The sequence below is a fragment of the Amblyomma mixtum genome, chromosome 2, assembly GCF_055824585.1.
Source record: "Amblyomma mixtum isolate Tamu chromosome 2, ASM5582458v1, whole genome shotgun sequence".
In the NCBI taxonomy this organism is placed as follows: Eukaryota; Metazoa; Arthropoda; class Arachnida; order Ixodida; family Ixodidae; genus Amblyomma; species Amblyomma mixtum.
In genome coordinates, this window is record NC_143013.1 from 211,667,132 (window position 1) to 211,738,892 (window position 71,761).

At 46.7% G+C, this 71,761-nt stretch overlaps 2 protein-coding genes and 1 long non-coding RNA gene across 6 annotated transcripts; all 3 read left to right on the forward strand.

The window, feature by feature from the left end:
- The first annotated feature begins 12,599 nt into the window (after positions 1–12,599).
- On the forward strand, positions 12,600–60,410 carry LOC149362470 (uncharacterized). 3 transcript variants are annotated; one of them, XM_089573068.1, is made up of 5 exons: positions 12,600–16,941; positions 46,686–46,798; positions 58,207–58,308; positions 58,669–58,847; positions 59,071–60,410. In XM_089573068.1, the coding sequence occupies exons 1-5, from the start codon at positions 16,844–16,846 to the stop codon at positions 59,197–59,199; spliced, it is 621 nt and encodes a 206-aa protein (XP_089429194.1). In that variant the 5' UTR covers positions 12,600–16,843; the 3' UTR covers positions 59,200–60,410. The 3 variants fall into 3 exon arrangements, 2 of the variants coding, with proteins under 2 accessions (XP_089429194.1, XP_089429195.1); XM_089573069.1 differs by lacking the exon at positions 12,600–16,941 and adding an exon at positions 46,376–46,536; XR_016289008.1 differs by lacking the exons at positions 46,686–46,798; positions 58,207–58,308; positions 58,669–58,847; positions 59,071–60,410 and adding an exon at positions 23,573–28,439 and having other exon boundaries at positions 16,809–16,941.
- On the forward strand, positions 16,936–28,439 carry LOC149362471 (uncharacterized). 2 transcript variants are annotated; one of them, XR_016289009.1, is made up of 2 exons: positions 16,936–23,709; positions 27,553–28,439. It is a non-coding gene; the product is annotated as an uncharacterized LOC149362471 (long non-coding RNA). The 2 variants fall into 2 exon arrangements; XR_016289010.1 differs by having other exon boundaries at positions 28,244–28,439.
- Positions 31,584–41,504, forward strand: LOC149362472 (uncharacterized). Its single transcript, XM_089573067.1, has one exon. The coding sequence runs from the start codon at positions 32,161–32,163 to the stop codon at positions 33,358–33,360; it is 1,200 nt and encodes a 399-aa protein (XP_089429193.1). The 5' UTR covers positions 31,584–32,160; the 3' UTR covers positions 33,361–41,504.
- Positions 60,411–71,761: the final 11,351 nt, after the last annotated feature.

Genomic DNA, 71,761 nt, shown 5'->3' on the forward strand with positions numbered 1-71,761 from the left:
ATATATAGTTGTTTCCTTGCTAACTTGACGGTGCATCCGAGGCGGTCCCTGCAGGCAAAGAAGGAGGCTTCACCCTGTGTGCCTCGCAGAACGTCGGTGCCATTCAGATGAGAAAGCTGCTTTCTGCACTTGATGCAGCGTAAGCTTGGGCGCTTTCCTTTCGTGGATTTCCTGTTGGAAGTTACTACTTCTCTCTCGCAGCTGGGTTTGTCGGCATTGAAACCAAGGTTCTTGCAGACACCCCAGTACTCGGATGTCGCAGGGCTGCCTCGCTGGTTGTTGGCTTGGGGTGGTCGGACAAGTCTCGATTCCGGCGTGAGCTTCAGCTCTCGGAGGAATACTTGCTTCGATTCGAAGTTCCTGGTGGCCAGATGGACCTCGCCAATCGATGGGTTGATTCTTGCAGTCACCACACAGATGATTCTGGTGCCAGAAGGTGGGGCGCAGGATGACACGAATGACACACTGAAAACTTAATGAGCTCCCAGTATATCCGGGCACCAGGTACACTGTGCGCTTGGTGTGACATCAGGGCCATTTGGCACTGATCACAACCCAATAGCTGACATCGAAGCCAGGTCCCTCTCACAAGTGGTAATGAGTTAGGTGTGGAACACAGTGGATGATGAGTTATGTAAGTGTGGTATGATTAACAGTTGTGCAGTCTAGGTTCAATGGAGCTCCGTTTGCGTTTTGGAGGCTGGGGATGCACTGGTAGGTGGCCCATTTGTCGCTGTATACAGTACTGCCTGGCTGGATGTTGGCCGCGATGTTTGGGCCCAACATTGCGGCATCCCTTATCTCTACTTTGAAGAGCCAGAGCTCGCCAGTCTATCACACCATTCCGAACACCCACGGGCCCTTGTCGGCTACACCACCGTCGTCGTTGTGGTTCCTCGGGGGTAGAGTGTAGCCGGTCAGGTGTCACCTCCTATTCGTCTTTCTCTTCCCCCGCAGGAGGGTTTTGTTTATCTGGACTTCTTGGCTGACTTCTTGGCGGTACAGCGGAGCCTTTACCACGGGAGGGCTGAACTCCGCTAGGGCCAGGCTGTGGTACGGTGGAGCCTTGACCACGGGAGGGCTGAACTCCGCTAGGGCCAGGCTGCGGTACAGTGGAGCCTTGACCACGGGAGGGCTGAACTCCGCTAGGGCCAGGCTGCGGTACAGTGGAGCCTTGAACACGGAAGGGCTGAATTCCGCTAGGGCCGGGCTGCTGTGCAGCGGAGCCTTGACCACGGAAGGGCTGAATTCCGCTAGGGCCGGGCTGCTGTCCAGCGGAGCCTTCACCACGGAAGGGCTGAATTCCGCTAGGGCCGGGTTGCGGTCCAGCGGAGCCTTGACCACGGAAGGGCTGAATTCCTCTAGGGCTGGGCTGCGGTCCAGCGGAGCCTTGACCACGGAAGGGCTGAACTCTGCTAGGGCCAGGCTGCGGTACAGCGGAGCCTTGACCACGGGAGGGCTGAACTCCGCTATGGCTAGGCCGCGGTACAGCGGAGCCTTGACCACGGGAGGGCTGAGCTCCGCTAGGGCCAGGCTGCGGTACAGTGGAGCCTTGACCGCGGGAGGGCTGAACTCCGCTAGGGCCAGGCTGCGGTACAGTGGAGCCTTGACCACGGGAGGGCTGAACGGTACAGCGGAGCCTTGGCCACGGGAGGACTGAACTCCGCTAGGGCCAGGCTGCGGTACAGCGGAGCCTTGACCACGGGAGGGCTGAACTCCGCTAGGGCCAGGCTGCGGTACAGCGGAGCCTTGACCACGGGAGAGCTGAACTCCGCTAGGGCCAGGCTGCGATACAGCGGAGCCTTGACCACAGGAGGGCTGAGCTCCGCTAGGGCCAGGCTGCGGTACAGTGGAGCCTTGACCACGGGAGGGCTGAATTCCGCTAGGGCCGGGTTGCGGTCCAGCGGAGCCTTGACCACGGAAGGGCTGAATTCCTCTAGGGCCGGGCTGCGGTCCAGCGGAGCCTTGACCACGGAAGGGCTGAACTCTGCTAGGGCCAGGCTGCGGTACAGCGGAGCCTTGACCACGGGAGGGCTGAACTCCGCTAGGGCCAGGCTGCGGTATAGTGGAGCCTTGACCACGGGAGGGCTGAACTCCGCTAGGGCCAGGCTGCGGACTACACGGAAAAGGGGACACTGGGCAAAAAGCTGCATAATGCAGCTTGAAGTAGCACCCAGTGCCCCATGAATACAACGACAGCAGTGTGTTTCACGAACATCAGGCTTAAGTTGAGCTGAATATCCCCATCAAAACAAACAAAGAAAAAGGACAACAAAATAAATGCACCTCTTCATACCTTGTACTCTACAAGGAGCTGAGATGCAAATGTCCCAAGAAACCACATGTTGGTCTACAATAAGGTGAAAATGTCTCTGAAAAAGGTGGCGATAGCACAGTGTTTTTTTCAGCTGTGGGTGCCACACTAAACGTCATTTTTTGCCATGGCCAGTAACCATGATCGAAAAGAAAAGTTTTTAGAAATGTCATCCACAGGGCAACATTACAGATTTTCAAAAATTGCAGTTTCAACACAATTTTCATCACATCCTTTTCAATAGACTTCTCTTTGCAGAGTGCCCAGCACATTCTGTGCTTATTCCTGTTGAACATGACACAACCAAGTTTCATGCATCTGAGCATGCTCAAGAGAATGGGAACCGGTCAGCAGGCAGGTAGTTGAGTGTGAGCTGAAAAATTATTAGCGCAGAGTGATGCAAAAGTTCAAAGACTGCTGTGCTCAGTGCAGCACTTCAAGATGAAGAGCACTGCATATGTCTTCAACAAACCCTCTCCTGTGCGGTTTTGACATCAACAAAGCTCAAAATTGGCCTACAGCCCTCTAATACCAGTGTCTCTCAATACATATGCACGCATCTGCAACACTACACTCCGCATACCATATGACACTGATTTTTCAGTGTACTCGAGAGCACTTGCAAAAGAAAGTGTATGCTAAAGACGGCATCCCTCATAGCTTGAGTCTCTTCGGGATGTAAACACAGTAAAACCGAACCAAACCAACGAAAGAAATGTGATGCAGTCAGGCTTTCAGTCCCCATTTTGTTAACCTCAGGCCCTTTCATGTTGATAACTGGATTTTGAAGGTTAACCAGAATGCAGCACATACGCATTATTGAACTTCTATGAGGTATCATATCCACGGAGACCCTTGTGTTCAACCTTCAAACGCTAGATCGCCCTTTCATCGTGTATCCGTACCTGTGCAACATGGTAGGTTTCCTGCAGTCCCTCACAGGTGAACTGGACGTTCCCTTTCGAAAATGGGGGTAGAACAATTCCTTCTTTGCCTTTGGCTTTTGCCCTAATTCTATGAAATCCCTTATGAGCAAGTACTACATCTCCTGGCTCTAGCCGGTCCAGAAATCCTGACTCAAGCGTGATGTGGGTGTCTGACATTCGACCCCCATAGGCATCCGAGACAAATGTAATGCAATCATCTGGCAAAATTCCCACCAAGAACCTTAAGGTGCAACCACCCTTGTAGTGGGAAAATAGAGCGCGTCTCGGTTCCAGTGTTGTTGGTTCCTCTGTCCTAACCTCAGTGCAGTCTATAATAAAACGGCAACATAGGTAGTGGCACATGAAGCAAGCAGGCATAAAGCATCACGAGTCGCATGTGATGGGTTTGGAATGAAATTCTGCACTGGAGCCTACATATTGCTCAGAACAAAGTAGAATATTCTGTTTAGAGCTGTATGGTGGAGGCGAAAAAGAACTGTAATGCTGGCAAATGAAGTTCCCAGTTTCAATCTCATCAAAAAAATTGGCAGCTTTTGAGCTATAGGCACATCAATTGGCCGGACAGGTATGGGAGAAATGAGAGATCAGAGGAGCGCAAAAAATTGGAGGGGAACAGTCAGTCTCAGCCTTGAGGGTATGACGTGGAAGTGTAATGGATTAATTCTCATATTATTCCCTACATTCATAGCCAACAACTGATCTCTTTGGGAGACTAGGTGGGTTAAAGGGACCCTGAAATGATTTTGGTGGTCATGTTCTAGTGCAACAGATCTGTAGAAGTGGTCTTCGTGCATATTTGAGTCCAATTTGAAAGCCACTGCGTGTTATAATTTAGAAATAATTTCTAAAAATCACTGCTCACAGTGACTCACAACTGATTAAGGCAACACATCACTGTGCGCGCGTCGCCTACCCCGATGATGTCAGTGGGCAGTCTGGGCAAAACGTATACGACAGTGCTGCGCTCTCTGAACTCGTGCAGCTAGTGCAGCCAAATCGAAGAGACCTTATGTCAGACAAGCACCATTCTTCAAGTGAAGGGAAGACCAACTATTACCTGATGGTGAACTACAACCATCGTATGCTATTTTACTGAAGGTATATTTGAAGTATGAGGGTTGTTTCAGAAATAAACATGCATTTATTTTATGTGTGGGACATTTCTTGCAAAGTGTTGTACATTTTTCTCTATGAGTTTGCAGAATTTTAAGTTCTCCGCCACAGAAAATAATGGGCCTTAGTCATCATAGGGTGTCTTCAATCACTTGTCATCAGTGACTATGGTTTATAATGACTCCAGCCAACACAGAGTTGCCGTAATTTACCTTGAAAATGTCTAGCACCATAAAAAAACCTGGTTCAGTGGTTGAGCAGTGGAGGTTTCCCTACTTTCTGGAGGGTTGTATTGGGTCGCTGGAGCTGTTAAAGTATAAGGAGTGTCCCAGTAGTCTGGAGCATCGGTGGGAGCCTCGTCGCACACAGCATTTTGCAGCGCTTGTGTCTTCTTGGAAGAAATCAACGCTGGGGCAGTTGTCTCCAAGTGAAAGCTTTCCAAGGTTGTAGCGACCTTTTCTAGTCAGCAGAGATGCATTTGGGAAGATCCCACTTCGTGCACGAGTGCCTAGTGTTTACAAAATGTGCCCTGCTGTCCAGAGCGGCCGGTGCACAGGCCGATGTCAGAGTGCACCGTGTAAAGCTTGCTTTCTGGACTGCCACTTGGGACGACATAATGCCCATCTTCATCGCACCTGATGTTTTTTCCAGTCCCTGCTGGCAGCTTCTTCAAAAGCCTCTCATAGAGCAGCATGTGCCTAGTCACACGTGAGTGTGCATGGTCCGGTATTCTTTGCAAACAGTACTTTTCCCACACAAGTGATGGGAAACTCAGCTAGAGCCACAACATTGAATGCTTTTGTCCTGTGCAAGATTATGTCTTTCAGGACCCTAATCGAGGCCTCTGAATAATTGTTTGTGTTGTGGCCTCGTGTCTTTGCTGACAGTCGGAAGAGGAGCACCCATTCTTCTTCCCTCTCCGGTAGTGTTTCAGTGTGGGTGATGAAGCCCATGTGCTGTTGGGAGTAAAGGTCTTGCTTGGGCCTCCTACACCTCTTTGCTATCAGCGTACATGATCTGCAGGGTTGACAGAAAAAAAAAGAATAGCTTCGAGCAGAAGCACGTAAACACTAATGTAGTATATAAAAAAACCTAATATTTCAATTCTGAACTAGGTGATAAAAAGTGCATTCTAAACATTGACATGCAGTCTGAGAGCTTAGCTTACCACACTCACTGCTGATATTTGATTGCGTGTGCGCAACGAAGTTGGAGGATACAGTAGCCGTACTGCAACAGAAGGATTCAGCTACTGCTACAAAATTTACTCTACAATAAATAATATAGCTAGTAGATTTTTCAGCAAAAGTAAAGTAACAGTTACAAATAATCAAGAGCAACGTGCAGCAGAGAGGACAAAAAATATGTTGGGGCTTGTGAAGAGGATTTAAAAATAATATGCCCCTGCCCGTGCCACTAGGTATAACGGGCTTAATCCAATGTAAAATAAATGAACAGGGGATGACCCAAAAGAGAATTTTGTATATCAGAAAAGAGAGAAAAAAAAAAAAGGTCTACTATCCAGCCCAACCGCCGCCACGGGAACGGACTAGGAATCGCGGATTTATTCAGTATTTCTTTTTGTTTTCTTTTGTTTTGAGTTCTAATACTATGACAATTTGAGGCCTAGCTTAACAGAGGATGAGATAATTTAGTCGTTCTAATGGTTGAAGGGTGAATTTTGATGTCTTCTGCCGGGAATCTTGGTTTTCTTTTATCTTGAGAGTTGACTGGTGAGAGAGGGGGAGTCTTGATTGGTTGGGTTGTTGATCCTTTCGTGAAGCCGGGATCCAGGGGTGGGCTCTTGGTGGGAGTGGTGTTGAGGTCTGTTGCAGACCCTCTTCCCCGAATTGGAATTTCCTTTGACCTGTAATGGCTAAAAATTTATAAGTTCCCCCCCCTGTGGTTTGTGTAGTGTGGGTGTTGGTCGAGGTGCCGTCCTGTCTCGCTTCTCCCTCCATGTTCCTCCCCCCTCCGTCCTCTCGTTATGATGGTTGGGAATTCTGATTTGACTGATGGAATCCTTTTGGGTTAGAGTGAAGTAATTATGTGGAAAGGGATTTGGTCTCCCCGTTAAAGAGAATGATTTGGAGAGTGGATAGAGTTGAGGTAGTGGCCCTTTCCCCCCCTAGTATGCTGAAAGTTAATTATCTGATGTGGTTATCTGTTCGCTGCTCCTCCCGAGGCCTCCCACCGGCGGTTCTGCGCCATCCCTGATTTGTTGAGTGGAGGCATGGGGTTGCTGCCGTCCATCGCAGATGATTTGTTATTTGAAGTTCTTGCAGCCCGGGCGTGGTTTGCAGGCCGTACGCCCGGGGGTCGCTTTGAATTGCGACTAAGACCACCCTCGGCTTATCGGGTGAAACAGAGAGGACAGGGATAATGAAAATAAATTTAACATTATTTCGTGTAGTCAATGCAGAAAAAGAACCGCTGAAAGAGAAAGCTTGCATGACAAATGGCCGGCTTGTGAACACTTAAGCTGGCCCATTGGCCATAAAATAGCCGGCCTTGAACCGTTGCAGCTCCAAACCTCCCACCACGGTGTCATTTCTTCCTTGCCAGCATGTCGGTGATCTTCAGCTGCCTGCTTCTGCGACCCTCTGACGAGGTGGCACCGCGGTCGGTCCCCCTGCGCCAAACGAACAAGTGAAAAGTGTGGTGAAAGAGAAAGCTTGCATGACAAATGGCTGGCTTGTGAACACTTAAGCTGGCCCATTGGCCATAAAATAGCCGGCCTTGAACCCTTGCAGCTCCAAACCTCCCACCACGGTGTCATTTCTTCCTTGCCAGCATGTCGGTGATCTTCAGCTGCCTGCTTCTGCGACCCTCTGACGAGGTGGCACCGCGGTCGGTCCCCCTGCGCCAAACAAACAAGTGAAAAGTGTGGTGAAAGAGAAAGCTTGCATGAGAAATGGCTGGCTTGTGAACACTTAAGCTGGCCCATTGGCCATAAAATAGCCGGCCTTGAACCTTTGCAGCTCCAAACCTCCCACCACGGTGTCATTTCTTCCTTGCCAGCATGTCGGTGATCTTCAGTTGCCTGCTTCTGCGACCCTCTGACGAGGTTGCACCGCGGTCGGTCCCCCTGCGCCAAACAAACAAGTGAAAAGTGTAGTGAAAGAGAAAGCTTGCATGACAAATGGCTGGCTTGTGAACACTTAAGCTGGCCCATTGGCCATAAAATAGCCGGCCTTGAACCCTTGCAGCTCCAAACCTCCCACCACGGTGTCATTTCTTCCTTGCCAGCATGTCGGTGATCTTCAGTTACCTGCTTCTGCGACCCTCTGACGAGGTTGCACCGCGGTCGGTCCCCCTGCGCCAAACAAACAAGTGAAAAGTGTAGTGAAAGAGAAAGCTTGCATGACAAATGGCTGGCTTGTGAACACTTAAGCTGGCCCATTGGCCATAAAATAGCCGGCCTTGAACCCTTGCAGCTCCAAACCTCCCACCACGGTGTCATTTCTTCCTTGCCAGCATGTCGGTGATCTTCAGTTGCCTGCTTCTGCGACCCTCTGACGAGGTTGCACCGCGGTCGGTCCCCCTGCGCCAAACAAACAAGTGAAAAGTGTAGTGAAAGAGAAAGCTTGCATGACAAATGGCTGGCTTGTGAACACTTAAGCTGGCCCATTGGCCATAAAATAGCCGGCCTTGAACCCTTGCAGCTCCAAACCTCTCACCACGGTGTCATTTCTTCCTTGCCAGCATGTCGGTGATCTTTAGCTGCCTGCTTCTGCGACCCTCTGACGAGGTGGCACCGCGGTCGGTCCCCCTGCGCCAAACAAACAAGTGAAAAGTGTGGTGAAAGAGAAAGCTTGCATGACAAATGGCTGGCTTGTGAACACTTAAGCTGGCCCATTGGCCATAAAATAGCCGGCCTTGAACCCTTGCAGCTCCAAACCTCCCACCACGGTGTCATTTCTTCCTTGCCAGCATGTCGGTGATCTTCAGCTGCCTGCTTCTGCGACCCTCTGACGAGGTGGCACCGCGGTCGGTCCCCCTGCGCCTAACAAACAAGTGAAAAGTGTGGTTTCGAAGCTCTCCAACGTCCTTCACCACAGGAAGGGGTTCCACTACAAGCGGCCCCTTCCTCACTGACTCACTGGAGGTAGTGAATTTCCGTATGTTCGCATAGGGGGACAATCCCTTCCCCATTATTTCAGTCTTGCACCATGACAGTCGTCATTGGTATAGAAACCCTGAGGAGGCGCTTGTTTTCTCGTGATGACATCTGGGACTTGGGCAGGGAGAGGGCTGCCAAAGAAGGAATAGTCCAAAATACATAATTTCCATGATGCAGTCTTGTTTTGTCTGCTCTTCATTTGTCACACAACTAAAGCACACGATACAAGACTGATACACAACTTAGGAGCCATGTTGGCTACACACACACACGCGGAATCGATGTACACAACTTGTGCCCTCAGTTGCCAACACGCGCGGTATGCCACTTCTTTTGGCACACTAAAACTTCCACCCTTGTAATTTTCTTTTTACAAGTCCAGTTTCGACGGCGGTCGACGCACGCTGTATTTTCTTTAAATACATTCATTCTATTTTGTTTATTTTGCTTTTTGAATAATACTGTACATTGCTTGCTGCTGAGCTGCAGCTGTGCGACGTTCTTCGGCCTCTCTCTCTCTTGTTTGCGCTCTTTGTCCCTGGTATCCAGTCTCATTGCCTCGGCACGGTCTTCAGTCTAACGACTGAGCTCTGGCTGCTTCAGGCTGAGCTCAGCAAGAGTTCTTTCCTTCTTCCAAGCAAGTTCTTGCTCTTCGAGAGCCAGCCGTTTGGGTTCCAGAAGAAAATCCTTTTCCTTGATGGTCTGTTCGTATGTTAATTACTTTTTCAAAAATTCATAGTTAGCGGAATGCTCCTGCCATTTTTTTCCTGGGGAGAAAAGCAGTCTATTAAAAATGCAGTGTGGCAGATATGTTGGGGAAACTGCTGCAGTTGCAATAAGCAGTTTTACTGGATGTAAATAAAACGAGCCAAAGAAACTGAAGGCGCTTTCACAGCTGGTCATCTGTGTTACTTGACAGTGTATCACGGACTATCTCACCCTGTACAACTGGCCGGGGTGCAGGAGCTGTTGTCAGCCTGCACTGGCTGGCAGCCTGTATTCAGTTGGGCAGGGCTGGTAGGGCAGCCAGACAGCTGCACCGTCCCAGTTTGATCATCCAGATTGTGAATTGTGACGTCCTCGGTATCGCTGTCATTCTGATTGCAATTCAGGATCTGGTTAAACACCTGGGACGCTCTTTCGCTTACAAAATGTATTACACGAGAAAGATGTACACCTGCAGCTGCTGTCCAATAAGTGTGTTGTATACCTTATTCCACTTATCGCTGATAGCCTCAGCCCACCTCCTTAGGTGGGCTGGAACTGTTCACCTGTTTAAGTAGGCTGAAATCTAGTTTTTCATTGTGAGTGAGAGAGTTCAGTGGTGGTCGCTGAGCAAGTAAACAGTTATGTCATAACCTTCCAAGGGCTTTGCAAAAACTTCCAAACAAAAAGATGCATGAGAAGCAAGAAAAACACAACAGAAAAAAACTTAGGTATACCAATGATGCTCATGAGCGTAAACCCGAGACATCAGCTGTACCTTTACTGGAGCAGCGATAACTTTTTCAATGCACCAGAAATCTCAAAAGTCATGTCGTTCAAGCGATTTCAATCCATTATGAATTGCCTGCATTTGAGTGACAACACGAAAGAAAAAGAAAGAGGCGAAGATGGATATGACCGGCTGGCAATAGTACGCCCTCTCATCGATGCTCTGAACAAACGTTTTCAGAAAGAGTACACGCCATCGGCTCATCAAGCTATAGAAGAGTATGATCCCATTCAAAGGAAGATTATCTTTGAAACAATACATGCCAATGAAGCCCATCAAATGCGGCTACAAGGTGTGGTGCCGGGCCGATTCAGAAACCGGCTATCTGATTGCGTTTCAGGTGTATGAAGGAAAGAATGCGAAGCATCCTGTCAACCAAGCACTTGGAGAGTACGTCGTATTGTCTCTGGCAGAGGGCGTTGAGCCTGGCACGCAGCTCTACTTTGACTGGCAATTCCAGCTTAACCAGGTGCCTCTTCTGAGCACCCAAAGCTCAAATGACCTATTAGTGCCGCATCGCGTACCGATCAGCCACCGTACACCTGCGTCCTCATGATAAGCTATATATTTGAGCAGAGCGAATGACTCACACACAGGGAAACGAGAAGGCTAACAAAAACGTCCACTGGCTACAAAATCATGACTGCAGGCATTGAAACACTGAACGCTGCACAAAGCTGAGTGCTGGAAAGATATCTGTGGTAGGAAGGCAAGATTGAGACGGAACGAGTGCTCTTGGCGGTAGTGCCGCTGGCAACAATAGAGCAGGCACCAAGCCTCCGTTGTGCGTCTGCGGTTCCACGAACTTGGCAACCCTTTGACTGGGGACAGGTGCACATGTCAAAATACCTACCTTGTGCTGTACACTCTCTGATGCACGAAGTTTAGCGAAATTCACACCCAGGTGGTCGAAATTTCCGGAGCCCTTGACATATACGCGTCCCTGATAGCCTGAGTTGCTTTCGGACGTTAAGCCCCCATAAACCAAACCAAACAATGGAAATAAGGCAGATGTTCAGCGAGCACAGCTCCAATAGCATGACTGAAAATCTTTCCCTCCAGCACTCATGGCAGTTTGTGTTGCACTGGCCTCTGCACTCTAGGCAGGCTCTATTGCCATGGCACCTGGCGCTCGTTAGAAAAAAAATTAATGAGATTCCTGGGCACACTGGCTGCAGCTTGTGAGTTTTTGCACGCCCTTGTGCCTTGGAGCTCAAACATAGAGGTTTGGCCTGGTGCCTCATTTCTCCATGCTCCCTCCAGGACATCACCAATATATCCTCGAGAGTCTGCATAGCCGACAGAGCAGTATTCTGATGCTGGTGCACTCACTGTGCTCAAGAAGTTGTGTAACACACATGTCGCTTTTACAACATGATCAGCATTACTTGGCTGCAGGTGGATGGTGTGGTCATAAATCTTCCACCGTGAAGCTAGAATGCCAAACGCATTCTCTGCACACCTCCTGCAAAACAGAAAGTCTGTTCTTTTATTTAAAAAAAAAACAGCACTGCTTCAGCAAAAAAGGCATGCAGGTACACTCATTCTGCACTGCAGTAAAACTTCTTTCTCTGGCACTTACAAACTGTGCAAACAAGCAAATAGACATCTCACTTGTGTCATTACAGAAAACAAACTGCACTTGGCAGATGCAACCAAATACAATGAACGTCCCAAAATGAAAGGACTTACACAAATATCTTTGTTAATTTTCGTCCTTTGTTTTCTATGCAATGCAGTCAGAGGTAAAAAATGATGCGAAAGAAATGGAAAGGGCGAACAGGATGACGCAGACAAGTGCTAATTTGAGAAACCCGGAGACAGCCTGCAATTCAGGAGGGCAAAATCAGTAGCGAAGATGCCAGGAAAATGTCCTAGCCTTACAAACACATCGAAGAGTGCCACGATGGCAAAGGGTCCACTGAACTAGAAATCAGATTAAGTAAAGTTGAAAGTTAGGCAAGTTGGAGAATGTCCAACAACTTTTGGCTTAACTTAAGAACACTTTTCTGCTGTCATTGAAAAAAATCTTTATATAGAAAGGCTGAAAGGAGCAAATTTGTGCCATGCAATATACCTTCCACGGCTCGGGTGGTAGTTCAAGACCACCTCTTCACTGTTTGTCCGGCTCAGAGGTAGTGGCCGCATGAAGTCGGGACGAAGCTGGAATGCCTCGTCGCCGACAAACACACTGCAGTCAGTCTTGGCATTTGGGCAGCCCTCGGTAGGTTAAGCTGTCCTTTCACAAGACATTTCCCAATTGGAGAAGAATCCTTGAATGTGTATCCGTCGCTGAGGCGTCTAGGAGCACCAACATCAATCAGCCTGAACTGATATCGACTGTCAACTAATACTATGGAGTAAGTGCCTTGTAAAGACTTCTCATAAATGCTGAGGTTAAGCGCAATCTACCAACTGAAGTTTTATTCCTTGGAATAGGAAAAAGGAAACACCAGCTCATGACGTAATCAGAGGATCGTGAAAGCACATAAAACATAACAGTGCACTGTAACAGCAAGAAGAACTATGGAATGAAGCCATGACAATAAGGACATATGAAAATAAAATCTTTATGTAAGCCCAGGATAAAATCGCACTCAACCCCCCCCCCCCCCCCCCCCCCCCCGTGCGCTGCGCATCTAACTTGCCCTGTAAAGAGCAAGTATGAGCAATGTTGAGCAAGTATGATTGACAATGCCAGTCACCTAATGTATGCTCCTGTTTTGCTGGCACGTGTAGTGCAAGGTTTGGTACAAATAGCTGTAAGCAAACATACCGTGTTGCGTTGCAGCCTGTGAGCCTTTGTGCCTTGAAGGTCCAGCTGGAGTCGTCATCCCACCAGCTTCCAGGAGAGAGGCGCCCCTCCCAACCTTCAGCGTCGGCAGAGCCTGGCGGGCAGTACATTCAGGAGGATTCTGCGGACTCTTTAAGGAGATAGTTGTGCAGCACTATGCATGCACCAACATGTCTGTTTATCTTAATTCTTTTTGCTTTAAAGGGTCACCGCAGAATCTGCCACCTCTGCCCCAGGATGTCAAACGCATTTTCTATTATGCGCCGAGCCCGGCTCAGCCGATAATTGAAGATTCGGCGCTCGTAGTTGGACTGCACCGCAATTTCATGCAGGGCTGAAGACAAGAACATGAGTGATGAAGTATAGAGAACATTTGCATGCACTTCTCAGTCGTAAGCAATGCACTGTGAGGCCAAACAGTCCACTTTTTTGCATGGGAAGCATGACCTTGGAGCCTTCAGTGAGGCTGAAAAGTTTCAAGCATGAAGAATACTTAGGCACATGCTGCTGCTTACTGCAGAAAAGTTGCTACATGTGTATTGTTTTTTTCTGGTACTTCTGCTAACCTCTTTGTGCGCTTCCCAAGGTGGCCTGCTTCTACGAAGATGCTGCGCAGGTAATTCCGTACAGCAGTGACTCGCACTTCCGGTAGTGGTGCTGGTGCTGGATGCGCATCGACAAACTTGGCAAAGTAGTTTGAAAGACAAATAACAAATGTATATGCTTATTCGTTTGTCCTAATGGTGACACCAGTGTTACAGGTTTAAAAACCTGTTAAATACTTAAATAGAGCAAATTATTTAGAACTAGACACTTTAAGGAGTACTTTAGGGAGAAACGGATTCCTACTGTGGGTTGCGCAGTAGTACGCGGTTAGTTCTGGCGCGGGGCTGCAGCCGGAGAGCCCGAGCTTCAGTGCACCAACATGCCCGTCATACATTGGTGAACGCGGAAGCACCGGACCCCCCCCCCTCGAGACAACGAACTGTTAATACTTTGATATCATGTCTGGAAAATCCAAGATGTTTCAGTGACTTTATCGACTCTCTGGCCCAAACCCCCCAATAACTGAGGGTCATGGAAGTGACGAGAGGATTGTTATTACTATGGGGAATTTGTCTGAGCTAGTCTGGCATCATATATTTGGCTACCTTGCACTCGTGTGCTTCGGACAATGCCACACCTCCACCTACTACCTGGACATCAAGGACCACGACCTGCAAATCCTCTGTGATAACAAGGTCGGGCTTTCTGTCACCAAGAATGGTATTGTAGATGGGCTCCTCCGAGACTTCGTAGCCCCTCTTGCGGAGGCTACCAGCCAAGTAGACTGCCAATGCATTGTGGCGATGGATTCGGGCCCTGTCTGTGCGGTGGCTCTTCTGTAGGACATGAGTAAGTGTTTCGGAGGTTTGACAACCAGCTGTGCGAAGTTTTGGGATGTCCTGCCCCCGCTTCGTGTGGGAGAGATTTGGCATAGCATTTTATCTGAGTTTGATGGCGTCGATGAAAGCATGGCCGCGCAACAGGGAAGTTCCCTCGCCGATCCATGCCGATGAGCTTGGGGCGCGAGAGACCCCCTGCAGGGGGAGCCGTCATTTCTGCTGTACAGTTGAGTCTTCCAGTAGGTGTTATTGCTTGATGTGGTTTCAATCAGGGTGCCCCCATAAGTGCACATCCTGTCTGACTGTTGTCGTATGGCTTTCAAATAGTCCATCTGCGCGAGAGCGCGGCAGACTGCTCTGGATGAGGATGTCAAGTTCTGAATGCGTTTCTTGCGTTTTGTAGGGATGGCGGTCCGAAGACAAGTGATGCCAAATCCCCCGTACTTAATAGGGGCATAGAATGCCCCCAGGGGAAAGTCATGTGGTAAAAGGAGCCACTGACGAATGGCAGATCGGATTGTTTGATTACACTTTTTCAGCAACTTGGCCGAGGTTGGCCCAAGGACTAGTATGGAGGAGACGTGGAATTAAATAGAATCGGAGAGCCACCAGTCGTTGCTGTGGCTTCAGAGGAGCTTTTGTGTGACGGAGTAGATGTTCTTTAAGTCCGGGTATCACGGGGGCAGTCACCATTCCAGTGGGCGTGCCACCACAAATAAGCTCCTAGATACTTTAAAGAGTAAGGATTCCGCGCCAGCGACAGGGCGAATGATGAGGGACCACCGGAATCCAGTGGAAGTGTTTGGCGAGATAGAGTTCACCTGCCTCTACCGTTTTCGAAGCGAGCTGTGCTACACCTACTCGAGATGCCCTTCCGCGCCAGCGCGGACTAACGCAGCAATCCCCTGCCACTTCTTCGGAGCCGGGTGCTTCCAGATCGTGACCGGCGACCTCGTTGACATTTCCCAGCCCGCCATGTCGCGGATCATCGGCCGAGTGTCGCAAATGATTGCCGCAACCCTCTTCCCTGCTCTCGTTAAACGACCGTGTGCTGCGCAAGCTCCAGTCATAATGCTTGCATTCTACAGAATCGCAAGTTTTCCTGGTGTGACAGGGTGTATAGATGTACATACGTGCCGATCAAGAGCCCAGGTGGCGAAAACGCCGAAGTTTTCAGGAACAGGAAAGGATATTTCTCCTACAATGTGCAGGTAAGTGCACATCACATGATGAATGTATTCACTATCAGGTGAACCGTGTTGAGCCTCGGTGCGGTGGCTCAATGGTTAGGGCGCTCAATGGCTGAGCATGAAGATGCAGGTTCGATCCCGGCCACATTCAGGAGGCAGTGCCCGAGCGAGGCTCGTTTTGTGGCAGCGCTCCTATTCCCGGGCTCTCTTCGCAGCGCCCGGGTGGGAGTGGTGAACGGGAGAGCGCATTACTGTTGTGTCGCTGTGAAACTGTGATGCCACAAGCGCCCTGCATCACTAGCGGTGGCTTGACGCTCGCTTGGAAAAAGAAGAGAAAAAAGGAGAGACACGAGGCGTGGTGCAAGCAGCGCGAGGAGACGAGCTTGGGCAATGGAGCAGGCGAGGTCACGGCTGAACGGCTTCTTGAACCCGGGTGACCAGGCCTGGGGAAGCTGTCCTCGCCCAGTTCAGGGCAACCAGGAGGCTGCTGTCTCCTGTCTCCTGCCTGCCTCTCGCTGCCTCGGAGAGCGGGCGCCGTGCCGGGCACAGGCAGGTGCTGCCTGCCCGGGGATCCTACCGGCCTTGCTGTCGGATCGCGCCTGCCGTCCCGTGGCTGGGACCCCCTGTGGTGAAAGGGTGCCTTCCTGGCCGTGCCTGGGTGTCCAGACCTGGGCGGCTGTCTCCTCTCTGGTGCGTCGTCAGGGCCACTGGTGCTGGTGCTCCGCGCCCTACTTCCGGCCGCAGGGAGAACAGCCCTGCGGAGGTACTTGGCCCCGGCGCCTTTCTGGCGACGGGCAGCGGGATCTCACACCGGAGCCACTCCTCGACCCTCGGCCGCACAGCTCCATACACATCAGTGACTGCTCTCCCGTTTTAAGTAAAACCATTTTTGTTACATCTACAGACGTGCTCGGTCTGGGACGATTTTCTGGATCCTCCGGGGCCCCACCTCGGAGGACGCTCGAACCTGCTGGGGCCTTTTCCCCTCACAGAAACATCCTCTATAAAGCTTGCCGTTCTTGCAATTGTTCGCCTTGGCGATGTTAACCGGACAGGTATGGCTGACTTTACTAGGTGGTAGTTTGATTCTAACATTGTGTACAAACACTTAAAATGTTCTAGTTGCAAAAATAAATCCGTAGAACGTCATTTCATCTAGGCGATACCTATAAAATGATTTTCTTAGATCTTTCTCATTCTGTTGTAAGCTATGCGAGCTATTGGTAAAACTTGAGTGCAGTCAAGTTCTTTCTTGTAATCTGTTCAAGAAAATCTGCAGCACAAGTTTTGGGTATATGTTTATTGCATGTAAACATACAACATAGCTTTATATTGGATTGTATTCATTTTTATACCCCATCTCATGCCATAGCAGGACCAAATTTAGAGTTCTTCGACATTGTGGCGAGCTGGCCTGGGTCTGCTCACTACAGCCGTATATTCGACAGCAGCAGTGCCTGTGTACAGTATGAGAGTGGGAGTATGCCCGGCCTGCTGCTTGGAGACCAGGGCTATGCTTGCCGCTCCTATCTCATAACTCCAACCAGAGACCCTGGACAAGTGGGCAGCCCAGAACACAAGTAAGCTGATGTGATCAATGGTGTTTGCTGTTAAATGGTGCATAAAAATATTTTGGTAAGTTATTGCACAATATAAAGATGAACATACCAACCAGCAACTGAAGCGTGTAAATATAGCACTCTCCAGGCTTTAACCATTCAGCTGAGTGAAGTGTTTCACAGTTTTGCAGCTTGTTTTCTCCCTTCTGTGTTGATGTGGTTCTAACTGAAATGCTGCATCATGTGCAAGTTACTCTAGTTTAACATGCAAGCAACCAATCCATATGAATGACAGTGCATGTTAATGAAAACGCAACAGTGCTGAAATGAATGAAGCCAGAAACTCAACTTGTCACCTAATATACATGCCGGCCACCTGAGGTTCTTTAACGTGCACTGACATCGCACACTACACGGGCCTCTAACATTTCGCTTCCACTGAAATTTGACCGTCGCAGCTGGGATCTAACCTGCGTCTTTTGGGTCAGTAGCTGAGCACTGTAACCACTGAGCCACCGTGGCGGCCAACTCAAATTGCGTGTCCATAACCTTTAATGTTCTCACTGTCGTTATGCTCGGGGACTTTGTTGGAAAGACTCAAGTTGCGGACCCGTTCATTCATGAACAGGAAAGCAACTGTGTATTCAGAGTTAGGCTGTAGATTTTGTTACATAGCCGGCACTAGCTGCAGTGCTCCAGCTTACGTAAGGCGGTGGAGTTCTGTTTTTCGCCGAGTTGTCTCTCTTGACATCTCTTCGAACCCAGGCTCTATTTGGTAGCATGTCTCGAGTCTACAGGCTGAGGAAGGACAGAAGCTTTGTACTTTCGAGAACAAAAACAAACAGGTTTAATGGAACTTTTACGAAAACTTATTTACATACTGAAAAGGTTTCACGAGCAAAGGGCCAGGAATGGAAAGTTCATAGCGACGAGCGACAGGATGAGCCTTTTTGCCAAGGCTCAGAGCATCTTGGCTCACTCAACATTACTGTTTAATGCCCTGAGGTCCAGCCCATCCCTCAGGCTGTAGGCAGTGAAACGCAGGGCACATCCCTCTCAGGATGGGAGCGGAACAAAACAGCACAACGCTGCAGCAGAAGAAACGAAGAAATGAAGACAGATGGCACTTTGATGCGATTCACAGCTTTTAACCAATGCTTCAATTAGTGAAATGTATTATATGCTGTTGTGATTATTATTATTGTTCACTTTGTTGTTTATCTCTGTACCCTTCTTGAATGTATTTCTTTGTAGGTTGAATGCCGTGCTAATTTTATTCACTGGCTTTTTTTCTCAATAACCTCTTCAGTCCCAAGAAAGAACTTTTCGTGCAATCTGTTTCAAACTTGTTTATTTGGCACTTCTAGACACAAATGAGCATAGGAAAAAAACAAGTCTAAAAAAAAACGAAGAGGAGTGGTGAAATTTGGTTGTACCCGATCGGGAACACTGGGTCTCAACGGGTGTGGAAGTTGAGAAAGCAGTTACGGTTTTGCAAGCAGAGAAATATGCCACATTTCATGCATTTTACTCCCGATTTACCGCTGCAGCCTGGATTTCGGCATCTGTTATGCGATCCCAGCTTTTGGTGCTCCGGAAAGTGTCCAGTCCTGTCATATCTGACGTCATCCGGAGGTAGCGGAATGGCCTTGCCTCTCTGTGGTGGACTTGGTTGCGCCTCTTCATCGTCGCTTTCAGCTTCGTGATCTCTTGACCTTTTCGATCGCCGCGTTTCCGCTTGAATTAAGGCGACAGCAATGTTCATTTTGAATTCCAGAAGGTGGCGCGTTCGCTGCTTTGTGGTCTGACTTTGCTCACAGCCTCTTTTGTACTCGATCCAACTGTTGCAGCAGGCCATGTCCATAAACTGCGCGAACACGCGGACCGTCCACTTTTTTGTTCGCATAGAGATAGGATAGTAGGAGACGAAACGGTCGATCAGGTCCACTCCGCCCATGTATTTATTGTACTTCGCTACCGCATCAGGTTGCTGCACTTTTTTTTTTTCTGTACCTTACACCATCTTTTGCAGGTTGCTTCTGGCGCGATGCCAAATGCAGTGGATAACATCAGGACAGATTTATTGTCCTTCCACTTGACAAGGCACTTTTGTCATTATTCCGCACCTTGCAGACTGAATCTCCGCACTGCATATCTCGGTCCTGCGGCATTGCAGCCGCAACTCCGCCGGTCCGGTTTCCCATCACTGTTCCAGTTAGAAACACATTTCCTTCGACCAGGTGCTCAGCGATCTTGACGCCTGTGAAATACCTGTCCGTGAAGACGAAAGTATCTCGATCTCGATTTAACGACTTGACAAGTTTCTTGACAACACTTCCACCGAGACCAAATTCCCGCATGTCATCATCAGGAACTGTTCCCTTGCCAACATAGATGTCCAGCACCAAACCATCTGGGGATGCCATTACAAAGTTTTTAAGCCCTACAGGATTTGGCTTTGAGGGAACGCACTGCCGCACAGGGCACCCCCCAGAAAATGGTATTTGTTCGTCAATGGACACCTCACGAAATCGCGGTAGCGCAGTGCAGGCGTTTCGGAAAGAGGTGATGATAGGCTTTACGAGAAACAGTCTGTTTTTCTCCTTTTCTTCATCTGGTACTGACAGCTTGTCAACGAAGTGCACGTAGCTCCTGAGCTCAAAAAACCGGTTTCGAGTCATTGCCTGAGCAATGAGCTCGATTCTGAACATTCTTGACCAGTACAGTCGAACCCTCGGAAGCTTCAGGATCCCCATTGCAATGTGGATGCCCACAAATATATTCAGTTCTTTCGAATCTGTTTGCACAGACCTCCCTCTAGCCTGAACAGAGTACAGGTTGGTCTGGAATGCGCATTCTTCCCAGAAATCTTCGGGAAAGTATTTGAAAAAATACTTAAATGGTGTGCCTGTGTCTTCGCATTCCTGATTCATCAGCACTTCCATTTCCTCTATCGTCAAAACAGGAAACCTGATGCAAAAGAAAAGAAGGCGCATTTAGCGAAAGATGTAATTAATGCCTTGAAAGTACTTTAGCATAGCTCTCTGCGTGTCAAGAAACAAGAAAATACTTGCATTCCGTTCGTCCAATTGAATGTAGTCTGTCCTTTTCATCGCTGGTCATTTCTGCCGGCCGGGCTGTCTTCAATTTCGGATTCTGTTTCGCTATCTTCGTCCGGGTCGTCGATGGTGTCAAATCTTTCGATGTCCTCTGAATCTGATAGATCAGCATCACTTTCTTGGAGAAGAGTGTGAATCTCATCGTCAGTCAAGTTACTCGCTGAAAGCCACAAAGGAACAACCGTTAAGACCCACAGTGCCCGTTCGGGGACATCAAAGTTAAACAGCACTTAACGAGAGGCAGCAGCGAAGCAGGAAGACTACACTTGACTCAAATTGTGCGAACACCTTTCAAAACTGCTTTGATATTCTCAAATTAGGGAGGCAGTGAGTAAAATGTTGTTAAAAAAAGAGTACTCACGTCGAGGACGACAGCGCACGCCTTTTACTAGATCGCTGCTCGCGCTCAAAGCAGTGTCCCCGATCAGGGACACAGGGACTGAGGAGGTTATATAATGAAGGGTTTCTTGACTTCTGTGCTTTCTCATTGCATCTCATTTATTGTTTTGCATTCACTTTATTCTTATGTTTTGCAGTCACTGATGGCTCTAATTAGTTGTCACATGCTGTATGCTATGTCTTGTAGAGATCTCTTGGACTTAGACAGCTGAGCTAGCAGGCTTTATCCAGGAAGTCACATTGCGTGCAAGTTAACACTATTCTTGCTGTAGCCAGTATCTAGCTTGAAACTGATGCTTTCACCAGGCATTCCAAGGTGCGATTGATGTCAAGGTGGTTGCATACCAGGAAAAATATTTCAGCTCATCCTGCTGTCAAGAATTTTCAAGGAACACATTTAACTTTTTTAGGTCCTCCTACCTCATTGGCTTTGCTTTAACATGCATTAAATACTGCTCGGATTTGCTGCAGGTGTAACAGTCATGATCGTAGGGCACGGCAGGTGTGCAGTTTGTGCGTTGTTGAACAGTGCGAAATATTGCTGCTTTGGCTGCGAGAACTGTGCTGCATCTTTAATACTATAACATTGTGGTCCCAAATCAAGGTGCATTTTTCTCATTGCTTCAGAAGGTATGCTGAACTGCTTCATCAAACTGCTCATTTTCTTTTGCTGCACAGTTCCAAGACATCAGATGCATGTATTAACTTCTTCTGTGGTCTGTTTGCACAGGATATTGAACTGCTTTGCTCCAAGAGATAGGAACTTTTGCCATGCGTCTTGCTGTTGAACCCTACAGCGTATTTTGGGAAGCCATATAAGGTTCTGGCCTTTCCTCTATAGCATTACAGCTTCTTCAAAATATAAACACAAAGTGCAATTTGAGTGCACATCTGCAGGCTCCACACAGTGATACCAGCAGGTGCAGACGACAATCCTGTTTGCCACATGACCGACCTACTGTTGTGCGATAGCTTGTCTAGCATGCAAGGAAGTGGCGGGGCAGCATGTTTGTCCACACTGTGCCATGCGCTTAAAGGCACACGTGTGCAAACAAGGTGTAGTTATGTGAACTGCCACATACTAGCACAAACATTCAGACAGCATTCCATTTTCACGTCAGCTGGGGCACTGTTTAATTCGAAGCGTGATGCAACTCAACAACCAAGCGGTTTTTCCCCGTCAAAGGACACCCTTCCAGCAAATGGCGTCGGCCAATTCTCATGGGCCTGCTAGCGTGACAATGCAGGCAGTGGCAATGAAAGGGGATACAGTTGAATCCCGGTACAACGAACGCCGCTTCAACGAAATTTTCGCCACAACGAAGTAATTTGCATTCCCCGTGAAACCCCCATAGGACTTAATGTATTAAAATTTCCTCAAAAACGAAGTACTTTGCGAGCACGTGTTCGCTTCTACGAATTTTTTTTGCGAATTTTCGCGGGTGAGTGGCCCCTCCGTCTTGTCTTTCTTCAGAAGTTGAGTGCTGAAGAGCGACTTTCCCGTTCCCGCCGTTAATTTTTTTGCATCGCAGACTGTTGGGGGGGGGGGGGGGGGTACGCGCACTCAATCGCACATCCTCCTCGCGCACACCCTCGTGTGCTTTTTTTTTTTTCTCCAGATGCCCACGTGATTTTTGAAGTGACGTCACGCCCCGCTCATTGGCTCTTTGCTGTGCTTCTTCGATTGATGTAGCTCGCTGTCATGGTGCTCGCGGTTTCCTGTCAAGCACGAAAGTGCGTCATGATCACTTGCTAGCGGTGTTGGCTGGTAAGCGTTCGCGGCCTCCAAGCGAAGAGGGGCCTCTCGAAAGCGCGTGTAAAATGCGCCAGCGCACGGCATCTGCTAGCGTCTTCGGCCGCGTCCTCCGTGGCCGCGTCGTCTGCTAGGCACCGAGCGCGTTTCAGGCAGTCTGTGTGGACCGGTGGGCGGAGCCATCGGTGGGCGGAGCTTCGTGTCCTGTCGGAGAAAAAAAAAGGAAAACGCGAGAGTGCAGGAAGAAGCCCACTCCGCTTCACCATTTCTTCCTTTGTGTGTGCACCGTTTAGCGTGGTCTCGTCGCGTCTCTGCTCTGCTGAATTCCTAGGATGTCGCCGCCGGCGGCAGCAAGCCCGCGAGAGCGCCGTGGTAGCACGCAGCGGTGCAGATGCGATGAGGCCCGACGGCTCTCGAAACGATGTGGGGGAGGAGGCAAGTAGAGGAGGTGGTGAAAGAAGGAACGGAGAAGAGGAGGAGGAGAGGCGGCGTTGAGCGAGAAGAGAAGAGGAGGAGGAGAGGCGGCATTGGGCGAGAAGAGAAGAGGAGGAGGAGAGGCGGCGTTGAGCGAGAAGAGAAGAGGAGGAGGAGAGGCGGCGTTGGGCGAGAAGAGAAGAGGAGGAGGAGGAGAGGAGGCGTTGGGCGAGAAGAGGAGGAGGAGAGGCGGCGTTGGGCGAGGAGACATATGCAACGCCAGCCCGGGATCAGCCGACTTGTCTGTAATTTCTCGACAACGAAATTCCGCGACAGCGAAATTTTTCGTACGCCCCGCCGATTTCGTTGTGGCGGGATTCAACTGTAGTCCCGGCCCTCCATGGATGAGGATAGTCTTCTCTTTGCAGTGTCACACTACCAGGTTCATGAGAATTGGCCGACGCCATTTGCTGGAACGGCGTCCTTTGACGGTGAAAAGCCACTTGGTTGTTGAGTTGTCCAACAGCATTGCAATTTCGCCCAAGCTTGTTCAATTTGGAGCCTCTCGCAATCTGTGAAGCTGTTCCTGCTTTATCGCCTTCTCAGTCCGCAGGATTTCGAGGTCAAGCTTCACTTTTTCAATCTCCATTTCGTGAACTTTTTCTTCAAACTTTTTTTTTTTTCCTTGCACTTCAAGTTTTAAATGGTTGATTTCATCATAAAAAGTTTTCTTGCGATGCCGCTCAGAAAGCACGTCCTTGTGGTCCTTCTGTATGAGTTGCAGGCGGAGCACATGCTCCTCCTGAAGGAGAGCAGCTCGTACATCATTTTCGTCCAATAGGGTTCTCTCTAAAAGGGCCATCCGCCCTCGGAGCCCTACTGTTCCCAGTGGCCACTGCTGCAGCAATGGTGCAGTTTGCATCATCAGGCCGAACGATGGGTGACGAGATGCTGTTGTCGTCCTCAGTTGCCTCTGGAGCTGCTGCAGCTGTCCCACTTGTTCCAGCAGGGGTCACTGATGGCTGTGACCGGCCTCCATCAAGGCTGGTTGGCTCCCACTGGTCGTCTGCAATCAACCAAAAAGACCAAAATATGCGGGACGAGGTAAATGCAAGGTTATGAAACAGTATTGTTTGCTAGCTTCACGTACAAAGTACAGTGTACCACTGTTTTTTCTCATGACTTCAGATGTTAGTCCTGCATCAAAAAGCAATTGAAAACTCCTGCAGTGTTCTTGTTTTACACTGCCACATACAGCACCATTCTTGTAACCAGCGTCGCAACTGCGTACACAGCTGTGTTGTAAATAATGCATGCACAACAGGCAATTGCAACTAAATGAATGACTAAATAAAAGCAGAAACAAAGCTCTTTGCTTCACCTCTCTGCGCTGTTCTATTTTTCGTGACGATGCTGCCCACACAAACTATTGCTCCACAGTTCCCCTGTGAGCAAATGCACTGCCATCAGTGATGCTGTCTTCAAAAGCAGAGTTCATGCTACATACACAAGCTAAACAGCAGCCTACTACATAACAGGAAGGACCATAGCCTAGGAAGCAACTTTCTGGTAATCAGCAAATCGCTAATCGGCACATCCGTGGAGAACACAGCGATCAGACTAGATGAAGCGGCAACCACGAGGGACACATCTGACGGCAGATGCGAGCAGGATCTTGAGCGCCCGTGGCTGAAGGCCAGATAAGCAGTGCTTTGCTCATAGCAGTACTCGTTGCTCGCTCTTGTAGCCGCTCACGTCCTTCATTTGCCGCTTCATACGTTTTAAAACAAAATGAGTGTGCAAACATACCTGTTGCAAAAACCTCGCGCGAATCAGCGACATTCTCCTTCCTCCACTTCTCCTTGAGGTTATCCCAACATTTCTTGACTTGTTTCCCGTTGCGCTTCGAAACACTGTGACGGCTGTTGAATTCCTGCTCGATCGTGAGCCACGCTGCCCTCTTCCTGCCTGCACTAACAGCATCAGTTTTTTTATTTTCTATTATTGGCTTCTGTTTATTGACAAGGTCGAGAAGGATTGCGCGCTCTGCCTCGGTAAAATTAACTTTCTTCTTTTCCATTTTCGGTGCGCAAAATTGTGTTTAATTATAATCGGACCGATCGCCTTGACGAAAAAAAAAAGCAGAAGAAAAAAAAGCACATGCAAACAGCAACAAACGAGAAGGACGGTAGACGCAGCAAGCGACGTTATCGGCTTGCGATGGTGGCCAGACCAAAAGAAAAACTCGCTTTATGGCAGCAGCTAAAATAGCTAAAATATACTGCTGGCTGCGAGACTGTTTTAAAATTGCTTTTTCTACTTTACGATGATTAGGTCAATAGCGTAGTAGTGATGCGTGGTCTGAAGTGCAGCACTGGATGGTCTTCACACTTCATGGCAATATGCATCCGACCTAGTCAAGTTGTCAAAAAATTGGAACACAAGTCCTCCAGTGCTTCAGAGGTGTTTTTTTGTGATCATTGGAAACTTTCTATGCTGACACTATGCACCAAAGATGTGACACAGAAAGACTAGAAATGAAATGAAAGAGAACAAAACAAGGAAGCAAATAACAGTACTTTTGGTTCTGATACCGGAAAGCCCCGCTAGGTTTAACTTTTAAAAATTAATGCAGCCTTCCAGTAACATTTGCTTACTTCTCAATGCCTGCACTTTTTCTGGCGTTGCTGGCACTTTGGATGGAGCGTCCAGCATAGTCCGGCAGACCTGGCCGGTAAGGCTGTGCATGGCTGCCTCTTCCATACTCAACAAAATATTCTTGTTTCCAATTTCTCCTGAAGCAGCACCTCATGATCAGGCTTCAGGAAAAAACATGGTATACACTTTATGGCAGGAACTGTGTCTTCAGTCCTAAGCTTAGCAAACCTTGCTGAGAAAATGTGGTGATGGCAAAAGGAACTGTATCATGCTGTGTGTTAATATTCAACTTCGGCAGGCATATCCATGTGCATTCATATGTTTACTAAACTTCAGGCCGCTGAACTACTTTGAAACTTTTCCTTGGATGATGAACAACACAACTTACTACTATGATTGCTTGTGGGTCACTCGCACTTCTGTGGTTTCGAAATTAAAATGCATAACTGCAAACTAATACCCTACGATCTCATGTAATCTCATAATCTATAATCTCATGCGATATAACCTTTGTTTCATCACTTGAGTTCACTACAATGCTAGACAGTCTGCCGCAAGATCTGTAATGAGAACGTATGAAAGAGCAGCGATTATATTGCAATTTTTTCATGCCTCACGTGACTTATACTGACCTCTGACGTTGCAGCACTGTAGAAACTTAAACTGGAACCGCATGAGAGAAGAAACTAAATTATAAATTGTTTAGCAGACTCAGGTATCAATGCACAGTAATGTGTTGATTCCAAATATGCTTTTAGTTTTTATATAGCTTAGTTTTTGTGTAGGAGTGCCCTTAAAACTACAACATAGGGCTTTTTGTGCACACTTTTTTGATAAGTAAATATATGTTTACAGCAGCTTGCTTTGTTATGTTGTGTTGGGTTTAATGGCGCATAAGCGGCTAAGACTATCATGCGCCAAGCTCAGGGTATAGAAAAATAGTCTTCTGCAGAATCTTATAAGGAAGTGAAGAGCGATCGGTGGTGTAAAGGGCCTAAAATGTTACTTATTACTGCTTAGTGATGATGAAGGAAGGAAATTTTAAAAGTATTCACTAGTGCATTTAACCTTGCTCTTTGTCTTTCTATAAAACCCTGTGTGTTAGCTTTTGCTTCTTTATTCGCATTTTTACTTGCTTTGTTTTGTCGCGATGTACGATGTAGCCTTCTACCACTCCTGCCTTGGCCACCAAATGGAGGCTGGCAGTATTGAATAAAATAAATTAAATAAAATTAATAAAATAAAGGCTTTAAAAGAGGTTTGGTAACCTCTGTGACCATCTTTGGCTCAGCAAGGATCTCTAGGCTCCCAGCCAATAAAATAAAGACGTGAGTCTTTTTCTCAGGAATGAGAAATTTGCTGAGGTGTATTGTAAAATCAAGCGTGGGTAAGAACTCAAAATTTCTGAAGAAAACCTGTTTCTCTTAGAAAACTGAAAACATGAGACGTGTCAACAATTGAATTATCACTTAAGAGCAGGAATGGATGAAAGGGTATGTATTCATTGTAAAATTTAGTAAAATACTTCTTTCTTAGTTTTTATAGTTTTGAGCATGTGAATAAAATATGGTTTGGTGTGAGTTCTCCTCCACAATTTTCACAAACTGGTTTGACATAGTAAGTTGTGAGTCAAGTGTGTGTGTCCTACGCAAAGGCGACACAAGGTTACTCCAATGAAACATTGCTGGTGTGTGCATGACTTCCATTCCCCAAGGTGGGCTTTATGAAGTGTAGTTTGGCAGAAAGAGTGGGATAATGAACTTCAGAACATTTATTCTTAAATTTACTATGTATAAACTTCATGAAGTCTTTATAAGGTATGTTCACATTTTTTATTTCACCATTTTGAGCGCGTACTGCTGCTGAGTCTGCTCTCTCGTTACCCTCGATGCCGATGTGGCTCGGGACTCAGCAGAACCTTACTATAAGTCCTTGTGTTGTGACTTTTTTTATGTTGTGTATGATGCTGCCCACTAATGGTTCACCTGCATTTCTTGACTGTAGCGCTGTGAGTAGGCTGAGGGAGTCAGTGTAGATTATACTTTTTTCGATGTTCTCATATTTTGTCCAGGGCAATGCACACTGCATAACATTCGGCAGTAAAAATTGATACATAAGTTGGCAATCATACTATTTTTTCCCATTTACCCTGTACTACAGCACTTCCAACGTGTGTTGTTGTTTTGGAGCCATCTGTGTAAAATTCCGTGTAGTAAGCATATTTCTCTTTCAAAGTCCGGTATTCTTGTAGTAGTAGTAGTGAAAGACTTAATCGACCATAATTTACAGGCCGAGCATGTCGACCGCCTGGGCGACCAGAAGCCGCTGTTCTTCTTCCCCTTCAGCGCCAAGCCAGTCGAGCCAGGTGGTGATGGATAGAGAGAGTGGGGGGAAGGAACCCGACTGCTGAGCAGCCGGGCAATAGAAGAGGCAATGGGCCAGGTCCGCATATATACAGGGGCAGTTGGGACAGGAAGGGTCTGATCGATAGCGATAGGGAAAGAGGCGGGACGGGGTGATAACTGCATTCATTTGGATGTGCCGAAGAAGGCGAGACTCCAGCACCATGAGTGATGATGGATGAGGGGGAGGGTAAAGGTAGAACTTTCGCTCTGCTTGAAAAGTATTTACTTTGTCTCCTCACATGAGACAAGATAAACTAATCACACATTCTCCACAACAACCACCTGCTGAAATTATCTGGTTCAATAACTATTAAATAGGTGCAAAAATCCTATCTCCATCAAGCTATGGAAAAAATAGGTTAGAGGATAAGCTCTTCTGCCACAGTACAAGCAAGCATACCCTCAGAGTATGCTAGGACAACTGACATCAAACAGTAAGTTAGCGTTAACTTTTTACACACTGCATTCAAAAATCTGCGCGTAGCGCCTTTTGTAGGTCCTCGTTCATCTTCCTGAGGTTGGCCACCTCAGCCCTAAGGTGCTCCACTTCCTTTTCTATTTTGGTGACGTTGCAGAGCAAGCTGCCAGCTGCTGCAACGTCGTGGCTGTCGAGAAGTCTCTCCTCGGCTCGCCGCTGAGAAGTAGCCCTTGCCCTCACGTCCAGCCTCGCCTACAACCAAGAAATCGAGATGAGAGAACCTCATGCTTAAATCGCACAAAGGACATCCAAGACAACATGCAAATAAATGAGAACCTATTCTGAACCAGCAACACATCTGGCACAACACATAAACAGTCATATCCAGGTTGCCATAGAAAAGGTTTCAACCAAATGTGTTATTTTCAATGTGTCACACAATCTTTTGGAAAGTGCACCTATCATAAGTATGTGCATTATTGCATGCTCTCACAAAGTGCCATTTAGGGAATATGATTAAAAATATCCACCACTTTGAGCTGCCTTTAGGTGCAATCAATTCAGAATTAAACAAATAATGTGCCCTACTTAATAAGTGGCTGTCTATTTTTTAGTGAGCATAGAGGAGGCACTAACACTTTCCATCTATCTCCAACCCAAATCAGGAAGCGCAACCAAACAACAATGCATGGCACTGAAGAAGCAATGCAGTGAAATGTGCGGACTTCCCAGCTAGAAAGGAACGAATGGGCAAAAGCAAAATAGGCCCGTGGACTATTAAACAGCGGGTGACAAAAACTGCGCGTCCCAAGATGCATCACATTACAAATGAAGCAATAAAAAGAAATGTGAACCAAGATGTGCTTGGTTCACATTTTAGCGGCAGTACGAACAGCGCAGCAGCAAGAAATGCGAACAGCGGAGTGCGTAGGAGCCGCACTGTTTGCATCTTTTTCTATTGCTATAGTACACACGTGGGTATGATTATCTAGAATGCCGAAGCGGTGTGCTGACAATCTTGGTGAAGCTGCACTCTTAGGTGCACGACGCTAGAAATTTGTGTCGTAATTCTAAGCCCCTCCAATTTATTGCAAGCATTGCCTCTGAAAACCAGCTGCCCTCCAAAATTTAGTTTCCGTCGCTTTGCAGCGGTCCGGTCCGCTCCGCTCTAGACAGGTTTGCTCACTGTTGTGCGGCGACATCCATAGCTGATTCTGCTACTTCCCTGGTAAAGATACCGCTGCCCTAACGTCTACAACCTCACAAAGAAGGCCAAGACCTTGCACTTTAATATCCTACTTTCAAACCAGATTCCTAGGAACAAAAAAAAATACTTTTCAGGTTTCTCAATATTGCAGAGATGTTCGCAATGCCGAAAACACGCTGAGAAGTGACTGAACCCTACAGACTGGTGACATCACAGTTCAGTGCATGCCATTCCTCAGTTCTCGCCGTATACAAATACAAAATGTGTATTAACTCCACAAGTATGGCACAGGGCAATCAACTAGTTGCTTACTTCAGGAGAGTTAGTTTTGGGCTACTTGGTATTCTTGATTTAAGCTCATGGTTTTTCAGCACAACAGCACACGGCCACAGAAAAGAAGCAGGAAGAGAAGAAGCACGAACACAGCGCTGTGTTAGTCCTTCTCATTGCTTTGCTGTTCGTTGCTTGCCTTCTTTTTTGGGTGGCACACCGTGGCTGCAGCGCTTGGTTGACCTGTGTCTGCGTTCTTCCCAGCAAGACATCATTTCTTCGGTTTCTGTTGAAAAGCATAATATGAGAACGAACATGTCTTGCGAGCACTGGTCAAAGGCGCATTTGAGTAAAACTGCACTCACCGGTCATGTGAATAATCCTGGCGTCATAAAATCCGCCGCGTGTTTTGTTGTCGCCCTGCCAAAAAATTTCGTATAATTTGCCTCGCTCGTAATCATCAATATCTCGAGGGACGAAGTTGCGAATATTGTTGTCTTTGACGAAGTATTTCCACTGTTCGCCGTCGTATTGTATCAGCACGTAGTACGTTGCAGCTAAGTACTGCTCACACACCCCAACGATGCCGACGACCCTTTGTTTACTATGCTCAGCACATGTAGCACATGGCAGCAGGTTGAACCGTGTTAGAGCAGTGATTTGTAAGGTTCGACTTTATTGGTGCGAACGCACACTTGGAGAAGAAAATCCTGCGCTACTTGGGCAGATAGCGCTATCGCCGGCTTGCGCGCAGCTGTCGACCTGGTGTCTATGCAAGCAGTGCCTTCCTCTCGAATCTTGCTATTTTCTTGCCATTGTTGGTTCGCCGAAGCACGAAACCTTTTAAGAGGTCGTGAACTTTGCTGCAAGGTTTTTTTAATTGGCCAGTTTTATAATTTCTTGTTACTTAAAGCTGTATTCGATTCAGAGCTGGTTCACAACACCAGTCCTGAAAAAGTGCTGCTGGTGCTAGCACGATACAGAACCAGTTCCGTGGTGCAGGTGCTGTGCGTCAGCAGCGCCACTCGTCATAGGTGCGACAATTTTCAATCGAGCGCGTGCATCTGCTCGCCGTAGAGGTGTTTAGTTCTCACGTGCATTTTTGTGTGCGGTAACTTTTGTGCCTAACGAGACTTCAGTCCATCCAACAGTCCATGCTGTCTTTTGCCGCAACTCACTGTTTCGACCCACCGCAGTCAAACTCCGAAGTACTATAAAAGGACGGCAGCCCCGGCACCCCGTAAATGCATCAGAATGACTTGGCACCGGCGAACCAGCAGCATATCTGCCTCCATGCTTAGCGCAGTGGGCAAAGGTAACGGCGCCGGCAAAACACGCTCGGATTCGCCTTGCCTGTAGCTTGCCAATCGCCTGCACTCATTCTCGCTCCATCTGAAAGAAGAAAAAAATGTGTGAACTCGCACACGGACGGCCTGTCACAACACTGTAGCTGCAACACCCGTCCCATTTTGCAGAATAACGTTTTATACTACTACTACTTGCTGCAAAACAAAATCACAGAACGTTACCTGCTGTTGCGTAGATTTCACCGCCATTTTCTCGCAAAATGACATCGGACCCGTCGACAACACCGAATACCTCCCTCAATTGACTTTCAATGTTTACGAGCATGTTGGCGCTGTTTGTGGGTCGTCTACTGAAAGCCGTCTGCACGTGCACAACTTTTTGCACCTCCTTGGTGGCCGGTGCCATGGTTCCTTGCACCAAAGCGGGACCACGGCTGCACCCAAATCAATCGCGGACGGTGGTGCAGAAGGCGCTGTGAATCGAGGGCTTTGGTGCAGTGCAAAATGAACCACTGCCGGCGGTGCAGTAAATCACAGCTGAATCGAATGCTGCTACGCGCAACTAAAAGTGTGTGATGTAGCAGACGACGCCGCTGCGCCCCGCATTACCACTGGCTGCACCGTCAGGCAAATACTCCCAGTAGTGCTTGTGAAAGTGCGTGACTTCCGGAAGCGCTTTCCTTGGTCGTCATCGCCCACTTTGGCACTTCTCTCCTTCCCCGCAGGGAGGCGTCTGCAGCATGCAGACGTTGGTGAGTGGCGACACCACGGGGTTAACCCGAGCATCCGCAGGGACATCCCCGCAGGGGGATGATGGTGAGCATGTGTCACCACGGACCCGAGCATCCGCGCTTAGCCGTGCGTGGCATCGCCGTGTCCGGGGAAAAGGGGATCCTGGTGGTTGAGCCGATGCCGAGCGTTTGGACCTTTAAGGCCCCTCGGCGGAGGCAACACACCACTTTGGCCCCAGCTTCCTGTAGACGGCACCTCCGGCCTGACCCGACCGGGGGAAATCGGCAGTCGCCTTTTCCTTTCCTCCCCTCTATCTTTCACTTTCCTATCTCTTTCTTACAACTCTCCTGTCTCCTCCTGTTTTCTTCGTTTTTTCCTATTTTTCCTGGCGGCGAGGGTTAACCGTGTGTGACCAACTACCCTGAGTTGAGTCATATTAGGTTATAGTTGAGGTGTACAGCTGGCGTGGGCAGGACTTGCGTGCAAGTTCCTGTCCCGTCCCCGTGTTGGGCTCGATGGTGGGTGGCTGCCACCACAGCTGAATAACAATTTTCTTTTATGGATTCCTTTCCTCAAACAAATGATCGCCCTCAGAAACGAGGGCGGACCGATGTCACTGCGCAGTTCCTGCAAAAAAAAGAAGTCTTCCCCAGATACCATGTTGTACATAGTGAGGTAACAGAAAAGCAAGCAAGAATCATCTCTCCTTTCATAGTTTCCAAGTCTCTGACAGAATCACTGGGCCTTGGCTACAAGGTGTCGAAGCTAGCCAGTGGGGACCTACTACTGCAAATCAAAGACAAAACACAGTTTTCCAAGCTCTCAAACATAGCAACCTTTGGAGAAATACCTGTTTCCGTCAGTGCCCACAGATCCCTCAACACTGTCAAAGGTGTCATCTCAGAACAAGACTTTCTCACCCTGACTGAAGAAGAAATGCTGGAAGGTCTCAAAGACCAGAATGTCACAAATGTCCAGCGCATAAAAATCCGAAAAGATGACAAAGAAATTCCAACAAAGCACTTAGTTCTCTCTTTTGCGTCCAGCCAACTCCCCGAAACTATAGAGGTAGGTTATATGAAAATAGCAGTCAGACCACACATCCCAAATCCTCGCCGGTGTTTCAAGTGCCAGAGATTTGGCCATGGATCCCAGAGTTGTCGTGGCCGCCAAACTTGTGCTAAATGTTCATCACACGATCATGAGTCTGAAAATTGCAATGCAGCACCGCAGTGCCCTAACTGTGAAGGGGATCACCCCGCGTACTCGAGGTCGTGTCCGACCTGGAAAAAAGAAAAGGAAATAATAACCATCAAAACAAAAGAAAACATAACTTTCAAAGAAGCACGTCAACGATTCAGTCAAACACAAGGCACATTCCTCTTCACAGCAAGAACAAATTTCGCCGATGTGGTGCGACGGGGCGGAGCATCACACCAGGCTTCGGCACCTGTCCAGGCCACATGCAGTGAGCCTGGGGCAGGGCCATCCGCGCCCCGGGCAGATGCAGTGAAAGCTGCTCTGCCACTTTCGAAGAAGGGCCCGCCGGCCTCCGGGTTGGCAGCCCGCAAGGCTTCCCCCAGTCGGGAGAGGCCTACAAACCGCACACCCGTGGGTTCTCCGCGGACCTCCAGAGCCTCTAGCGAGGCGATGGACACAACGCCAAACTCGCCCCCGCTTCAGCGGCGGCGCAGCTCGCTTGAGCGAAAAAGAAAAGACAAGAGCCCAGTAATGGCACCCCCAAATCCTCTACTATAACTTCCTTACGACACTCCCAAAAATCATCCAACATGGCGTTCCTTATACATTGGAACTGTCGTGGAGCATTAAATAACTATTCTGATATAAAAGAACTTCTAAACACATTTTCCCCTATGGCTTTATGCCTACAGGAGACAAACTTAGGTCCCAAACACCAGAATATCCTAAAGAAGTATCAAGTCTTTCGGTGCGACCGAGAGCAAGCTGATAGGCTCTCAGGAGGTGTTGCTATTATTGTGCAGAGTGGAGTTGCAACCCGTGAAATCAAGATAAAAACCAAGTATGAAGCTGTTGGAGTCACCGTCCTCCATTTTAAAACCATCACCATATGCTCGGTATATCTACAGCCGCATCTATCAGTAACACTGCATGACTTAGAAACACTTTTACAACAGCTACCAGAGCCGTATCTGGTAGTCGGTGATTTTAATGCGCATTCCTCTTATTGGGGCAGTGAACAAACAGATACTAGAGGCCGTATTTTAGAAGATTTTATTCTATGCAACAATGTCTGCTTACTAAATACAGGGAAACAAACGTATTGCAGTCCCAGCACTAGAAAAATGAGCTGTTTAGACCTGTCTTTTAGTTCGCCTTCTATTTTTAATGATTTTAACTGGGATGTTTTAGACAATCCGTATGGAAGCGACCACCTACCAGTTATCATTAACATGTCATCACCACCATCAGTAACCCTGACAAAACCACGCCGCTGGAAGCTTCATTTAGCCGACTGGGAACTTTTCCGAGCTGAGGCCAGCCTCGATAAAATATCCACAGAGTATTCTAGTATAGATGAACTCAACGAAATATTTACCTCATGTATTATTGCTGCTGCACAGTTAGCCATTCCTCAGACTTCGGGAACGGTACGACCAGGCCATAAACCCTGGTACACACAAACATGTAGAGAAGCAAAAAAGAAACAAAATAAAGCCTGGGGGATTTTCCGACGATACCCAACGCAGGAAAACTTTATAAATTTTAAAAAAGCGAAAGCTAATGCCCGGTATATACGCCGCATAGCTGAAAAAGAATCATGGCAAAAGTTTGTGTCATCAATAAAGAGCTCAATTACGTCGAAAAAAATGTGGGAACAAGTGCGTAGATTAAATGGGTGCTTCTCCGCTTTCACAATCCCTTTTGTGACAGACCCCGACAGACAAACAAACATCAAAGAACAGGCAGACATTTTGGGAGAGCACTTCTCTCAAGTTTCTAGTTCCCTCCACTATACCGACTCATTTCTAAAATACAAAAACACTGCTGAAAAACAAAGACTTCCCACGAATAGCAGGTTGAATGAGACATACAACAGTTTAATAACGTTTGAAGAAATCAATAGAGTACTCTGCACCGGAAAGCAAACAGCACCCGGGCCTGATAAAGTCCATTATGAGATGTTAGCCCATCTTTCAGAACCTGCCGTAGAAGCACTTTTAAAGTTTTTTAATAAAATATGGGTCTCCGGGAAGCTACCTGAGGAATGGAAGAAAGCAGTAATTGTACCTTTCCTTAAACTCGGAAAGCCACCAAGTTCCCCCGGTAGTTATAGACCCATAGCGCTCACAAGTTGTCTTGCCAAAACTTTTGAAAGTGTTCTTAATATCCGGTTAATGTTCGTCCTTGAATCCCGTACACTGCTTGATATACATCAATGCGGTTTTAGGAAAGCGTGCTCAACGGCCGATCATCTAGTCCGCCTTGAAAATACAGTACGAGAGGCGTTTATTCACGGACAACACTGCCTGGCAGTTTTTTTCGACATGGAAAAAGCTTACGACACCACATGGAGGTTCGGTATTCTTCGTGACCTTGCAGATCTAGGCATCTGCGGCAGGATGCTAAACTGCATAAAGGATTTCCTCTCTGACCGTTCATTCCAAGTCCGCCTTGGCTCAACACTCTCGAAAAATTTTAGTCAAGAAAATGGAGTGCCCCAGGGGTGTATTCTGAGTACAACTCTCTTTATTGTGAAAATGAATTCTCTTGCGAAAATAATGCCAAAGTCTATTATGTATTCTACATACGTTGATGATCTCCAAATAGCGTACACCTCCACGAACCTCTCAACATGTGAACGACAAATACAGCTGACGTTAAACAAACTGGCAATTTGGGCTGAAAAAAATGGTTTCAAGTTTTCCCCTCAAAAAACAGTCGCCGTTCTTTTTTCACTGAAGAGAGGCTTACAGACCGACCCCACACTTCACTTAAATGAAACAGTGCTGCCTATTAAAAAGGAGCATAAATTTTTGGGCGTAACATTTGACAGAAAACTTACATTCCTACCCCACATAAATAACCTAAAAAAGAAAGCCACTAAATCACTTAACATAATGAAAGTACTGTCTCGAAAACACTGGGGGTCTGATAGAGCATGCCTCCTACACATCTATCGCTCCTTGACACGTTCCATCTTAGACTACGGATGCGTAGTGTACGGATCAGCACGGCCATCTTATCTGAAGAAACTAGACCCTACGCATAACTCAGGCCTTCGCCTTTCATGCGGCGCTTACAGAACATCGCCCATAACCAGTCTCTACGTCGAGACAAATGAACCCCCACTAGAAGTCAGAAGAAACGCCCTTACATGTACATATGTTTTCAAAGTGAGATCCTTGCCAAAACACATCTGTTATTCCATCGTAACAAAGTGCCCTTCTAGAATAATATTCAGGAACAAACCACAAGCTACCAGGCCTCTGATTTTAAGGTTCGAAGAGATATGCCAGAATCTTGGCATAGCTGACACATTACCTAACATGGCTGATAGACGGGAGCCACTTGCCCCATGGAATAATTTTCACACCGACTGCGATCTCACGCTTACACAGTTCCGAAAAACACAAACTCCCTCACAACACATCATCCAAGAATTCCTCGCACTCGAGGAAAGGTACAGTGGCTTTGAAACTTTTTATACTGACGGTTCAAAAACAGCCGATTGTGTTGGAAGTGCCGTAGTACAAGGAAGATGGGAAAAAATAATAAGACTTCCGCAGTATGCATCCATCTTCACTGCTGAATGTTATGCCATCTGGGTTGCGGTAGAGAAAATAGTAAATGAGAACATAAGCAACAGCGTTATTTTCACAGATTCGCTCAGTGTACTCACAGCGCTTCACATCAGAAATGCAGTCACGCCACTACTCGGCGACATCATATATAACATAATAACAGCCACTGCCCACGGACTAAACGTCAAATTCTGTTGGGTCCCTAGCCACGTCGGTATAAAAGGAAATGAAAGAGCAGACGTATGCGCAGCTCAAGCCCGGAACAAACAAATCGAGAAAGTAGATTTACCGTTTAAGGATTACATGAAATTAGTACATTTTAAACTAAGGGATAAATGGCAGGCAACATGGAATAATACAATAAATAATAAACTCCACTTGGTTAAGCCTGTGTTGGGCGAATGGAAAACATGTACTCACCAGGAACGCATTAAGGAAGTCATTTTATGCCGTCTTCGCATAGGACACACACACCTCACACACAACTTCATACTAACAAAACAAGACAAACCTATATGTGATGCATGCGGAGACGACCTCACCGTGAACCATTTGCTATACTCATGTCGAAAGCTCGAAACACTGAGGAAGAAACATTTCACACGGTTTTACAATGAACAAATCCCTTTTCATCCATCACTGGTTTTGGGAGAGAATGCACTTGTCGACTTGTCTTGCACATTTAACTTTTTACAAGAAGCAAATATTCTAAACAAACTATAGGTTACAACAACTCTAACACATAAATTCTAGAAACATGCATTTAACCCCGTGCTTTACAATTTATTGACATACCTCATCTTGCCTTACTTGTTTTTGAAACACCTCAGCCACTGTCTCATTCCTGAGAAGATGGCTGAGGTCCCTATTCCATCGGGTGGGAACCTCGAGATCCTTGTCCAGCCAAGGATGGCTGCTGAGGTTACCGACCCTATTTAAAGCTTTTACCATCAGTCACTTCTACAATTCTCTCATATTTTTACTAGGTTGCAGGAATTAACTTTTTAGGCCATTTACACCGCCGTTCATTTAGACTTTTGTACAACATCCTATATAAAACAATTTTATACCCTGAGCTTGGCGCATGATAGCCTTAGTCGCTTATGCGCCATAAAACAAAACAAAACACACACTTCTCTCCTGTCTGTCCTCTCTCCTCAGCCCATTCGTGTTGATTCACGCCTCGTTTACTCAGGTGGTATCCCTCTACTGGTGCCCCTTTTTATTGTTTTGCACACTTCTACGATGAGCACTCCGCAGCGGAAGTGGTACCGCCGGTGCCTAGAACCGGGAGAAGCACCCCAGCTGTCGGGACAGACATTCAGGTACCAGCACATGAGTTTGGCAAGGTGCCTCCAGTATTCAGCCTGAAGAATGGCATCCAGACAAGGCAGGGCATAAAATAAAATCCAATGCCTCCACTCCGATGCCTTCCAATGAGCCCGCTCTGAGATTGCTCATGACAATCTCGTGATGCAGTGTGGAGGTTTTATAGCCAGCAGTCTAGAGTCTATTCTTGATACTGCTGATGGGGCACCTAAGAGATGAAAATACCACAACATTTCGTTCTATTCGCAGGTATTCTGCCTGGTTTTCTATGCTTCACACTTAAAAGCAGTAATTACTGCATAAGTAAATGAACACATCTATTCATTCCCATGCCTTTTGCTCATCTATGCAATGAAAGCAGAAAGGTGTTAAGGTAGTCTTTTGCACAAAAACAAGATGCACCTTAGCTACTGCTCTTCATGTTAAGAGCTTGGAAGTTGCCATTCTGTGTCCATGGTTCAGTATGCATATATGCTAATTAATCAGTAGCGCTTCATACCCATGTATAGTGACATCAACATAGTGTTCCTGCCTCCTGGCTAACTTAGCTTAGAACCTTAGCCATGTCCCTTCCAGAGGCACATGTAGGAACCGAATTGAGCGGCAGTAAAAATTTCTACCCCTATAAATGCCACTAAAGAAAATCCTCCATTCTTCACTATAAACAGGTGAACACAGTAGATACAACATAATTTACTTTGTGAAAAGCTCTACAGTTGAATCTGGATAATTGGAACCTGAAGAGAAGACTGACAAAGCAAGCCTGATGAGTAACGGGAGGTGATCGACTACACTGTGTGAATAACCACACTGCAGATATGTCTGAACAGGTCTGGCAATTTCGTGCGTACAGGCCCTCTCATCAATAAGAGCGACAGCAAGGCACCTGCCAGGGCCAGTAACACATCGATTCATCTTGTCAGCCGTTCTCGCATGGTTGTAAAAACATACCAGAGCAGTGCTGCAGCAAGTATTGTGCAAAGAAAGCAGAGCAACCAATGCTAATATGACTTTCAATAAAGGTGAAAAAGCAGCATGTATAACACATGCACAGCTGCAATAGCTGGTGATAAGCAGCATGTGCTGATAGCAGATGAGCATGGCAGATAATGACAAGCTGTGCATTTGTGCAGCAACCAGATATGTCTGAACAGGTCTGGCAATTTCGTGCGTACAGGCCCTCTCATCAATAAGAGCGACAGCAAGGCACCTGCCAGGGCCAGTAACACATCGATTCATCTTGTCAGCCGTTCTCGCATGGTTGTAAAAACATACCAGAGCAGTGCTGCAGCAAGTATTGTGCAAAGAAAGCAGAGCAACCAATGCTAATATGACTTTCAATAAAGGTGAAAAAGCAGCATGTATAACACATGCACAGCTGCAATAGCTGGTGATAAGCAGCATGTGCTGATAGCAGATGAGCATGGCAGATAATGACAAGCTGTGCATTTGTGCAGCACCACCAGCACATTGGTGGTAAGCAGCATGTGCTGATAGCAGATGAGCATAGATAATGGCAAGTATGACTAGTTGCCACAGTTACTGGCACACACACGCTTGCTGTTTGGCCAGAGGCAAGTCACTGCACTGTTGTGCTTCACTAGCCGTAGCAGGCCAGCTGTGCTACCAGACTGAATCAGCTCCAATTATGCTTGTGCATTGTAATTTCTGCGAGCTTTCTCCCACTGAAATAAGCAAAGAAAAGCCCGAATTAGCAAGATTCCACCCTACAATAGGAAATCAAGACAGCGTACTGAGAAATGTCACAAAAAGTCCCAGTCCTCTTCAGTACAAGTCGTTATAAACATATATTCAATAATGCCATGTGCAAAAACCAACTATAACCAAGCTATCTACAACTCCTTTTAGTTTTGTTTCCTTGAGATTCGTTAAGTTGGACCTGACAGTTTTTGGAAAGAAGTGACTGCACTAACTTAATTGCATTGCTACCTATTCCATGCAGAGCATGCAATATTTAAAAGCAGTACATATTACCAATGTAGAAGCACTGTGCAGAGTTCAAAGTAGACATGATTGTGTCAGCCAGCTGTTTCACAGCGCCTTGCAGAACACTATGCATATACTCCACACTAATCAATCCCATTGACAAGGTCAAGGCCTAAGAAAAAAACATACATGTTTTATATTAAATCACACAAAAAGATGTGCAGCTGCACAACCTTCACCTCACTCCACCGTAACAATTGTGGTGTATCCACATGCCACTGCCGGGCATTAAGCGCAGTAGTCACTAGCCTCAAATGCTGGCCATGATTAAAGGGTGCTAAAATACCATGAAAGATAAATCTTAGCAGTGTGGAGCTTCTACAGAGCTTGAAGTCAATGCCAACAGTTCAAGATCTTTATTTTATGAGAACTACGTATTATGTCAGAATGACCAATACTATGTCGCTGATTTCCTTAAAACTGCACTAAAGAGGAATCTGAAATCATCTCTTTACCACAGGAACTCTATCTACACTCTCCTAGAATTCTTATAAACTTCGAATACTTGTCCTGTGTGGCCGATTTCCCTATTGAATTGAATTAAACGTCCCGGCTCCCACCCTTTTTTTAACTCGCCTCCGAAAAGAGGAGTCAGCCAACACGTGGAGCTCCAGAAGTGGCATTACATTTAAGGTTGTGGTAGTTGTGACATTACACTGTGTGCACATACTTCGTACTTGAGCTCAAAAGAATGCAGAAACATGTATTAACTTCATTCTATCATTGAACAGCAAGCATTCACAGCATACCGACTCAGTAATATTGCCACAATTATGTGCCAGCCTTGTACTGCATCTCACACAGCAAGAATGGCATTTAATTTCAATAACAATAAAATGCCTGTGTCAATAGTTATATCCCGCATTACAAAAATATATCCACAACATGTCTGTCAGTAAAACAACGCCTATATTTATAACGGTCAGTGAGGTTGGTTGTTGATAAGAGTTCAAACATGTACGTGCCTTGGGAGGACCCTGGGGAGAAATGGAAGAATTAAGCATTTACTTTGCATCTCTTAGTGTTGCTGTATGTTGTGCTTCCTGCAAGTTCACACACATGAATTGAGACTGAAAATAACTTTTTTAATCACACTTGTAATCTCACCAATAACCTCACTTGCTCCAAACAAGGCAATCATTTTGTACCTCTCATTGGTAAAGCGGAAAACAAGCCCTAACCCACATCTTTTATCAGCCATACACAGATAATCCAAAATCATACTCAGTACTTTCCTCAGGCGTGTTAAATAATTTAGTATTACTCATTACCTGCAAATCTTAGTTACACAGGTAACTGTTCATGAGTGGCTAGCCATAGCCAGTGATCATAGGCTTAAGTTTTGCAACATGCTGCACATATGAGCAGTAATAATTACAACTAATTCTGAGACCGTCAAGAAATGCAGAGATAAGACTTCATAGAATAATGCAACTGAAAAACAAAACGAAAGCTTACCTCACAAGATCATTAGGGCAGGTGGCCCTTTTTAGCCATTGAGAATGTCATCATATTTGACAGCGTCCTTCATGTCTTTCACACTCATCTTGGATGTCTTGGATTCTGGTGGGTCTTGCGAAACATACCATATACTCCCTTAAAACAAATAACACGAAGTAAATGTAAAAAATAATGCTTGCACAAAGTGCAAAAACTTAAGGATTGCATTAACTTGTACAGGCACAAATTATTATCGAAAGGAAGGAAAAATGTTAAAATTGGCCAGTCTTTTTGCAGAAGATGCCAAATTGCACAAAAAATTTCCATTCTCCAGATGCTTAATTATTGATTTGTCCAAACTTCGTATCTACAGTGTGTCCCTGCAGGGGGGCGTCTGCAGCATGCAGACGTTGGTGGGTGGCGACACCACGGGGCTAACCCGAGCATGTCCCTGCGGATGCTCGGGTTAACCCCGTGGTGTCGCCACCCACCAACGTCTGCATGCTGCAGACGCCCCCCTGCGGGGACACACTGTAGATACAGGGGGATGATGGTGAGCAATGCGTCACCACGGACTCGAGCATCCGCGCTTAGCCGTGCGTGGCATCGCTATGCCCGGGGAAAAGGGGATCCTGGTGGTTGAGCCGATGCCAAGCGTTTGGACCCTTAAGGCGGCGGAGGCAACACACCACTTTGGCCCCAGCTTCCTGTAGACGGCACCTCCGGCCTGACCCGACCGGGGGAAATCGGCAGTCGCCTTTTCCTGTTCTCCTTTCTATCTTTCACTGTCCTATCTCCTTTCTTACAACTTTCCTGCATCCTCCTCCCTTCTTGGTTTTTTCCTTTTTTCCTGGCGGCGAGGGTTAACCTAGTGTGGCCAACTAACCAGAGTTGCGTCATATTCGGTTATAGTTAAGGTGTACAGCTGGCGTAGGCAGGACTTGCTTTCAAGTTCCTGTCGCGTCCCCTTGTTAGACTCCATGGTGAGTGGCTGGCACCACCGACTTTTTCGCGAAAAAGAAACCGTCATTCACAAAGTTTCACGTAATACACATCAACTGTGAAGAAAAACAAGCACGAATCATATCCCCATTTCTTGTCACCAAATGCTTCCTGGCTACAAGGTATCAAAAATGGCCAGCGGCGACCTACTCCTTGAACTACGCGAGAGCATCCAGTGCTCGAAACCCTCAAACATCGATTCCGTAGGAAACATCTCTGTCTCCGTAACTCCCCACCGATCCCTCAACACAGTCAAAGTCGTGATCTCAGAGGCTGACTTTATCCACCTAACAGAAACTGAAATTCTTCAAGGACTATCCGAACAAAATGTAATTGATGTCCACAGGATCAAAATCCGCAAGGATAACAAGGAAATAGACACCAAACACATGGTCCTCACATTTAACACCAGCAGCTTGCCCGAAACAATCGATGTCGGATACTTGAAAGTCAACGTAAGGCACTACATACCCAATCCCCGCCGCTGTTTCAACTGTCAGAGGTTTGGCCATGGCTCACAGAGCTGCCGCGGCCGCAAAACCTGCGCGAAATGCGCTTCAAAGGACTACCAGTCTGAGGAATGCGACGCAGCACTACGCAGCTGTTCCGCCTGCTTTACAGCGGCGGAACAAAAAAGTGGAAAAAAGGCAGGGCCACCATAACGGCCCCTGAAAATAAGTAAACTCTCAATCGTTCCTATCCAAACATAAATATGGCTTTTCTATTTCAGTGGAACTACAATGACATAAAAGATATTCTAGGGTCAATCTCGCCGGTAGCTTTATGTCTTCAGGAGATCAATCTTGGTCCTCAACATGCAAACATCCTGAAACATTATAGAACTTTTAGACGCGATCGTGAGCAGGCAAATAGACTCCGGAGGCGTCGCGATTATCGTACAAAGCGGCGTTCTGCTCGAGAAATCAAACTCAAAACAAAACGAAGCCGTTGCGGTCAGTGTCGTCAGCCGTAAAACAATTTCTGTCTGTTCTGTATATATTCCTCCACATTTTGCATTAACAGTCCACGATTTACAAGAACTTATCAATGAACTTCCAGAACCGTATCTAGTAGTTGGGGACTTCAACACTCACTCCCCTTTTTGGGGAAGTGAGCGCTGTGATTCTAGGGGTCAAATAACCGAAGATTTTATCCTCGCAAACAATGTACGTCTTTTAAATACAGGAAAAGCCACCTACTGCTCCCCTACCTCGGGGAAAATGACGTTTTTAGATTTGTCATTTAGCTCACCTTCTGTTTTTAATGATTTTAAATGGGATGTCATTGACAACCCATATGGCAGTGACCACCTCCCTATACTAATCACTTTAACTTCCTCACCAGAAATAATCCCAACAAAACTGCGGCGCTGGAAGCTTCACCTTGCCGCTGGTCACTTTTTAGAGCCCCGCAGGGGCGCGTCCTGTAAAGAGGTGTTGGTGCTTGGCGCCACCACGGACCCTTAGCTCCCATACCGAAGCTGTCATCCGTACCGTGGCGATAGGTTGAGAGGTGGAGGGAAGAAACCATGAACGGTGGCGGTCGAGGAAGTGGTCAATCCTCGGCCGATGGGCTCCTCGTCTGTCTACCAGGCGGGGTGTCCTGGGACCTTCCTCTGTGTATAAGGGTGAATCAGAGGCGACAAAGTATTAGGAACCCTTAGTCAGTACATGCCGTATGGATAAATCTGCAAAAAAATCTGATCGGCCCCCGAAAAGGGGTCGCACCGATGTGAAGAAACTGAGTCCACAGAAGCCAGAAACGTTTGCACTGCTGCCCCAGCTCTGGAAAAATTGACCTGCCTCGATTTAGCATTTGCATCACCATCGGTTTCTAATGACTTTATTTGGGATGTTTTAGACTTGAGCTTCGGTTCCCTATACGAGCCTGGTGCATTTTAGCCCTGCGTTTGTTTTGAAGCGAAAAGCTTCACTCCCGCTTTAGGACAGCTTCCAGGTTTGCAAAATGCTTGTCTGCCGTCCTTCCAGTGATGAGAACGTCATCCAAATAGCAGCTGACACCTTTCAGGTCTTTCAACATTGTGTCCATAATTCTTTGGAAAAAGGATGGTGCCGATGAAACCCTGAATGGTAGTCTGTTTACCGCAAAAAGTCCTTTATGGGTATTGAGTGTCAAGTGCTCTCTTGACTCCGACACTACCACCTGCTGATAGGCTCTGTTGAGATCAATCTCATAAAATTCTTGGCCCGCTGCAAGCGCCGCAAACAACCCATCGACTCTCGGCGGTGGGTACCGGTCAGTTTCAAGACAAGGATTTAGGGTGGTCTTGTAATCACCGCATAGTCTTATGCCACCGTCCTTCTTTGCTACTGGTACAACCGGTGGGGCATAGCTGCTCGTCGCGACTGGTGAAATAACTCCCATGCCTTCCAGCTTATTAAGCTCGGCCTCGACCGCAGGTTGTAATGCAAAGGGCACACTTCTTGCCTTCAGAAACTTCGGCACGCTACCATCTTTTAGCGACAACTCTGCTGTTTTTTCTGAAATTGTTCCCAGTTCGTCATTAAACAAACTCTGGTATCTGTCTAGAATAGCACATTGTCTGGCGGTTTGACTCGAACAAGTTGAACCATCTGACCTGGAAATAGCGTTGAGCTCGAAGATACTGCTCCAATTGAGTCGGATGGCTTGCAACCATTGTCGACCTAGCAGCGGAAGTCCCTTTTCTTTCGTGATGTAGAGAGGCAGCTGGGCCTTCTGCTCTCCGTACTGCACGGCTCACGTGAGCGACTCCAACAGGCTGGACCATGGCTCCCTGGAATGTCCGCAGCTTCAGCGTCGTTGGCATGACCTTGATTGAGGGAAACATCTGCCGAAACTCATATAAAGACATGACGGACACAGTAGCCCCTGTATCCAGCTCCACGACCAAGGGCCGACGTTCCGCTTGCACAGAAATTTTATCGGAGCCAGGGTCCCTATTCTGCACCGCTCCCAATATCGCTCTCAAGTTTGAGAGCGTGACGTCAAAATGATGACGCTGCAAGATGTGAACCGCGGAATCAACCAATCAGCAGCAAGGTTGCGGTTGCTAGTAGCAGGGCTCCGCCCCGGAAGCATTTATTTGCACGACAAGGGGCCATATGCTAACGTTTTGTTGTCAAGACAGAGCAAATAAAATTAACGTTTTATTTTCAAACAAAACTGTTTTTAAAACTTGAACAGAGTAATCAAAATAAGAAGTGTTCTTAGTTTTGAAATTAAATTTCCTCTTTAGTAACTTTTCTCGCTGCGGATATGTGCCAACAGCGGTGGAGTGTGAACTTGTCAGCTAAAAAAGAAACGAAAACGCCATGAATAAAAAAAATCATTTATTTTGCTAACAAACTGTGTTGAAAACTAATAACTTGAAGGAAAATTAGAAGCGTCCTCAGTTTTTCAATTAAATTTGCTATAGGGTAACTTCTGCTGCCTTGAGGGCGCGCTAGTAGTGGTAAAGCGTCAACATGGCGGCTTGCATGAAAACAGCTGATTCCACGCAAGTTCCTTCATTTTTTACGTGTCGTATACAATCAAAGTACTGTGCAGATGTCTCAAGCGCAGAAAAATGTGCTTGAAGGCAGTGAAGGCTGTGGGTACGCAGAGATTAACTCGCAAGGAGCTCTCAGCACGAAGATCGTCGAAGACAACTTGTTGAGGTTAGTTTGTTGTCGGTGGTCGCTTGCTATTGATGACAAAACTGAAGGAATACGACCGACCATGGGTGTAAACGAGGGCGAGCAAGACAGTTAGGCGCGCAGTTTAAACCGTCCCGATCGCCCTTGCTCTTTTGATAACTCTGCTGCAAGTTGTTTCAATGCAGCGCACGTATTCCCTGCTATTCCCTGTCTACAGAGAATTAATTTCCCTGGTTGATACCCAGGATTGGAGTTATAAACTGTTATCAGTTGAAATGGCGACTCCTCCGAAGCGGCCATGCATGTCCCTTGCCCAAGAGCTCATTCTCGTTGAGTTCCTCGAGGAGCATCCGCCCTTGGCACGGCCAGCGTCAGAGCTCTCGCCAGAGTATATGGTGGCTCGTAGGCGGGAGCTCTGGGACGAAATTGCGGCCACTTTGAATAGAGAGGGCCCGGCAGTCAAATCTGTGGAGCACTGGCACCTTACCTGGCACGTGCTTGCTTGCCGGCGGCGCCCGGAGTTGGCGCGGCTGCAAGCTGTCTAAGGGTGAGCCTGTCAACATTGCCTGTGGAGTACCGCTTGAACATAATTTTCCGCATCCTATCGCAGGGGTACCGGTGGCGGCAGGCTGTCGAGAATGGCTGGCCGCGTAGTACAGTTAGTCGGGCCAGTGAGCCCCACGGGTGTCGGTGGCCGGTATTTTGAACGGGTTTATGTCCCCCGCCAGCAGCAGGTATGTTCACTGTCGTTAGTCAACTGCTATGACGTTACAGACTATTGCAAAGTTTGCAGCTTGCTGGTAATGAAGGGTTCTTCACCAGAACCGTATGGCGAACTTCGAGACATTCATGTTTGAACACGTGGCCTTGTGTTTCCTTGCAGGAGCAGCCCAGCCAACCACGCCCCCCCCAGCCCACCTCGCCCCCACCCCAGAGTTTCAGTGGGCAGCGAGCCGGGCACAAGCGGCCTGCAGACCAGGGCCCATTCAGCCGCTGGTAGGTGAACAGCTGCTCAAACCATTTTATGTGTATAAGTTATAGCTGCTCTACAGTGCTGATGACCTCATCTGTGTTTTTCTAACTTTGGGAAGTGTAGGAGTAAATAAACTAGAGGCTGCAAATGCAGCCTCAGCTTCTTTACTTTCCTTTTTCTGGTAGTGCGTTTTCGCCTTCATTGTGCCTCGGTACTGACTAACCACACATTTTATTCCTGTACCTTTCATGCTTTGCTGAAACTGTCAAATGAGCAGTTGTGTCTTGTGTAATGATTTCATACAGGTGAACCACGGGGTTAACCCGAGCATCCGCAGGGACATCCCCGCAGGGGGATGATGGTGAACAATGCGTCACCACGGACCCGAGCATCCACTCTTAGCTGTGCGTGGCATCGCCGTGTCCGGGGAAAAGGGGATCCTGGTGGTTGAGCCGATGCCGAGCGTTTGGACCTTTAAGGCCCCTCGGCGGAGGCAACACACCACTTTGGCCCCAGCTTCCTGTAGACGGCACCTCCGGCCTGACCCGACCGGGGGAAATCGGCAGTCGCCTTTTCCTGTTCTCCTCTCCATCTTTCACTTTCCTATCTCCCTTCTTACAACTCTCCTGTATCCTCCTCCCTTCTTGGTTTTTTCCTCTTTTTCCTGGCGGCGAGGGTTAACCGTGTGTGACCAACTACCCTGTGTTGAGTCATACTAGGTTATAGTTAAGGTGTACAGCTGGCGTGGGCAGGACTTTCTTTCAAGTTCCTGTCGCGTCCCCTTGTTGGACTCCATGGTGGGTGGCTGGCACCATGACCGAAAAACATCAATTTTTTATGGCTCCCCCCCTTTCCAAACTTGATCGCTCTGTAAAAAGAGTGCGGAACGAAGCAGAGAACTTTTTTTCGAAAAAGAAAGCAACATTTGCCAAATTCCATGTCATCCACAGTGAAGTTCAAGATAAACAGGCCAGAATTCTTTCTCCATTCATGGTATCGAAATGCTTAACAGAAGCTTTGGGCCCCGGCTACAAAGTATCAAAAATGACCAGTGGCGATTTATTACTGGAACTCCGAGACAATGTCCAAACCACCAAACTCTGTAACATAGTGTCTATTGGGGACACACCTGTCTCCATCACTGCACACCGATCACTCAACACTGTCCGTGGCGTCATCTCAGAAAATGATTTTCTACATCTCACAGAGAAAGAAATGCTGGAAGGACTCTCAGATCAAAATGTCATAGATGTATACCGCATCCAAATCCGCAAGGACAACAAAGAAATAGATACCAAACACCTAGTCCTGACTTTTAACACATGCACATTGCCCGAAACCATCGACGTTGGATACCTCAAAGTAAATGTAAGACACTACATCCCTAACCCCCGAAGGTGCTTTAATTGTCAACGGTTTGGCCACGGATCACAGAGTTGCCGCGGCCGCAAAACTTGCGCGAAATGCGCATCAAAGGACCACCATTCTGAGGAATGCGACGCAGCTCTACGCTGCGCTAATTGTGAAGGAGACCACGCTGCATACTCTAGGGCGTGTCCGTCCTGGAAAAAGGAAAAAGAAATCATCACCATTAAGACCAAAGAAAACATTTCATTCAAAGAAGCCAGAAGGCGTTTTGCACTTAACAACACATTCTCCTTCACAGTGAAACCAAACTTCGCTGATGTGGTGCGCAGGGGCGTAGCACCACACAGCACTCCGGCACCTGCCGCGGCCAGTTCTACTGCGCCTGTAGCAGGGCCACCCACGCCCCAGGCAAGGACAGCGAAAGCTGCTCTGCCAACTCCAAGCCAGGGAGTGCCGGCCCATGGGTCGACATCCCGCAGGACTTCCCCCCGTCGGGGGAGGCCTGACACAAACACATCCGCGGCTTCCCCGCGGTCTTCCAGCACCTCCAGTGAGGTGATGGAGGTAACTCCCGATCCGCCCGCTTTGCAGCGGCGGAACAGCTGTCTTGAGCGGAAAAAAGGCAGGGCCACCATAACGGCCCCAGAACATAAGTAAACCCCCAATCGTTCATACCCCAAACATAAACATGGCTTTTATAGTTCAGTGGAACTGCCGAGGAATATTGAGAAATTACGATGACATAAAAAATATTTTAGGGTCAATATCACCCGTAGCCTTATGTCTCCAGGAAACCAATCTAGGTCCACAACACATGAACATCCTGAAGCATTATAAAACTTTTAGACGCGATCGTGAGCAGGCAAATAGACTCTCGGGAGGCGTCGCGATTGTCATACAAAGCGGCGTCCCTGCTCAAGAGATCAGACTGAAAACAAAACTTGAGGCAGTTGCAGTCAGCATTGTCAGCTACAAAACAATTACAATCTGCTCTGTATATATTCCTCCACATCTCACACTAACAGTCCACGATCTACAAGGCCTCAGTGATGAACTTCCAGAACCATATCTAGTAGTCGGGGATTTTAACGCTCACTCCCCTTTTTGGGGAAGCGAGCGCTGTGACTCTAGGGGTCAAATAATCGAAGATTTTATCCTCACAAATAATGTATGTCTTTTAAATACAGGAAAAGCCACCTACTGCTCCCCTGCCTCGGGGAAAATGACCTTTTTAGATTTGTCTTTTAGCTCACCTTCTGTTTTTAATGATTTTAAATGGGATGTCATTGACAACCCATATGGCAGCGATCACCTCCCTGTACTAATCACTTTAACATCCCCACCGGAAATAATCCCCACAAGGCCACGGCGCTGGAAGCTTCACCTCGCCGACTGGTCACTTTTTAGAGCAAAGGCAAATTTAGAAAATATACTTTTAGATAATCTCCCCATCGACCAGATAAATGAAAAGTTCACTAATTGTATCATAACTGCCGCACTCACAGCTATTCCACAGTCGTCAGGAGTGGTGCAACAACATCATAAAATATGGTGGACAAAAGAGTGCAAGGAAGCAAAAAAACTACAAAACAGAGCTTGGGGTAAATTTCGCCGGTATCCGACACATGAAAATCTCGTTAATTTTAAGAAGGCAAGAGCCAAAGCTCGGTACGTCCGTCGGGGTGCCGAGAAAGCATCATGGCAGAGTTATGTTTCATCCATTAACAGTCAGATCCCATCTAAAAAAATGTGGTAGCAGGTTCGCAAATTGAATGGAAACTTTTCACCCTTCACAGTTCCTTTTTTAACAACACCCGGCACACAAACAAGCATAGAGGAACAGGCAGACATACTAGGGGAACATTTCGCTGCAGTTTCAAGTTCATCTCACTATACACAGTCTTTTTTAAAATACAAAAACACAGCTGAAAAACAGAGGCTCCCAATAAGTGGAGGCACAAATGAAAAATACAGTTGACTAATCCCTTATAAAAATGGTCTATAGACTTTTTATAGACTCTATAGACATCCTATAGACCTTTACTTTTGTCTATAGACAGTCTATAGAAAATCTATAGACTAAAGTCTATAGCTGTCTCAATTTCCTTTTGTCTATAGACTGTCTATAGACTCTCTATAGACTAAAGTCTATAGCAGCCTCAATTTCTTTTAGTCTATAGACGGTCTATAGATTCTCTATAGACATAAGTCTATAAATACCTCAATTTCCTTTCGTCTATAGACGGTCTATAGACACTCTGTAGACTAAAGTCTATAGCTGGCTCAATTTCCTTTTGTCTATAGACGGTCTATAGACGAAGGTCTATAGCTGTCTCAATTTCCTTTCGTCTATAGACGGTCTATAGACTCGATATAGACTAAGGTCTATAGCTGCCTCAATTTCCTTTTGTCTATAGACTCTCTATAGACTAAAGTCTATAATTGCTTAAATTTCCTTTCGTCTATAGACGGTCTATAGACTCGATATAGACTAAGGTCTATAGCTGCCACAATTTCCTTTTGTCTATAGACGGTCTATAGACTCTCTATAGACCAAGGTCTATAGTTGCCTCAATATCTTTTTGTCTATAGACGTTCTATAGACTAAAGTCTATAGCTGGCTCAATTTTCTTCCGTCTATAAATTGTCTATAGACTGTCTATTGACTAAGGTCTATAGCCTCAATTTGCTTTCGTCTGTAGACGGTCTATAGACTCTCTATAGACTACGGTCTGTAGCTGCTTCAATTTCCTTCCGTCTATAGACGGTCTATACACTCTCTATAGACTACAGTCCACAACTACCTCAATTTCCTTTCGTCTATGCGCTGTACAATATAGATAGTCTGCTGTCTATAGACCAGTCTATAACAATCCTAATTTTATCTAACAATGTTCGATACACTGACTTTCGACTAAGTATAGAACAATGTCAATTTTTTTTGCACTGCATGCTGCGGGGACCTGCATCTGGTGACCGCAACTATGTCGGGAGTCCTCCACCTCCTTCGCTATTACGGAAATTAAAAAAGTATTGCGTGAGGACATTACAACACCCTCCTGTATATTTTCAGGAGCCTTGACAAGCTCCTTTTCGTTATATCGTGACGTATATTGTCAATACAATTAAATGTTTAATGCTAACAAGTAAGCCGCGGAAAGGCAGCCGTTCCTGAAGTAAGGGCGCCGCAAACTGTTTTACATCAATGAATACGCTGTCCCTTAGAGTAATCGCTCGACACAATTCCATTCCATCTTTTGATCGTTACTGTCCAACGCGCTGAAATCAGAAACATTTCATCAACGCTTCTGCATTTCTCTTTAAAATGTCCTGAAAATAAAGGGGGAAAAACGGGTGTGAGAATTCAAGGAAGCGCCCATCCCTTAGAAACACCTCAGAATAGTCCTCTGTGCGATTAACATCTCCCATTTATACCTTTGCAGTTGTATTCACGTGAATAAGTGCACCGACGCAACAATCACAAAGCCAGTATTTTTTCGTTCCTACCCTTGCACCTGTTGCTTCGGAGCCGATGACACGCTGATGTCGAGCATATCAGTTTTCTAAACACGAACACACGCAAGAAAGACGTTATGCTATGCAACATTATAATTATTATTTGAGAATTGTACCACATACTATTCGGTGGGAGATGCGGCGCGTATACGGTCAAGCAGTTAGATTTCGGTTCGGTTTTCACGAAAACAATAAGATTTTTAGAGGGTATGCGAAGAATTTACGCTTATAAACCAGTTGCCTTCTGCGGTCTTGGATATCAGATCAAGCTGCACACGGCAAGAGTGCGAGCGATAAAGATACGACCGTGAAATGGGTTTCTGTTTCACGTTTTACCGTTTTACCGCGAGACGGTGGAAAATCATTCGGGCTGCAAACAACCCTGTGCGTAGCTGCATCGGTGGCGTCGGCGTTTTGTTCGCGGTTTACGTTTTCTTCAAAATCCAGCTTCATCATCCGCTTACGGTAAGTCTATACGTTTATATTTTATTCATTTGGTCTCCTAAACCACTCTAAGCAGAGTTGTGTGTGCAGAACAGATTATGTGCGCAGTGACAAACGTTCTATCTTCGTTTCTAAGGCGGAAGCCATCGGGTTCTCGACTAATGCCGCTTATCTCTGTGTCGCTGTCTTTACTAACGCGCGGAAAGGCAGTCTGTGCGATGCCCTTGATGATAAGCCGCTCCTCGCGAGCTGTCTGCTAGAGTTTTCGTGTTTCAAGGTAGATGCGCGGCCAGAAATGTCGTTTAGCCTGTGAATGACGGCCGAAATGGAACTGTGCGTTAGTTAGCGCCGTGTGAGCTCAATTTACTTTGCACCTCCGAAAAAGTACTTACATACAGTCTCGTTATGTGGTGGATTACGTTTATTTTCTAATCTTTGTGTTATCGCCTGTCTGGACCTTGGAGTGCGGTTCTTTTTGAGGTGTGCATTTCCTTGCCACGTATGGACGCTCGCTCGGTGCGCGTCGTGGACGCCGACGTTTCAGCAAGGTGTCTTGTAACGCTACAGACTGGAGCGCGAGACGCTTGTCAAAGTTGTAGTCAAGCGGCGCTGGAGGAATGCTTATAGTGTGATGGTATAAAATTCATTGCCGGCGCGAATGGCCGGCGTGCTCAAACACCGCGAAGAACCCACGAGCTCCATCCCGTCTCCGCTTCGTTGCACACGTACGGATTCCTCCATGTCTGTCATCAGAGCCGTTGGCCGCCCCCGCTGGCCTGCGGGCACTTCATTTTGAAAGCTGGGTAAAGGTCGGCTCGACAAGAGGTGGCTTACATTTCGTTCCGAGTGGTTCGTTCATGAATCCCGCTCACGCGTGCTCAGATTTCTCTAATACCATTGCGCGCGAGAGGCAAAGTATGTGTTTCTGATTTCAGACTGCTAAGTTACGAAAGCGCCGATGTAATTCGCCGCTTATTTGCGCCTAAAATTAAATTAAGCTCTCGTGTTATTATAGCTGCGCCTGTTTAAGGCGTTAATTGTTTCATTTAAATACTTCCTACTTTGAGCACGTTCAATGCTTTCGTTGATTTTTCTAGCAGCGTTGGGTTAGGCTACCTCCATGCAAGAAACACTCCTCTTTACTGCGCTGTTGGGGCTGCACTTGAAGGAAAAACTAAGTGAATTTCAGGCGGTATTTTATCGTGACAGTAATTTGTTGTCTCAAACTCGCGACTGCTTTTGAAACGGCGCAGCTGCAGCCTCTGTGTGCTGTATGAGTTTTGTGAGCGCGGCATGGAAGCGCTGCAACCCGCTTGTTTCTAAGATCGCGCGCAGATGTATGAGTATGCTGTTCCATCTTTGTGCTTCAAGTTATAGGCGCAAATCTGTGGTGGACTGGTTGCTTCTGCCTGCCTGGTTTTGTATAGCTTGTGCCCGTTTGTGTATCGGCTTACGTACACCCGGCCAAATCTTTAACTGGCTCTGGTGTTGCATCGATAAATGAACCTTGTAAAAAAGGTGCCTTTTGGCTGCACTGCTGGAATCTTCATGTTGTGACACGTGAGATGGGATTTCATAGTTTCTTTTTGTTAAGATAGCGTTTGAGTGGAGTACTTGCGTGTTTCGATCAAAGTTATCAGAAATGTTCATCATCTGCTGCTACGAACAGCCGAAACAAGCGGAATACGCAGCAATGGTTCTGGTGGCGCATTTGCACTTACTCTGGGTAAACGACTTGTCCGCCATGAATGGAGTGGTAGTTTACCCAGAGGATGAGGGCGTATGGACCAGATTCATTGCTGCGTCTGCCGCTTGTTTCAGCTGTTCGTAGTGGCAGACGAATATTTCTGATAACATTGATCTAATCACGCAAGTACTGCACTCAAACATTATATGAACAAAAAGGAACCATGAAATGACATTTCACTCGCCAAATTACAGCATGAATATGCCAGCAGTGTAGCTAAAAGGCACCTTTTTTACAAGGTGCATTTAGCGATGCAACACCAGAGCCAGTTAAAAATTTGGCCGGGTATACCAGGCTTCACGCAGGGTATTTTGAAGTGCTTCTTCTATAGCGGTTATAAGAATAAACGCTGCAATATTCTCCTTTTTGGATCCCTGTGTAAGGTGCACTGAATCTGTATTTTATGGAGGTGGCATTCTTAACAACTCCTTGCGAGTCAATGCAGATATGTGGCACAATTGTTCGAAGTCTTCTGTTACAAATAATGTAAAAGGATTTATTGCCATACAGAAATCAGTATCAGTACTGGATTCAGAGTAGAGTGCTCCAGGGATTATGGGTCTTTGTTACAATGTTTTATGAAGACACTTATAATCTGTCGTGTATTTACTGAAATTATTGTGCCGGCGTGATAGCTCAGTGGCTATCATGTTCGTCTGGCGACCTGAAAGATGCAGGTTCGATTCCGGCTTAGGCGGTCGCATTTTAATAGAGGCAAAATGCTAAAGGCCTGTGTACTCTGCACAGTTGGCTGAAACTATTCCGCAGCCTTTCACGCAGCCTGTCGCCTTGGGTCTTTGAACCCCATAAAACCAAACCAAAAGATCAAGATTGCCTTTCTAGAATGGCATAGCCAGGATATGCCTTGCATTGTAAAGCACATGTGTAGAGATGGAATGGGAATTTTTTTTTTCAGTTCCTCTGTTATTTTTTTCCTTTGTGCTGTACAGGTGAACATGCCCGGATGATTGACTGCAGACAACAGGCCGCAAGAATGCTTCTGAGGAAACTAGCCGGACTGTTACTTTCAACATTTATGTTATTGTGGTGCATTCTTATGGTCCATGTATTGCATATTCCCAGCCTGGATAGCTTGGAAATAAAACTAAATTTGTAAGTATATTGATTGTGTCATTTGTGAACTCTGTCTGGTGACTTTTTTCAACGGTTGTAGACTGTCTATAGGCAGTTTATAGATAATGGTCTACTAATAGTTTAGTAGACAGAGGTCTATAGACTGTCTATAGACAATGGTCTATAGCACTGCCAGGCCACACACCTATGGAATGTCTATAGACGGTCTATAGACAACTCGATAGGAAATGTATGACCATAAGTCTATAGATCGTCTATAGACTGTCTATAGACATGTGTCTATAGACTTCCTATAGACCTATAGACTTTCAGTAGACATTTGTCTATAGACTGTCTATAGACAAAAGTCTACTAAAAGTGTATGGCCATAAATCTATAGACTGTCTATAGACCAGTCTAAAGGATTTGTCTATAGACAGTCTATGGACTTCATAGACTAAAGTCTATAGACAGTCTATGGACTTTCTATAGAAATTTTTATAAGGGATTACCCTCCAAGAAATCAATAAAGTACTATCTGCCGGCAAAAAAACTGCTCCAGGACCCGACGAAATACACTATGAAATGCTTGCGCATCTTTCCGAGCCAGCCGTGGACGCACTTTTAAAATTCTTTAACACAATATTCATGTCTGGGAAAATACCGGAAGCCTGGAAGAAAGCTATTATTGTACCGCTTCTTAAGCCTAGTAAACCCCCAACTTCTCCTAGCAGTTATAGACCCATAGCCCTGACTAGTTGCCTTGCCAAATCCTTCGAAAGTGTCCTAAATATAAGACTAACCTTTGTTCTTCAATCTGGTGAACTTCTTGATATCCATCAGTGTGGATTTAAAAAGGGATGCTGCACTACAGACCACCTAGTCCGCCTTGAAAATACTGTCAGAGAAGCTTTTATACACAAGCAACACTGTCTTAGCGTCTTTTTTGATTTAGAAAAAGCATATGATACTACCTGGAGGTTCGGGATCCTCCAGGACTTAGCTGAGCTTGGCATCCGTGGCAGAATACTGAACTCAATTAAAGACTTTTTGACTAACCGTTCATTTAATGTTCGTCTAGGCTCAACCCTTTCAAGGAATTTTATTCAGGAAAATGGAGTGCCTCAAGGGTGTATTTTAAGCACAACTCTTTTTATTGTAAAAATGAATTCTCTTAACAAAATTATACCAAGGTCCATAACATATTCAGTCTATGTCGACGATCTTCAGATAGCGTGCACGTCTTCCAATATATCTACATGTGAAAGACAAGTACAACTTACAATCAACAAACTGGCAACATGGGCAGACAAGAATGGTTTCCAGTTCTCACCACAGAAAACAGTAGCCTTACTTTTTTCACTCAAACGAGGCTTGCACACAGATCCCACATTACACCTAAACCAAACCAAACTGCCTTTAAAAAAACACAAATTTCTAGGCATCACCTTCGATAAAAAGCTTACTTTCCTGCCTCACATAAACGCACTAAAGAAGAAAGCGTCGCTATCACTGAACATACTTAAAGTCCTTTCACGCAAACACTGGGGTTCTGATCGGGTATGCCTTCTACAGATTTATCGCTCTGTAGTACGTTCCGTTTTAGATTATGGCTGCATAGTGTATGGATCAGCAAGGCCGTCGTACTTGAAGCGACTGGACCCTGTGCACAATATGGGTTTGCATCTTTCAACTGGTGCTTACAGGACATCACCCATCAAAAGCCTTTACGTAGAAACCAATGAACCACCACTTGCAGACAGACGAACAATGCTCACATGCTCATACATCTTAAAGATCCGTTCCCAGCCTGAACACATCTGTTACCCACTCGTTACAAAGTGTCCATCTCGAACAATATTTACCAACAAACCTCTAGCTATCAGACCACTTCTTCTCCGCTTTGAAGAGAAATGCCAAGAACTAGACATAATGAACATATTACCTAATATTGCCCGCAAACCTGATCCACTCCCGCCTTGGTACTGCCTACCATCTGTGTGCGACTTCACATTAACACAATTTCGGAAAAAACATACACCACATGAACAGATATTACAAGAATATTTAGCACTCAACGAAAAATACGGAGAATACGAAGCATTTTATACCGATGGATCAAAATCGGCGCACTACGTGGGAAGTGCTGTAGTTCAGAATAATTGGGAAAAAATAGTACGGCTACCTGGGTGTACATCCATTTTCACCGCCGAGTGTTACGCAGTCTTGGTGGCTGTAGAAAAAATAATAAATGAGAACATTCAGAACAGTATCATTTACACTGATTCTCTGAGCATACTAACCTCACTTCACCATAGCAATGCAGTCACACCACTAATCGGGGATATCATACATAACATAACAAGCGCCACAATACAGGGACAAGACATAAAATTTTGCTGGGTTCCCAGCCACATTGGAATCGCTGGAAATGAGAAAGCAGATGAATGTGCTGGAAAAGCTCGAAACAAAGAAATAAAGAAAGTGTACATTCCCTACAAAGATGGTATGAAGTTGGTGCAGTGCAAATTAAGAAATAAATGGCAGTCGCAATGGAATATCGAAAGAAATAATAAGCTACATTTAGTAAAACCCATTCTAGACGAATGGAAATCATGCTCACACCAAAAACGATTCATCGAAGTTATTTTATGCCGTCTCCGTATAGGACACACACATCTCACACACAACTTCCTGCTAACAAAGAAAGACAAACCTGTTTGCGAGCAATGCGGACATGAACTTACCATAAACCACTTACTACTATCATGCACAAAACTCGAATCACTAAGAAAAAAACATTTTACTACCTTTTACAAAGAACATATCCCATTTCATCCAGCGTTGATTTTAGCTGAATATGCACTCGTTAGTATACTTGATGTTTTTAGCTTTTTAAGGGAAGCCGGTGCTCTTCAAAACCTGTAATGTTCTGACCCTGTGCTTCTCTACTTAGAACGATACACCTCAGCCACTTTCTCAGTCCTGAGAAGGAGGCTGAGGTTTTTTATCTGAGTAGTTGGGGGCCTCAAGATCCTTGGCAAGCCAAGCATGTCCACGGAGGTTAACCAACTTTTAAAAGCTTCTGCAAACAGCCATTTCTAAAAAGTTTGCATTTATTCAGCCAGGTAATAAAAATAACTTTTAGGCCCTTTACACCACCGTTTTTATCAACTTTGTTTTCACACTCTGCTCAAGCCAATCTTTCCATACCTTGTTCTTGGCGCATGATAGCCTCAGCTGCTTATGCGCCAATAAACCCAACACAACACACTCATACAGGTGACACCACCGAATCGTCTTGGGTGGCGGAAAGCGAGGAGGTGCTGGAGAGCGATGAAGAGGAGGAGCAGCAGGAACAGCAGCAGCGTGCTGACACAGCGAGTACGTTGACCTGCCAGTATGCAGGCTCCACATTACCCTGTTTGTAAGGTGCTTCAAATGAGTAGCATTTGCAGGAGCATCATACAGTCACAGTTGTTTTATGATGTCCACAAAAGTTTCCTTCACGTATGGCATTGGCACGTTGTGGTTTTTCCCCCTCACAACTGGAGCTGTGCTGAGGGTGATGTGCACATTGAGTACACTGAAACAATGCTGCCTTTGTTGTATCACTGAGTGTAACTGTTTTCAAGTGCTACTGCTCCCCTCACACATTGCAGCAAACAGTTTGCTGCAATATGCAGCACATCGTGCTGAGTATTGTATGACAAGTGCACATTAAGTCTGTTTTCCCTCCGACAGGCACCCAGCAGCAGCCCACTGCGCCACCCGCACCGCCCACACTTCCAGGCCACCCATTGCGGCGGAGGAGGCTGCACGACATTGCAGTGAACGAGCTCCTGTTCCAAACGCGCCGCATAGCGGACCTCGCTGAGGCACGCAACAGGCAGGATGCCGAATTTCAGGCACGCCTCCTGCAGGTACGTGCTGACATCATACACCACATTCTTTACATCAGAAGCAGCTGCACGCAACATAATGTTGCTATATTCATGGTTCCAAACCTGTGCTTAACCTTTGTATGGCCGCCTCTTGTGGGACATGGCCCGGTATATTTTAGTAGGTCATTTTTAACATGAAAGAAAAACGAGCCTTGAACGTCTGTTAGGAGCACAAATTTGCAACTGAACCTTGCATGTGCAGCACCTCAGCGAGGTTTCTGCCGCCGTGACAGACCTGGCCAGGGCAGAGAGAGACACCAGGGCGGAGTTGGTGCGCCTCCAGGAGCACCTTGTGGTGGCGATTTGGTCCATGCTGCTGCTGTACAGCTAGCAGCAGCAGCAGCCATCAAATTGAATGTTTTATGTTAGTGGCTGTTTTTTTAAGCCTTGTGATATGTATAGTTTTCTTATTATGGTGCCTTGTTTTGTGTGATATGTATTATAGTTTTTTTATTATAGTGCCTTCTTACCCTCTGCAAAATGCAGGTGTGTGTGATATTTTCTAGCCAGTTTGCTTTTGCATATTTCCGATGGTGTCTTTTTACATTCTGCAAGTAGCAGATGTACGATGTCTAGTCAGTCTGTATCTGTATTTTTCTGAAACACTTTATTATTGCAAGTGTGTTGACCCCCCTTGGGTCCCTGGACCACCGCACGGTCCCACTCTACGTCGGAACATTCATGTGGTGTTTGTTCATGACGCCGGCACCCCGAAGCACCGCAGCAAGTTTTTGGTGGGGGTGTTCAACAACTCCCAAGCAGGGGCGTGAATTCTGCCTCTCGCGAAGTTGAACAGAGCCGTTTTGGAGTCGCTGAAGATGTAGTTTGCATTGGAATGTACAAGGGCTAGGGCGATGGCGGTTTCCTCTGCCTCCTCAGGCATAGAGCCCGAGGGAAGGCGGTGTATGGGGGGCTGTGCTAGGATTGGATTGTAACCAACTGCTACAGCTTCATGCGTTGTGCATGCGGCGTCTACCCAAATGGCATCCGGGGCTTGTCCGCAATACTTGTGAAGGGTCTTAGCGCGAGCAGTGCGGCGAGGGATGTGGTACTGGGGATGAACGTTCCGAGGAAGGGGTTTCACAACGAGGGGGGTATGAATGTGTCGAGGAATGGCTATAAGGGATGTCTGATTAGCGGGAATGTTGATGCAAAGGGAAGCGAGGATATGCCTGCCAGTTGCGTTCACGGCAAGTCTTAGATACTATGTCTGAAGGTGCGCGTCTACTAGTTCCTGAATGGTGTTATGCATGCCTAGTTCAAGGAGTTTGGCTGTGCTAGTGCTGCGAGGTAGGTTTAAGGCTGCTTTGGTTGCTAGACGAATCATGGCGTTCACTCGCTCTGTTTCCATGCAGTTCAGCTTAAGGTATGGGGTTGTGTACAAAAAGCGGCTAAATGTAAAAGCATGCACTACTTTTATGCTGTCCGCTTCGTCTAAACCTTTGTGCAGGGAGGATATGCGACGTAGAAGTTGCAACACGGATTGCGTGGAGGCCTTGAGTGTTTTAAGGGTATGACCGTTGCATCCGGAATCCTGCAAGTAAAGGCCAAGGATACGGAGGGGGGGGGGGGGGGGGTGACGGGGATTGGGGTTCCTTGTAAAGCGATTTAAATGGGCGAGTTAGTGGCAGGTTTTGGTCTTATGAGGAGAAGCGCGGATTTAGAAGGGGAGCATTCGAGCCCAATAGATGTGTGAGCGGCGATGGTGTCAGCTGCTAATTGAAGAGTTTCCTCAATTTCTCCATCAGATCCATGAGTGGTCCATGCGGTAATATCATCAGCGTACAAGGTATGCCTTAAATGTGGGATGGGAGCGAGTTTATGAGCTAGGGAGATGAGAGCAATATTAAAGAGAAGGGGGAGAGGACCGCGCCTGGAGGGGTTCCGAGCTCACCGAGTGTATAAGGTGGTGTGCTCAGCTCAGCTATGTGCAGGGAGGCAGTGCGTCCAGAGAGAAAGGCGCAAACGTAGTTGCAGGTATTTTAGCCTACCTGTAGTGCCTGCAGTTCTCACAAAATGGCATCGTGTCGAATCCTGTGAAATGCCTTTGTGAGGTCAACTGCCAGAATAGCTTTAGTGTGGTGGGAGATCGTGTCATCAAGCACGTCATGTGTAATTTGTAGTAGGGCATCCTGTGCAGATAGGTGCGCACGAAAGCCCACCATGCTGTGCGGGAAAAGGTGGTTGCAGAAGTGTTAAGTGGTGCAAGATGCAGAAGTGTTAATGGCCTAACCATTGAGCTCCTGCAACGGGGCTTTTTTTAGTGTGTTGCCTGCATTGCAACAAGCTGTAATTTTGTACAGCTCTGCATGACTGTGCTTCATGTTTTGCTGTTCAGTGAAAGAATACTTGCATACCACCTCATTAACACAGGTGTGATGTTTACACCTCTCTATGAGGACTTTCTGCTCATGCTGTAATCTTTGTGGCCACTCTGACTTGTACTAAATGGAATGCACGTAGTCACGCGCCATTTTCATCGCAACTGCTCCACTGTTCATCATTTGTAGTGATAATGGCCATTTGTGATATGCACGCTTTTGAACATTTTTACAAACTTTTTACACTTGTAGTCATGTTCAGTAAGTGCTACATAATACATTTAACATTATACTAGTTGTGCACTATGTTTGTACACTCACGCACAAAAGTGGGCTTCATGCCTGCACAAGCTGTGATAATTATGTGAGCTTGTAGTCTAAAAATCTTTGTATTATCGTGACTGCGTGACGATTTGTGCTGCACTTGACAGGACATGGAATTTGCAGTCAATGTTATGGCATGCAGTATGTTTTGCTAATGGCTGTACTGATTCAATGGTGCTGTATGCGGTAAAAACTTAGTGATGTGCACTGAATAAATTCTTTGGTGCTACTTTCTGGTTACAACAATCATCTTGAACACTTCCTGCCCTGTTCAAACATTGCACTAGTTATTCACGCACAGCACAGGCAGGTGGGAAACGGCATAGGAGGGCGCATGAAGTCCTTTGGCTTTCTGGGAGAGTTTTGGCGCGACTTTCGACTGGAGAAGGAGTGACTGTACGGCGAACTGGGAGGTGTAGGGTCAAATGCACTACCTTCAAAGTGGCAGCTGGCGTGCACGCTTGCTTCGTTGCCACTGCAGGCTTCCAGACACACACCGCGAACAAGAAACAATAAAGAAGCTGCCACTTGGCTAGCTGTAACCAAAAACCTACGACACACACAGCAGCATTCCCTGGACACTGCCATCAGTGGCTGGGATGACTTAGCCAGCTATTTCATTGCCTGTGCTGGTGTAGCCTGCGCAACCATGCCAGTCGCTGCTGTAGATGGTTTGTCCGCAGCTGACTTATGACACGTGCGCGCACGGCTTTACCCCGCAAGTAAGTCAGGCGGGTCCCAGTGCATGGCAAATAGCCGGCAGGGAGAGGGGGGCCGTTGTTCTCTGGGGCAGGGGTATCCTCGTCGTCCGCTGGCACAGGAGCCTCCAAGCATAGGTTGTGCAGTGCGGCACACGCTGCGATGATGACAGCCACTCGATCCGGCTCGTAATGGAGCGTCCGGTACCTTTGCAGGCACCGGAAGCGTCTCTTGAGCGCGGCAATGGCGCGCTCGACCACCGACCGTATTGAAGTGTGTGCCGCATTGTACAGCCCCTCTGCAGACGATGAACTTCGGTGGCCTGGCACTGGTGTCAACAGCCAAGGCTCAAGAGGGTGCCCACTGTCTCCTGCATAACCAGAGTGATGTGCTGTTAAGAATGTTCTTTGTCGTGACTGATCTCAACAGCGTTTAAGTATGCCCTGGAACAGAATGAAGGGATTCAAATCAAGCAGCCCACTGCCACGTTTTGCTGAACATGACATTCACGGGCGTGTAGGCAATGCACGACTGAGCTGTTTAGCCAAAAACATATGTAAGACCACCCTTGCAAGCTGATATTCATGTAAACGATTCACTACTAATTCCAACACGCCACAAGTGTCGTACAAACGCCTTTTAGGGCTCAAAAACCATGCATTTAAACAATACTTTCTGCGCCTTGTGTTTCTGGTGCATTCAGTAACAACAAAGGACGACAACTTGCACGATGCGCATATATCGTACCGCAGCGCGTATTCCCAAGTGCAACTAGCACGCTTCATTCTTGTAGGTGCAGTGCATGCGGACCACTGTAGCACGATATATGTAAACGAGACAGGGCTTTCTTGCGGCTTACCCAGAAGAAACTCTCCGTCCTCCAACATGCCTCTCTCCATCTCACGCCGCAGCCACTAGTAACGCCAACAAAATGCGTCGTGGCACGGGCCGGGGCAGCGGGGGTCTACTGCCAGGACGCGAAGGTTGGAGTCGCAGACCTGAAACAAAATACAACACAAACTCAAACATGAATTTCGGCTGTCGCTGCCTGGACTTGCAGCCGAACGCATGCAGTCAAAAACAGCAGAGGAGAGGATGAAGTGTACTCACTATCATGGTGTTTAAGGCGTAGTAGCCCTTACGGCTCGAGAAGGCTGCCTGTGGGCAGCATCGCCCCGCGGCGCCTTGATGGTGATTTGTGTGCCATCGACGCACCCAAAGACGACGGGGATGCTGCCGGGGCGATGGAAGCCTTCCTTCGCCGCCGCCTTCTCTTCGGGGCTCGCCGGGAAGAGAACCCAGCCTTTTACCGACACAACCTTCACAATAGCTTCGGCCACCCGCCGCACGCACCTGCTGACCGTTGGCTGTGCAACGCCGACGCTGGCCTCGTTGACGACGGCACTTTGAAAACCGCCTGTTGCAAAAAAGCGGAGCCCACACGTAACTTTGCGCTCCACTGACAACGCGTTCGTTCGCCAGCAGTTCACCGGCGAGCTCGGCACACAGCCGCCGCACAGTGTCCTTCTCTAGGCGAAATTCGCGCCGAAATAACTCGCATGGCATGGCAAATGCGTCGTCATGCACTCTCCGACGTCGTTGCTCACGCGGCCGAAGCAAACCGTGCACCGTGAAGTACGCAGCGTTAACCGCCGCCATATTCGATCACACAGAAGGGGCGCGATTACGAGTCGCTCGAAATCGTCTCAATCGGAAAGTGTCTCAAAAAGTGTCTCATTTGCCCCGTTCCTATTGGTCGGTCGTGACCAGCGGCCATATTGTTTTTTTGCGTCGCCGGCCGACGTCATAAAACGGGCAGAAGTGTTGACGTTGCTTACCTAATTATGCGAGCCGATTGAGACGATTTTTTGCGACAGGAACGAGTGGTCTCAAACCGCTTGAGACAGAAAATGGCGGTTGTTTACATGGCCGGTGGCCGCGCGAGCAACGGTGTAAGAGGGTGCATGAAGACGGTTTTGACGTGCCGGACGAGTTGTTTCGACGGTTTGACATAGGAAGGAGCACAATGGCTGTGCGACGAACTCGCCGTTGAACTTCGAGGTGTGCGGGTAAGTGCGCGGTCAGTGGAGCGGCAAGTCTGTGCGCGCCTTCGCCGCCGGTGGGTTTCAAGACACCGTCGGAAATGAAGTAAACGTCGGCGTAGCCCAACCGACTGTGAGCAAGTGTTTGCGGTGAGTTGCGGAGACCACTGTCAAAGTTAAGTCGCAGAAGGTGCGCGCTTTCCGGCGAGACCCCCAAGACAAGGCGGCGGCGAAGGAGGACTTCCTTCGCATAAACATTCGCCACCACAGTATCCCCGGCGGCGTCATCCGAGCATCATCGGAACGGAACGGCAACAACACCAACACGAATGTCAAGTGCTTAACCCGAAGCGGGCGGCATGAGTTGGTTACGAGGCGTCGTGAGTGATTGTTGGCGCAGTGACCGGGCGCGTGCCGGCTCTTAATTCCCGCAGTGAGATTGCAAGCTCCCAGCAGCTGCACCGGTCTGCTCCTGTGTGTCGGCAGTTGCTGCAGTGTGATTATTCATGGTCGCCTGGTATTTTCTGAACAAAAATAAATAGAACCACGCATCGCCCTTTGAGCACATTTGCCGTCGATAGCAGGCTAGGTGAGTTCACACTGGCGAGTCGCGGAGGTCGCGCGACAGGCTTAAATCGATTTATTACGCTCCCTCCCCGCTTTACATGTACTTCGGAAACCGTAACTAATTGACCGAAATCGGTCGCCTAGAATACTAGCGCGACGTTTGCAACTCGCCAGTGTGAACTTGCCTTGAAGCTGCCTTCGCCGGTTTTCGAGCCAAGCGCTCCTTGCAAATTGATCTCGGCAGGCTTGTAGCAATCACTGCCTTTAAACAGATTTTTCCGCGCACTTCAGACGTCTGCGCAGTACTTTGATTCTACGTAATGTGTAAAAAAAGAGGACAGCCGTCGAATCAGCTGATTTTTTTTCTGGCTGCCATGCATGCTGCCATGTTTACGATGGGTGAATATATGGGTGGAGGGACAAGGCTGAATGTAGCTGAATCCTTTGAATCGGGCGGCAGCTCACGCCACCTAGCCGACGCTTTTCCAGCGTCAGTGCACCCTTGCGGCAGCAAAAGTGACTCAAGAGCAAACTTAATTGCAGAACTGAGGACGCTTCTTGTTTTGCTTAATGTTTTTAGGTTTGAAACATAGTTTGTTGGGAAAATAAAACATTGTTCATTTTGTTAACGGCTTTTTTACAGCAAAACGTTTGCATACGGTCCCCTATTGCGCAACTAAGGGTGCGTTCCAATACTCCCAAGTAGACGTCTACTTAGACGTCTTGCCGGACAGCGGCCATTTTGAGACTCGTTCCAATTTTCACGAAGCCGTCCAAGAAGACTGCTTCGCCGAAGTCCACATCGATGCAGGCTAACTTCCTGTCTAAAGATGGCGGAGCAGTTGATGCAGTCAGAGCTGAGTGAGCCGTGCTCTTGGCGGGCACTGGAGCCCGGAGACGCACCATCTTTCAAGTGTCAGTCATTCCGTTAAGTTGATTTTTATAGGAACTGGTGGCAAATAAAGCCTTCTTTGTGGACCTACGATTATATTTGTGAATCGAGCGAGAGGAAATCGTGCGGGTGAGATCGTCTGCTATGCAGGTGAGATCGTCTGCTGAAGCGGTAGCGATGAATGCACCATTATTGCAGAAAAAATAAAATAAAATAAGAACTAGCAAACTACTAACAGCGCGTTTTTAACTTGTTTTATTAAGAATTTTTAAGAGCATAGGAGTGCAACTATTCCGAAATGTTAGTTCAGTTTATGTGCCGCAAGGTGGCGCGTGAAGTAGACACGTTCCAATATGTAGACATGTAGACGGCTTCCTAGACGTCACACTAGACGTCTTGTCGGACGTCTAGAGAATTGGAACGCACCCTAAATGCTTCCTGGGTGGAGCCCTGCTACTCATAGAGCTAATATACCAACTCTAGAGAGAAAGCGGCGGCAGCACTCCCATGTAAACCCTCTCTCTTTTTTTTCTAACCGTGGATGGCAGCCATCTTGTTACTTCGCTCATGGTTCCCTGCATGATACAGACGACCTAGACCAAGTTTGACGGTTTAACGTCAATTACAGCGTACTAACCTGGCAACTTCGCCCAGCATCATAGAGTTTCTATGCCCAGCATGGCCGCGCGCGTCGTAGTGCTCGCTGAAGAGCTGTGCGAGGAACGGTGCTGAGGCTTGCTTACGTACTGTGTTGATTTCATTTTAGTTAACGTGCGAAATGTTCGCGACTGTGAGCGTACAAAGACAGTTACAGGTGGTGGTGAATCCTGTGCCGCTCATTATGTGTGGTTTGTGTTTGTGTGAGCCGAGATCAGCGATGATTGGGGGTAAGGTTCAGCAAGGTTTGTTTTGATGTACGGGGCGTTATAAAACATGCATGCCCCATGCATTTTGGCGTTACCGGGAGTCCCTTTAGTAAAGTGTGAACCATCGTCACCTCCTGTTTTCTCCCGCGGTCAGACTTCGTTGGTGTTCCATAATGGATGCGAGGCAGAAGGGAGACGGCACACACGTATAGTGCAGCGCCTGCCTTTTGTGCTGTTTTCATTTTCTACCACTGCCTGTCAAGATGCGAATTCTGTTTGAATACAACGCGAAATCTGTAACGGACTCCGCCCTGAATGGTTTCATCTGTGTGCACTGAAGCACCAGCGAAGCGTACATACATGAAAGAACTTTATACAAGAGACGTATGGGGTAAGTGGCGTTCAGAGAGCACCAGCGAAGCATTGTGCACGGTAAAGAGAAATGTTGGAATACAGTTGTCTCGCGTACAGCTTTCGAAATATTAAAAATTCATGCCATGTTCTGTATAAAGAAATTGACAACCAGTGTATCTTTACAATTACAAGCATGTGAGTACTTGGCTATACAACTTGCACTGCAAAGTTACAGCTGGCTTCATAGTTGACAGCTATTTAACTTGAGCAGTTATGTTTGTGAATGCGTTTTTTTTTCTCTATAAATTCACTGATATTACTGTTGTACACATTAGACAAATAAATATAGCCTGTAAATGATGCCTCAGTCATGCACAATGTACAATTCAATACCTTGCACATCTGTTCACATGCTCGAAGAATGCACATGAAAAAAAAAATAGAAAGAGTGCCAAGACCTGTGCTCTTAACTGTTCAACACCTAATAGGGTTGCCTTGATGCGATATTGTTGGTGCTTAAAAACAAAGCGTCTTCAACTTAGTATCTTAATACAATGATTTCGAATGAACAATGTTGGAATAAATGTTCCATGTCACTCTTCATCATGCCTGTTATTTATACCACAACTGTGCGTCTTGTGCAGATCCCTTCAGAAAGTGTCCCTCGTAGCCTGTGCCACTCTTGGATGTTAAACTCCATAAAACCAAAAAATCAGACCTTCAATGAGTGCCTGTGTAAAAGCTTAAATGTGCAACTGCTTTGTATTTAGATTGTTTTAACACTAATAAATGAATGAGTACTTGCTGAACACTTCAGTGACCTTTGCAGTGTTTTTGCATCACAAGTATAAGGTGTGTTTTAGAAACTGCAACAAAGAATCTTATCTCCTCTACTACAGTCAAGAGACACATTTACCTTGCGTTTGGCGTATCATTGCCATTTATCTGACATAAGACAACACGAGTTATTTGCAATCTAAAGGAATGCAGGCCTGAATTCGACACTGGGATTCTACTTCATAAAGAAGCACATTGGCCAGGTTCATTCCTTCAATCCACTGGTGAAGCTACCCCACTACTGTTACTGTATCAACAGTTATTGAATGCCAAGTTTTGATTGTGTGATGGAGGAGCATTTAAGAGAGTGTACAGTACGGCTAGCTGGAACAGCTGGTACTCTGTATTTTGTAATAAATTTGTGGCATGTACAATAACCCCAGGGATTGAAATTAATCAAAAATCCTCTTCTGCAATGTGCTTCATATCCCAAGTGCAAATTTGACTTGTCAGAGGAGACAGTGCATCTTCTACCTTTTTTATGTTACCTGCAAGCACTTGCGTGGAGATTTCCCTGATGATGCTGCTATTGAGGGGGGGGGGGGGGGGTTTGTGGTGTAGACTTGTCCTGAAGCAAAATCAGTTTTGACCTGAGGTTCTAGCTATTTATCTGAAGTATCTCGCCTACTTTCGCTTGCGTGGGGACTTTGTTGTGGGTGTGTGCAAGTGCTTGCAGGGGGATTTGCATATACGTGAAAGACGTGAAAGAAGTTTTAGCTGATTTACCAAATTTTAACGTTTGCCGAAAGGACCGCAAAGGTTCACGAGGAGGAGGTGTTCTTATTGCCACTAACCAGCTGTTGCCTTGTTCTGTCATTAACATCCAATCAGAGCTTGAAATACTTTGGATAATCTGCCGTTCCGTACCACAAATCGTCATACTAGGCGTCTGTTACCGGCCCCCCTCCAGTAGTCCAATCTTTTCCTCAAAGTTAAGCGATAGTCTAAATCAAATAACTAGCAAATATCCCAACGCGCGCATTCTTCTTCTCGGTGATTTCAATTACCCATCCATTGACTGGCTGAACCCAACACCAACAGGCAATACTGAAATGACGAACTTGGTCGACGTTTGTTTGAATTTCAATCTTACCCAGTTAGTAACTGAACCCACACGCGTAACACATGAATCCTCCAATATCCTGGACCTCATTCTAACTAACCACCCGGAAAGTTTACAATCACTTACTTCTCTCCGCGAAATTAGTGACCACAAAGTTTTACACGCTACTTTCACCTTCATCCCCCAATCGCGCTTAACATTCCCTAAAACGATTCGCCTTTATGACAGAGCGAATTACGAAGAAATCAATAATAATTTAATAGCGTTCTTTCCAAACTTTGATACAAGTTTCGATGACAGATCAATTGAGGAAAACTGGCTTATCTTTAAAACTAAAATTATAGAGCTTACAGCGAAGTTTATTCCCACTATCACATTTCGTGCCAATCCCAACAAACCATGGTTCACAAAGCATTTGAAAACACTTGAAAACAAAAAGAAGAGATTTTTCCGTGCAGCTAAACGTAACCCGAGTGCATGCGCATGGAAGAAATATTACGAAGCCGAGTCAACATACCTGCAGTCTATCCATGATGCCAAACGAACATTTTTCCAAACTGACCTCCCCAAGATTCTAACAAATAACCCGAGAAAATTCTGGAAAGTATTAAACCCCGAACAGGCGCCGGTCATCACACTTGCTAACCCGCTTGGTGAGATGACCAGTGGCATTGAATGTGCTAATATTTTTAACGCCGCTTTTTCATCCGTTTTCACACACGAAACTGATATGCCACTTTGTACCGTAACTGACAACCTGAGTTCGCATATGCCTCCAATCATCTTTTCTGTGCACGGCATTATATCTATCATTGAAAATATCAAGATGTCATCTTCTGCAGGTGCTGATGATATCACCCCCAAGTTCCTAAAAAATACTTGCCATGCTTCCGCAGTGTATCTGTCAAAGCTGTTTGCACAATCACTTTCCACAGGTAACATACCCAGTGATTGGAAGGTGGGGAAGGTTGTTCCGGTCTTCAAATCAGGTAACAAAGAATCACCCCTTAATTACCGTCCCATCTCTTTAACAAGTGTGCCATGCAAAATCATGGAACATGTCATTTATACTCATATAATGAACTTTCTTGACTCTATAAATTTTTTTCATCCTGCTCAACACGGTTTCCGTAAGAACCTATCGTGCGATACACAGTTGGCTATTTTCATCCATGACCTGCATGTGAACCTCGACTGTAACCTACAAACTGACGCAATATTCCTGGACTTCGCGAAAGCATTTGACAAAGTACCCCACAAACGCTTACTACTAAAACTGTCCTGGTTAAACCTTCATCCTAACATATTACAGTGGATAAGCGAATTCCTGGCTAACCGCACCCAGTTCGTTAACGTTAATAATCAAGCCTCTAGCTCTGTTCCGGTAACATCAGGTGTCCCGCAAGGATCAGTCCTTGGTCCGCTATTATTTTTAATATACATTAATGACCTTCCAACGCATGTCTCTTGTAACGTCCGTATTTTTGCCGATGACTGTGTCATCTATCGCACTATCAACAACGCCTCTGATCAGTTCGCCCTCCAGAATGACTTAATCAGCATACAGGACTGGTGTAACAACTGGCTCATGGAACTAAACCCCAATAAATGTAAAGTCGTGTCATTTCACCGAAAACGTAATCCTGTTCTCTTCTCCTATAAAATCTCGCATGTCACGGTAGAATTAGCTCAGACTTACAAATACCTCGGAGTAACATTGTCCAATGATCTAACCTGGAACGCGCATGTCACTAAAATCATATCATCCGCTAACAGAAGCCTTGGATTCTTAAAACGACATCTACGTCATGCGCCACAAAACCTAAAATTGCTTGCCTACAAATCACTTGTCCGTTCTAAATTAGAATACGCCTCTGCTATTTGGAGCCCTAACCAAAATTATCTAATAAATTCCCTAGAATCAGTACAAAATCGAGCCACAAGATTCATACATTCGTGCTATTCATATAATGTCAGCATATCAGCACTAAAAGCAGAGGCAGGATTAACATCCCTGGCTTGTAGGCGTCGCATTACTAGTATGTGCTTGTTTCACAAATTTTATTTCAGCTCACTTCGTCGTCCTCCCTACATCAATCCGCCGGCACGCATTTCCCTCCGCATTGGTCATCCCCTTCAAGTAGCCCGGCCATGTACGCGTACAACTACATTTGCATCGTCATTCTTTCCACGCTCAGCCAAGGACTGGAACAGCCTTCCACACGATATCGCCGCAATCACCTGCCCATCAACATTTGCGAACTGTTTAACTGCTACCTTTAACAGCGAATAATATTTGTATCTTACGTTTTTTCTTTGTTTATTTAATCTGATTTTTCAATGTAACCCACCCCTTATGTAATACCCCCAATCCTGGGGGTCTTTAAGGTAATAAAGTGAAGTGAAGTGAAGTGAAGACATGAGAGCGCAAAACGGCATCACGGACGAGTAAGGGAACAGGACGAGCGCTGCACTTTCAACAGGATTTATTGAAAGAAGAACGTTTATATAGCCTTTGCCCTTATCCATGTTCTTGATCGCATGGATTGGTTTTGCGCTCTCATGTCTTTCACGAATACACACCAACAAGCCCAGCTTCAAGTACTTCTTAGCCAGATTTGCATATAGGTGAGGTGACCGGTTGGCTGAGATACTTTGTGACACTAATGGCCTGAAGTAAAAACATTTACATTACCGGAGGTGCCAGCATTCGGATTCATTGTGTTTTACCTGCAAGCGTGGGAACTTCCTCAAGGGTGACTGAGCTCGTGAGGGGGTTGAGGACATTGTCTGTGAACTGTCTGCTTCTGAGCTTGCGTGCTCCTACATAGATATACCCCGATATAAAAATTTTGTTGCCTGAAGCATTGGCCTTTCTGCTCACCTAACCTTACCTGCTTGCATTTTTGCTGTGACGTAAGTGGCGAA

What these genes read in the sequence shown, in the direction of transcription:
- LOC149362470 (XM_089573068.1), top strand. Translation starts at nt 16,844, where the DNA reads ATGCCCGGCCTGCTGCTTGGAGACCAGGGCTATGCTTGCCGCTCCTAT. An exon ending in GTGGGCAGCCCAGAACACAA is followed by an intron (nt 16,942 to 46,685) that starts GTAAGCTGATGT and finishes GTTTCCTTGCAG; the next exon opens with GAGCAGCCCAGCCAACCACG. An exon ending in TTCAGGCACGCCTCCTGCAG is followed by an intron (nt 58,848 to 59,070) that starts GTACGTGCTGAC and finishes TTGCATGTGCAG; the next exon opens with CACCTCAGCGAGGTTTCTGC.
- LOC149362472 (XM_089573067.1), top strand. Translation starts at nt 32,161, where the DNA reads ATGGATTCCTTTCCTCAAACAAATGATCGCCCTCAGAAACGAGGGCGG.